The sequence below is a fragment of the Perognathus longimembris genome, chromosome 11, assembly GCF_023159225.1.
Source record: "Perognathus longimembris pacificus isolate PPM17 chromosome 11, ASM2315922v1, whole genome shotgun sequence".
Taxonomy (NCBI): domain Eukaryota; kingdom Metazoa; phylum Chordata; class Mammalia; order Rodentia; family Heteromyidae; genus Perognathus; species Perognathus longimembris.
Window position 1 is genome coordinate 38,440,512 of NC_063171.1, and position 60,948 is coordinate 38,501,459.

At 42.1% G+C, this 60,948-nt stretch overlaps 2 protein-coding genes and 1 pseudogene across 2 annotated transcripts; 2 read left to right on the forward strand and 1 right to left on the reverse strand.

The window, feature by feature from the left end:
- Positions 1-532, reverse strand: part of LOC125359351 — a 9,749-nt pseudogene extending 9,217 nt beyond the window's left edge.
- Positions 533-32,041: 31,509 nt separating this feature from the next.
- On the forward strand, positions 32,042-43,868 carry Cd5l (CD5 molecule like). Its single transcript, XM_048357184.1, has 6 exons — positions 32,042-32,136; positions 34,273-34,299; positions 39,124-39,444; positions 40,445-40,762; positions 41,503-41,823; positions 43,684-43,868. Exons 1-6 carry the CDS (start codon positions 32,109-32,111, stop codon positions 43,686-43,688), a joined length of 1,020 nt encoding a protein of 339 aa, XP_048213141.1. The 5' UTR covers positions 32,042-32,108; the 3' UTR covers positions 43,689-43,868.
- Positions 43,869-48,863: 4,995 nt separating this feature from the next.
- On the forward strand, positions 48,864-58,064 carry LOC125359872 (Fc receptor-like protein 1). Its single transcript, XM_048357740.1, has 9 exons — positions 48,864-48,960; positions 51,337-51,357; positions 52,905-53,192; positions 53,351-53,629; positions 53,942-54,058; positions 55,007-55,031; positions 56,418-56,500; positions 56,712-56,783; positions 57,400-58,064. The coding sequence occupies exons 1-9, from the start codon at positions 48,930-48,932 to the stop codon at positions 57,483-57,485; spliced, it is 1,002 nt and encodes a 333-aa protein (XP_048213697.1). The 5' UTR covers positions 48,864-48,929; the 3' UTR covers positions 57,486-58,064.
- The last annotated feature ends 2,884 nt before the right edge of the window (positions 58,065-60,948 follow it).

Here is a 60,948-nt window from a genome sequence, read left to right on the forward strand (position 1 = left end):
ACTGCTGTGTTTGGGTCCACATACAAGACTTTCCTTTATGGGAAAAAACCATGATCTCATGTAGCAAGATTGGAAGCCTATCCAAAATCTAAGTTGGGAGATAAAAAAATTCAGCCAAAGAAATGGTAGCTTGGTGTGGAAAGAAAGATTGGACAAAGAAGAATTTATGTAGGCTGGAAATAGAATTCACTCTCCCAGAAAATTCCTTAGATGACCTTTTTAAGTTTTCCAATGACCCTAGATCAAAGCTGAAATGATATCAAACACTGAAAACTCATCTGTCTTTGGCAAAGAGATAGGCAGTCTTTTGTTTTTCCCTAGGAACCATCCTCTGCTAACTACCCACCTCCATGCTACCTGCTAATATGGGATTAGGAGCAGAACCCTATCCCACCTCATCCTACCCCAGCAGACAAACTGTGCTCAAGATGAGCTTCTTGGGTGCCTAGACATAGGCTCTGGATTGGCTCTGCCTCAGCCCTTCTCCAGCATCCTACTCACCGAAGACTGGAAAAAGCAACCACAGCATCATGAAGATGGACAGAAGAAGGGTTCCCAGCAACAGTCAGATGCAGCTGAGATGGAGCTCAGGTCCTTAGAGCAGCTGTGTCTGTGTCAGTCAGGAAGCTGGAATGGGGCACTGTGGTTCAGCAGGGATTTTACTGAAATAGAAAAAGGAAGTAGGGAAGGTCTGTGTTAGTCAGGATTGTCCCACATCCCAATTCTGTGAGTGCTGAGAAAGTAAATGTGCTTCTCCTTTGCAGAGTTGTTTGGATGTATGTATATGATTGATCTGAAGCATTCTTTTTTTTTGGCCAGTCCTGGGGCTTGGACTCAGGGCCTGAGCACTGTCCCTGACTTCTTTTTGCTCAAGGCTAGCACTCTGCCACTTGAGCCACAGCGCCACTTCTGGCCGCTTTCTGTATATGTGGTGCTGGGGAATCGAACCCAGGGCCTCATGTATACGAGGCAAGCACTCTTGCCACTAGGCCATATCCTCAGCCCGACCTGAAGCATTTCTTAAAAGATGCTTTTGTCCTGTAGGTAAGCTTTCCCCTCCATTTGACTCTGCAGAGAATGCTGAGGTCTAGGCCTGCTGTGATTTAAATCACTTGCTTGGTCTCTGTCAAAGAGAAATCTCTTTTGCTCCTCAAGAGGCACAGTTCATTGTGCAGTTGCTGAAACTGTGACACTGTGCCATCACTGCCCTGATCCTGCTCTTTGGAGATGCATGGTGACCACCTGACAGACAAATGAGAATTGGTTAGAAAAGAGGGTGGGGTTAGGATGGTAGGAAAACATATTACATTTGGCCTAAGAATCTAGGACAAGGCAACTCCTTCTCCATCTAAGTAATCTCTGCCCCTGACATGTTCTAGTTAGATACGTGCAAGGAAGAAGAAGCGATATGAACACCCTATGGCTTACTTGAGGCTTTAGCCCCAAACTACAGCAGAGTGGTATGAAGGCCCTTAACATACGCTAAAGTGAAAGAATACATTTGGGAGGAGAACCCCAGAATCAGGATGGAACTACAATCTAACTTAGAGATTGTTAAAAAAAAAAAAAAAAGGAACATTAAGGCTGGGGGTAGATTTCAATATGCAAAAGGCTCTGAGTCCAATCCCCAGCACCAAGAAAGATAGAAAGCAAAGAGAGAAAAACAACAGCAGAAAGAAAAGGAATAAGAAAGAGAGGAGAATGGAAAAATAAAGGAAAGAAAGAATAAAAAGGAAAGGAAGGAAGAACTTTAATGGAAGGACCACCTAGCGAGACCAGGTATGGTGGAGCACACCTGTTATCCTAGCTACGTGGGAGGTGGAGATTGGGCGGATCAAGGTTTGAGACCAGCCTGGGCAAAAAGTTAGCAAGACCTCCTTCTCAACCAACAAGGCTGGTATGGTGGCATAGACTTCTGATCCTAGGTAGTTACATAGGAGGCCATAGATGAGGAGATTATGATCTGATGCTGGCATTTATGGGGCCCAAACCAGACACCTTAAATAAAAAAAATAATGAAACAAACACACAAAAAAGCAAAGACCAGAGCTAAAGTTTAAGTAGTAGAGTATTTGCATAACAAGGGTAAGGTCCCAAGTTCAAACTCCAGTATCTGTCTGTCTGTCTATCTAGAATACATAGGAGGAAGACAATGAATCTTCCAGAGATTAACCACTGTTAGAACCCTGTGTCCTAAAGAAAGAAGAGTAGGAATTGTAAAAAAAAAAAAAAAATCCAATTATATGTATATGGCTCCATGTATGCACATATATTAGTTTTCCTTTCTGTGTGTGTATATATACACATATATGTATATATGTGTACATATATAACGTGTGCGTGTGTGTATATGTGCATGTGTACTAGGTGAGTAGGAAAAATGAGATTAGCCTAAAACAGATTTCTCAAATGTTAAGTCTTAAAATTTTCTGAGAAATTTTTACCACACCCACTTGTATTGATTCTATGTCTTCAGTCTGGAGATTTCCAAAATTGGAAGGGCCATGAAGGTAAAGTGTAATTTCCCTTGATGCCACGTGGTATTTAACCCGTCTATCATGCCTACAAGCAGAGGAACAGTAGAGCTTCAGGGAGCCGATTCAATTTCAATTAAATGTGAAACAACCCCCTTTCAGGCCCTCAGGCCCTTTGACTAGAAAAGAAGTATTTCCTAGGACTCCAACAATATTGCTAGAGGCCCACTTTTTTTTTTTTTTTTTTTTTTTTTTTTTTTTTTGCCAGTCCTGGGCCTTGGACTCAGGGCCTGAGCACTGTCCCTGGCTTCTTTTTGCTCAAGGCTAGCACTCTGCCACTTGAGCCATAGTGCCACTTCTGGCCATTTTCTATATATGTGGTGCTGGGGAATCGAACCCAGCGATTCATGTATATGAGGCAAGCACTCTTGCCACTAGGCCATATTCCCAGCCCTAGAGGCCCACTTTTTACCTACACAGGGACTGGTGCACCCTGCCAAACCCAGCTCATTGACACTGACATAGAAAGATTTTCAAAGAGTGACTTGCAGTTGTGTCCCTAAGTCAAGTATAAGCTTAGAAACATTATCTTGAGCAAAAAAAGTACCTAAAGTAAAAATGACCACTTTAAGTATATGGGTCTATGGCATTAAATACACTCACATTGTGGTACATTAGCACCATCATCCACCTCCAGAATGTTTTCATTTTCTCCAACTGCGACTCTGTACCCACTAAACAATAATTCTTTTTTCCCCTCCCTTCATCCTAGCCCCTGTAAGCCAATACAAATGTACTGTCCTTATTTACTTGACTTGTACTTCATACAACTTGTGGGACATAGCATAGTTTTCAAGATTAATTTGTATCAGAGCACTTGTTAGAAATCTCCTTCCCTATTAAGGCTGAATAGTATTCCACTGTATATTGCATGCCATACTTTGTTTATACCTGCTCCTGTGTCAATGAACCCTTCAGTGTTTGTTTGTTTTTTCTATTGTTAGTTTTTTCTATTGTGACTAATGCTGCTTTTGGACATGGATAAGCAGGTATCTGTTTGAGTCTCTTTTAATTCTTTGGGTATATATCCAGAAATGGACTTTCTGGATCATATGATTTGTTGTTTTAAGTAAGCTGGCATTTTTATCTCGTAACTTCTGCTTTAAAAAAAATGCTGGTCCTAGGGCTAGAACTCAGGACCTGGACATGGTCTCTGAGCTTGATTTGCTCAAGGCTAGCATTCTACCACTCAAGCCACAGTTCCATTTCCAGCTTTTTGGTGGTTAAATGGAGATAAGAGTCTCACAGACTTTCTTCCCCTGCTGGCTTCGAACCATGATCCTCAGATCTCAGCTTCCTGAGTAGCTAGGATGATAGGTGTATGCCATCAGTGCTTGGCTGTTTTGTCTTTTTTTTTTTTTCATTTTAACTATAATGTGATATGGAGAGGTTCTTTTCTGGTTATATCTATTTGGAGTTCTGAATGCCTCCTACTTGGATGTCTATATCATTTCACTGATTTTGCCATGTCTATATCATTCCAGTGCTATAATTTCAATGAATAGGTTTTCTATACCTTGAGTTTATATCATAGCTCCTTGTCTACCCTATGAATTCTTGGATTTGGTCTCTTAATCTTGTCCTAGATTCATTTTTCTTTTCCTTCCTTCCTTCCTTCCTTCCTTCCTTCCTTCCTTCCTTCCTTCCTTCCTTCCTTTCTTTCTTTCTTTCTTTCTTTCTTTCTTTCTTTCTTTCTTTCTTTCTTTCTTTCTTTCTTCCTTTCTTTCTTTCTTTCTTTCTTTCTTTCTTTCTTTTTTTTTGCCAATCCTGGGTCTTTGACTCAGGGCCTGAGCACTGTCCCTGGATTCTATTTGCTCAAGGTTAGTACTCTGCCACTTGAGCCACAGTTCCACTTCTGGCTTTTTTTTTTTTTTTTTCATGCAGTGCTAAGGAATGGAACCCAGGGCTTCATGCATGCTCAGCAAGCACTCTACCACTAAGCCACATTTCCAGCCCCTTGTCCATGATTCTTGAAAGTTGTGGTCATGTCTGTACAATTTCTTTCTTTATTGCTGTCTGAATGCAATATTTCTATTACTTTGTCTTCAGTTCCTGATATTGTTTGGTGTAGCTTGTTAGTTAATCTTTTTTTTTTTTTTTTTTTTTTTGGCCAGTCCTGGGCCTTGGACTCAGGGCCTGAGCACTGTCCCTGGCTTCTTCCCGCTCAAGGCTAGCACTCTGCCACTTGAGCCACAGCGCCGCTTCTGGCCGTTTTCTGTATATGTGGTGCTGGGGAATTGAACCTAGGGCCTCGTGTATCCGAGGCAGGCACTCTTGCCACTAGGCTATATCCCCAGCCCAGTTAATCTTTCTAGTGTGATTTTTATCCAGTTTATTGAGTTTGCCATTTCCAACAATGCAACTTTTCCCCCAAATCTCAATTTCCTCACTGAATTTCTCATCTAGGGTTGAATTCTCTTTAAGGTTATAAACCATTTTTTTAATACAAGGGTTTTCATCATTCCACTGCCATTAGATTTGGTTATCAAGGAGTTCTGAGCTTTTTAGGGTGGCTATATTGTTTTCCTTGGTATTTCTTATGTTTCTACATGGCAACATGTAAATTTATTGTGACAAATTTCTCTTTGTTTTTCTCTGTCTCTTTGGTGTGTGTGTGTGTGTGCGTGTGCGTGTGTGGTTTTTCTGGTTGGAAGTCTTCTCTTGGGGCTGTGATCTTCACTATTGTTCAGAGGAGAGAAAGTAGACAATAATAAATACAATTCATAAATAAGCCAGATGATTCCCACAATGCATTGCTGCACGAGTAGAATTGAGATCAATGCTCAGCATGGGTAGATCCCACCAACATGCCTGTGTGCATATGAAGCCAGACACAATGTCCAAACCATTGCATTGTTTTAAATAAGCTCTCACATACCATATTCTTGCATATTTTTCTGTTTTTACCTTTCCCTGATGCTTCTTATAGGTTTGTTTCTTCATATGAACTTTACACTGAGCTTTTTTAGTACAAAAGGCCAAAATTATTTTTCCATTTTCATTTCAATTACATTAAATTTGTAGGCATAAATAATTAACCATGATAAATAATAAATAACTATGTAAATAATATATATGAAAAATATATACATAAATAATTTACAATATTGAGACTGAGAATAAAGCTTGCACTTTTATTTATGTCTTCTGTTATGTTACTCATTATAATTTAAAAATATTTTGTATAAATATTGCAAAATTGTGGTATATCCAATCCACGGCATATTGTCATTGTTTCTTTAATTTGTAAATGATATCTTTATTCCACTAAATTTTCTTATTACTGGTTGGTATTGGCAATTTTAAGCCTCTTAGCCCACATTTTCAAGTTGTTTGATGTAATGGTTGCATAAATGCATGTTCACAGCCGGGCACTGGTGGCTCATGCCTGTAATCCTAGCTATTCAGGAGGCTGAGATCTGAGGATGTTGGTTCAAAGCCAGTCTGGGGAAGTCAACTCTGCAAGATTTATCTCCAAAAGCCAGAAGTGGAGGTATGGCTCAAGTGATAGAGTGCCAGCCTTGAGTGAAAAAATGCTAATGGACAGCACCCAATCCCTGAGTTCAAAGCCCCAGTTCTGACACACAAAAAATATGCTCATCATAACTGTATTCAGCAGTTGAACATGACTTGAGAAAAATGATGTGAATCCTTTCTTCCAGCTCCCTCATTAATTGTCCATTTCTTATTAAAGTAAAAGTCCAAAAGTTTTCACAGTGGTCATCCTGACCTACATTACCTACCCTTGTCTGTTGCCTTGATCATCCAGATCTACCACTTCTTCTTCCAGCTCCTTCACTTTCTCCTTAACATAGTATTTAACAGCTTAAGCAATATTATTTAAATTACACATAGACAAAGGCTTTATTTTTTGGTACTGCTATGGTTTCCTCATAGTGCCTGGACATGAACATGTTCAGAGCCCATGGAGAGAATATATGCTCTCATGTCTGTATCCTAACTTCACAGATTTGCCAACAGGATGACAGCTTAGTACTGGCCAGGTCCCGTGCATTGCTTCAGACTTACCTAGGAGGCGTTCTGCACCTAGAAAGGAGAAGTGACTGGGATAGAAATCCATTATTAGCTAAGAACGTCAGAGCCTATGCAGAGTGATCCGTCCAGATTCACAGATGTCAAGGGACTCGGTGGAAGTCATATCCTTTCCTCTAAACTGCAGAATGCAAATGTCTGGACACAGAACCAGTGCATAACTTCTGTGTTTCTGAATAAAATAATTGTGGCTTCTCAGAAAGGAGAAACATTTCTGTCTGTGAGAGGGTCCCCTCCTCCATGAAGGGGAATCCTAGAAGACCCCACAGCCCTCTGCTTCCTCCTTTTTCACCAGAAAACAGTCATGACAGCAGGATTGATAAAATCCCTTTTAAACTGTTATCTGGAGACATAAACCATCCGTTAGGACAGGCATTAGTCACTGGATGGATGGGATTTCCAGGAATGGGTTATATAGTTTCCTAGAGAAGTACTTCTAGAACCATTATCCACTGTTTTCTATTTAAGGAAAAATGCTGATTAGCTGCTGGATGCTACTTACAGAAGCTTTTGTGTTCATAATTTTCTAACTTAAAAGTCTAAGCTGTGTGTATGTCTTCTGTTCAACTCTAAAGTCAAAATGTCCAAAGTTTATCATGCAAAGATGGTTGTAAAAGAATGTTCATTGTTGGAAGTATTATATGGAAGGCAATAATAGTTAATACTAGAAATCTTGTTCAGTTAATTTTACACATTTACAAAATGGAGCAGTGCAAAGTTAAGTATGAAGTAAATATTTTTTCTTTTGGTCCTAGAATGGGACTTGAACTCTGTATCTGACACTTTCACTCACTGGCTGAAGCTCTATTACCTGAGCCATACTTCCAACCCCAGTATTTTTCCATGTAGAAAGATAAATATGACACAAAACTAGCTTATAAAGTGGCATTACAGTATGATCTTCTTATATGATCATGGTGAAATTACTATTTAAATATCAGTATCGACTCATATTAATTAACCCAGAGATTAGAAACAAAATTTATTGCAGGAAGAAAACTGGTGGGAATTTTGTTGTTGTTGTTGCTATTCTTTCATTGTTGTTGTTTTATTTTTGTGCCAGTACTGGGACTTCATCTCAAGACCTGAACTTTTGTGCTCAAAGTTGGCACTCTACTACTTGAGCCACAACTCCATTTCTGGCCTTTGGTGGTTAATTAGAGATGAATCTCAGGGACTTTCCTACCCCACTGGCTTCAAACCTTAATCCTCAAATCCCAGCCTCCTGAGAGCAGCTAGGCCAAAGACCAATTTTTGTTGTTTTTTTTTTTTTTTTTTTTTTGGCCAGTCCTGGGCCTTGGACTCAGGGCCTGAGCACTGTCCCTGGCTTCTTCCCGCTCAAGGCTAGCACTCTGCCACTTGAGCCACAGCGCCACTTCTGGCCGTTTTCTGTATATGTGGTGCTGGGGAATCGAACCTAGGGCCTCGTGTATCCGAGGCAGGCACTCTTGCCACTAGGCTATATCCCCAGCCCCCAAAGACCAATTTTTAAAAAAACGTTTATTTACTTGATATATTTTTCTGAGCTCAGAATACTTGATGAAACTATATATAGTATGCTCTTTTTACCACCAAGATAACCTGAAGAGTACAATTAGTTCATTCACTTAGTCATTCAAATGAATGACTCTTCCAGTTTGCTAGTGATTAATTGGAGGTAAGAGTCTCGTGGATTGTCATGCCTGGGCTGGCTCTGAACTGCATTCCTCAGATCTCAGCCTTCTGAGTAGCTAGAATTACAGGCGTGAGCCACCAGTGCCTGGCTAAATGCTGAGTTACACGCAACAATATATATGTCCCTATTCCCACGAAGTTTATGGTTTAATGCAGGGGGACATTTTAAAAATTGTGATTAGGAACAAAGGAGAATTGAAGATGGAGGAGTAGAGATAAGGCAATACCTGAGCTCTGTCTGTGCCATCAAAAATACAAAGCCTGGAAATCCAGCTTGAGAATGGATGTCAGGAAAAGGCAAGGAGTCAGAGGCCTAGTGCAAACAAAGAAACATCAAACTTATAACCCAGAAGAAAAATGGACAAAAATATCAATAAGTCCACGTAACCAGGTCTCACCACAGCCTACCGGGCCACAACCTGCAGGCCACAGCCTCCAGCTCTGCGGGGATGGTGACTTGGCAAGGCCATCTACACTGTGAAGCACATTTGGTGCAGACCTCTGCTTTGGGGGAAGCCTGACACATGGAGCAGCCCTCAGCTCGGCACAGATCAATGACCAGAACAGCCCACTAGTCAGCAACCATCTCTTCTCAACACAGATCTCCACTAGGAGCATCCCACTTGACAAGACTGCAGCTTCACTACAGAGAAAACTACTTCACAGGTGAAGCCTAGGAAGGAGACCACGCAAACACCAAATAGCCAACCGGGACGTGTGTGTATGTGGGTGTGTGTGTATGCCTAGCCAGCCCCAGAAGTTTACCTAAACATGCAAGATGCCAAAAACAGCTCACAGCACTGTGGTTTATGCCTAACCAGACACAAAAGATGTATGACACCCTCAGACAGAGTGGTTGAAGGTAGCGCCCAGCTGGACCTAAAAGCCTGCTTGTACCTCTCCTGGGGATACCAACTGCACAGTGACCACAAGAAAACCAGAAAACCACAACCCATTATCACTGAACCTAATATCTAATCTTTGCAACCTTTACAAACCCTGAACCCAAACGCATAAGTTATAGTGAACGATCATGAAATTCATGCGTAATCAAGCTAATAAACCAATCACTAAATGGGCAGAGAAGCCAAGGAGAGTCTTCAAGAATGGCAAAGAAGCACATGAGGAAATGCTCATTATCTTCTGAGAGTCCATCTCACCTCAGATAGACTGAATGAACAACAACAAATGTTGGCAGGAATGTGGGGGGAAAGGAACCCTATTGTACTGTTGGTGGGGATGTAAACTAGTACAACCACTCTAGACAGCTGTCTGGAGGTTCCTCAAAAAAAAAAAAAACCAACAACACATAAGTTTTCCTTATGACCCAGCCATATCATTTCTGGGCAACCACCCAGAATGTCACAAGCCAGATACCATAAAGACACTTGCACATCCATGTTCATTGATGCACTATTCACAATAGCCAAGTTGTGGAAACATCCAAGATACCCTACAATAGATGAGCATATCCAAAAAATGTGGAATGTCACACAGCCTTTAGAAAGCTAATATTATGTCATTTTCAGGGAAAGGGATGGACCTACAACAAATCATGTTAAGTGAGATAAGCCAATCCCAGAGAGACAAAAGAGGCATGTTTTTTTTCCCCTCACATATGGAGCTAGATCTAATATATACTGGAACATGGTAAATATACAGGAGTCTTGACAGTCACACACAATGAGATCAAAGGAAGATACTCATAGGAGAGGAACACAAAGACACAATGCCTGTGTATATCTAATCATATAAAATAATAGTTATCAAAATGAACTCCAGGAAATGGAAACAAGAGTTTTTTCTGTTAAAAACTGTGATAGTGCCTCAAATAAAATTATAGAGTGCTATGCAAATAAAATAATGTAAACATAAATATTGGGATTGAAATAGTTAAGATGCTGGATTTGCAAGAGGTGGAAACTCAAACTTGGTTTTTAAAAAAAAGAAACACAAGAGCTGTTTCAGGCTGAATTTTCTAGAAATCAAAGCCCAAGGCAAGGATTAAAGTGTTGACATTTTATTCAAGTCAACAAGGGTGAGGTAGAAGGGAAGGAGAGAAGCTGAGACAGGAGGAGGTGTGAAGTTGGGGATAGCCATGCTAGTGTTGATTGCAGGAGTAAGCCATAGAGAAATATGGTAAAGTCACAAACACAGTAAGGTCACAAAACAGATACATCCTTAGGGCTGACAAAGCTTCTTTGGAGAATGACACCATTGCAATGAAATCGTACCTCAGAACAGTCCACAAGCTCTAGAAGGAATGGCGTCTCTACTTTCCTCTCCCACATCCTGTGCTGTGTTGAATCCAAGCACTAGAATACTCAATACACATGGAACCAGAATAAGGGGACTTGTGATAAGCCACTCAGACCAGGGAAGTGCTTGATTCTCTCCTAAACAGATCTTGATTCTTGTTACATATCATGGCACCTACTGCTTTGCTTACCATTAGCCCATCTATCGGAGGCCAACGTCTCTGGGTTTAGTTAGCTTCTGTACCATGTAATATCCAAGAGTCAAAGGAAAACTCAGTGCTGGTGGTTCAGGCATGGAATCCTAGCTACTCAGAAATTTAAGATCTGGAGGATCACAGTTTAAGACCTGCCCATAAAGAGAAATCCATTAGCATCCATCTCCAAAATAACCAGTAAAAAGCAGGGCTGCAGGCATGGGAGTTCAAACCTTAGTACTACCTACAAACAAATAAAACTTCCTAAGGATTTTTGTTGTTGTTTACAGTTTCCAAGATGGCCTTGGTTACTTCTATGCCTCCCTGGTTACATTTTGAGCTCCTTGCTAGGGATTGGAAGCTGCCAACACTTACCAAGACAAAGGTGTAAGAGATCCTTTTTGGGTAGGTCCTTCCTGCTTGGAAGAACTGGGCCTTTTCACACTCCTTCTCTTATGTGTTAGGTCATGCTTGTCTTTATTTCCCTAGGAGAAAGTACTTTGCTCCATCTTCGATGCTGGGGCTGCATGGTATATGTTCAGCTTTTATGATGATTTTGGCTGTGAATCAGAAATGGTGTTTATGACACCCTCTGTTACCTCATGTCACTGCGTACTGCTTCAAACGTCTCTGTACACGATGACATTTATTTTCCTCTTGAGGGCATCTTTTCTAAAATTGGATTACTGAGTCAGAAAGAATTTGAGCAGATCTTTTCATATATTGTGAGCATTTTTACCCCAAGAAAACTACCATCTTTCAATGCCAGTAGCAAAACTCTTATTTCCAAATGACCTACTATCATTGCAATTTCATGCTTTACATTTATTCTTGCTAATTTAACTGCATTGTGCCTAGGAACATATTGAATCGTAAGTATACATGCTTCCTTCCCATTCTTCTTTTTAAAAGAGCATTCTTCATTTGTTCTGCTTAGCATCTGGATCTGGTCACGACAACAGGAGAAGCTGAGAGTGGAGTGACTGATTCTTTGAGAAAGGGCACAGAGGTAACTGCAGAAGAAGAAAAAAGTCTAAACAAAAGAGAGAAGTTGGTTAGAGACCAAAAGTGATAGAATTAGAGCTGGGGAAACCAGAGTATCCAAAGAGATTTGAGAACATTGTTGGAAGTAATATGGAGTTGGAAGCACGGCTCAGTGTAGTGGAGCGCCAGCCAGTGAGCAAAAACATCAGATACCAAATTGGAGTCTTGTTATTTTGGGGAAAAAAAGAGGTAATAGCTGTGGCATGGAGTGCAATGGTGAGTGAGTGAGAGAGAGAGAGAGAGAGAGAGAGGAGAGAGAGAGAGAGAGAGAGAGAGACAGACAGACAGACAGACAGACAGAGACAGAGACAGAGACCAAGGCAATGTGTTTGGGTTATGCAAATAAATTTCTTCTCTCTTTTTAATTTTGTGCCAGTCCTGGGACTTGGATTCAAGGTGAGGACAGCATTCCTAGTGTTTTTGCTCAAGGCCAGCTTTCTACTACTTGAGCCACAGTGACACATTTTGCTTTTTTTGGTGATTAATTGAAGAGTCTCACAGATTTTCTGCCTGGGTTGGCTTTGAACCATAGACCTCAGGTCTTAGTCTCTTGAATTGCCAAGAGTGAACCACTTGCTTGCTCCCTCCCCTCCCCTCCCCTCCCCTCCCCTCCCTCTCCTCCCCTCCCCTTCCCTTCCTTCCCCTCCCCTCCCCTCCCCTTCATCTCCTTTCTTTTTTTTTTTTTTTTTTTTTTTTTTTTTGTTTTTGGCCAGTCCTGGGCCTTGGACTCAGGGCCTGAGCACTGTCCCTGGCTTCTTCCCGCTCAAGGCTAGCACTCTGCCACTTGAGCCACAGCGCCGCTTCTGGCCGTTTTCTGTATATGTAGTGCTGGGGAATCGAACCTAGGGCCTCGTGTATCCGAGGCAGGCACTCTTGCCACTAGGCTATATCCCCAGCCCCTCTCCTTTCTTTCTTAATGCAATTAGGAAAGAGATAACCTTCACCATGACTACCAGAGTCTCTGGTTTACTTATAAACAAGTAGACATATAACCTCAGGCTGTTGTGATGCTATTCCAAATACCTTTTCAAAGCTGAAAAGAGAGTGTAGCGACAACTCTGGGATCTTAGAAATCCCCATTGAAGAAATAAGGCAGTTTAGATCTGGGTCTCTCTATGGAGAGCTAGAGGTAGTGTCTGGTGAGTTTATTGATACAAAGAGAAAATAGCTCCTTCTATAGGCCAGACAGGGTTCTTTTTCTTTCTTTGTAGCTATACTGACTGAACCCAGGGCCTCTTGCTGTGGCTTGACTTTTTTTACTCAAGACTGACACTCACTACTTACACCACACCTCCATTTTTGGTCTCTGCTGGTTCATTGGAAATAAATCTCACAAACTTTATTGCCTGTGCTGGCTTTGAGCACGGACCCTCAAATCTTAGTCTCTAGAGTAGAAAGTACTATACATGTGAGCTACCAGCTTCTGGCTTGGACTGTTAAACAAAACAAAACAAAAAACCTCCTCTTCTCAGGAGGCTGAGATTGGAGGGTTGAGGTCCAAAGCTGGCCCAGGCAAAGAAGTTCATGAGACTCTTCTGTCTAACCAAAAAGCTAGAAGTAAAACAGAGAAAACTATCGCTCAAGCGATAGAATGCCAGCTTTGAGCATAAAACCTAAAGGACAGAACCCAGAACCTGAGTTCAAGCCCCAATACCAGAACACACACACACACACACACACACACACACACACACACACACACACACACACACACACACCCCACATCTGTTGAAAGTATTTTAAGAATAGAGGGAAAAAAATAGATAGTTTGGGTTTTCGACACAGTAGCTCTTTGCCCTACCCTAGAAAACTCTGTGGTTGCTGTGAGGGTGTGACTTCAAAGTCGAGACCAGTAATTACTATGGGCAAGAGGAGCTCATGGGAGGTCCAGGAGAGAAGGCTGAAGAAGACCTCAAATTGTGGGCATGGTCATCAAGTTTACAGACTGGCTAAGGTGGGAGGTAAAGGAATGTTGGAGATCAAGTAGATTCTGCAATGCCACTAAGGGTGGCACAGATTTATTTTTTTTTAACCAAGCCTAATTTTCACCAGATTTGGAAAGTAAAGGATGCCCTAGCATTAATCTTAGCTATGGAGAAGAGCGACATCTGGTGGTACTCACTGAAGAAAAAAAACCTGCAAACATGCCACACTGTCACAGTCCCATCTTGGTGAGTGCAAAACCAAAATGAGCATGGTTAAAAAGCAAGAGAAGCCTGGAGACTGGTGCTTACACCTGAAATCCTAGCTACTCAGAACTCTTATCTCCAATGAAACCAGCAAAAAGCAGGAAGTGGGGATGTAGCTCAAGTGGTAGCGTGCCCGCCTTTTGGGAAAAAAGAAAAGAGCTAAATTGAAGCCCCAGTATCAGCACACACAAAAAATGTAAAACCTAGTAAATAAAAAGAAAGGGGGATTGAAGAAAGGTATATTACCTGCAGCAGGTAAGAAGATTCTGGAAGTTATTTCAAAACAATGCCCTCTCATAGGTAGCATGGAGATTTTATTATGAACATATTTTTGTCTTTTCTTTTTTTTTTTTTTTTTTGGTACCTGGGATCATGCCTAGGACATTGCACTTGCTAGGCAAGCGCTTTGCCACTGAGCTACATCCCAGCCCCAACATGGAGATTTTATTTGGGAAACTTCTATTCACCTGGTGGGTGGGTTTGGCGGGTTTCCTGATGCTGCCTTTATGTAATAGCCTTAAAATGCCCTTTGATCCTCATTACCTCTCAGCATCTCCCGTCTTTCCTCTTATCTTTCCCAAGGATCCCCTTTCTGATAATCCAGAAAGATGTTGCTGTTGTTGTTGTTGGTATTTGTTTTCTGTTGGTGATGGGGTTTGAACTCAGGGCCCAGGCACTGTCTCTGAGCTTTTTTTTTTTTTTTTGGCCAGTCCTGGGCCTTGGACTCAGGGCCTGAGCACTGTCCCTGGCTTCTTCCCGCTCAAGGCTAGCACTCTGCCACTTGAGCCACAGCGCCGCTTCTGGCCGTTTTCTGTATATGTGGTGCTGGGGAATCGAACCTAGGGCCTCGGGTATACCGAGGCAGGCACTCTTGCCACTAGGCTATATCCCCAGCCCTGTCTCTGAGCTTTTGAGCTCAAGGCTAGTGCTCTTCTACTTGGAGCCAGAGCACCACTTCCGGTTTTCTGGTGGTTAACTGGAGATAAGCATCTCATGAACTTTTCCTGCCCAGGCTGGCTTTGAACTATGATCCTCAGATCTCAACCTCCTGAATGGCTAAGATTACAGGTGTAAGCCACCCGTGCATGGCTAGAAAGTATTTTTGATGATAGTTCTCCTCCCTCCCATAGCTTTGTTAATTCCTAGCCATTTTCAAGTACATTTATAAATTTAATGCACCATATTTGGTTTCTTTACCAGAAAATGGCCTAACAGAACTTCTCATGAACTTAAATAATCTAAAGGCAAATAAAGTTACATTTGTAAATACCATGACTATTAATGTTTTCCTCATGACAGTGACACAGAAAAATTATCTTTGTAACTTTTCATCTGGAGACTGAAATTATTTGGACAACACCCCGCCCCCAACCTGTGATCCAATGTTTTGGCTTATTTAATTAGCTAAGAAAATAGATGAATGTGCTGCACTTTCCTGTAAGCCAGCAGTGAGGGAGTTAGACAAAGCATCATGGGAAACGGGCGAGGAGGATACTGTGCTGCCACTTAGAATGCTTGTCCCGTGTTTACCCAGACAAGTTTCTTATCAGAGCTTTGCAGTTCTCAGGCTGTGATGACAGGCATCTCCCCAGGCAGGCTTTTTTTTTTTTTTTTTTCTCTCTGATGTCCAAAGCATCTGGGTAGTTTGATTGTTGTCTATACCACTGGGCATTTTTATAAATTCAGAAGCAAGGTTTATGCCCTTATCAAAGTTGGTTTTTATGGAGTCTATGCTTTGTTATAGTAAACAGGAAAAAATGAGAACATATATAAATTATTAATTGAAGAGAAAATAAGAAACGCAACTGAAGGGAGAAATGACTAATATAAGTCATTACTTCAAGATTATCCAATCTTAGATAATCCTTGACTATAATGGAGGGGGAACCTTCTTTCTTCCTTTTCCTCCTCCTCTTTTCCTTCCTCCATATCCTTCTCTTTTTCTTTATTATTTCTTCTTCTTTGGCAGTACTAGTGTTTGAACTCAGGACTCAGGGCCTTGTGTTTGCTAGGCAAGTATTCTACTTCTTGAGCCACAGTCCTGGTCCTGGGTTGGTTATTTTTGAGATAAGGTCTTGCTTTTTCCTCCATCCAGCCTGGATTGTGATTCACCTGTTGTGTTTCCCTGAGTTGTTGGGATGAGAGGTTCACACCGCTGGGCTCAGTCATTGTGTTTCCCCCATAGTTGAGGTACAGGTATGGGCCCCTGTGCCTAGCCATTGGCTAAGATGGAGTCTCATATCTCACAAACTTCTCTCTCTCTCTCTCTCTCTCTCTCTCTCTCTCTCTCTCTATATATATATATATATATATATATATATATATATATATATATTTTTTTTTTTGTGCCCAGGCTGTCTTTAAACCATGATTTCCCAATCTCCATCTCCCAAATAGCCAAGGTCGCAGATTTAAGTCAGAGAGCCTTGCTGGAAATTTGTTTATTAAAACACTTTTTAGAGAATCATGTGTAAAAGATATATCTGAGCTCAAATAATATTGATTTGTTTTCCTCAAAACTGTTATACACATCTAAATCACTTGTTCATTGTAGATTCTAGAATTGAATTTTTTGGCTAGTTTATTAAGTGCTCTAGTACTCCACATATTTCTTAAATATTAAAAAAGCCAAATATTAAAATATACAAAAATTATTTCTGAGCTGGTAGAGAAATATTAGCAACATATATTTTCTTACTTCCTTATCCTAACTCTTCTACTTTCTCTGAATCAAAGTACTTTTATCATTAAAGAAACTATTTTAACATTTTGATCAAATTTTGAGCTCTAAATATCAGGAATTTGCTTAATGCTAGCTATAGAGGGAAATAATGATGATTTAGGAAATCAGAAGGTTTTTGGTTTTTTTTTTTTTTGGCCAGTCCTGGGGCTTGGACTCAGGGCCTGAGCACTGTCCCTGGCTTCTTTTTGCTCAAGGCTAGCACTCTACAACTTGAGTCACAGCGCCACTTCTGGCCATTTTCTGTATATGTGGTGCTTGGGAATCAAACCCAGGGCCTCATGTATTTGAGGCAGGCACTCTTGCCACTAGGCCATATCCCCAGCCCTTGTTTTGTTTTGTTTTACCTAAAAGGTAACTATTTCTGCTACGTACCAGTGGCTCACATTTGTAATCCTAGTTACTCAGGAGGCCGAGATCTGAGGACTGAAGTTCAAAGCCAGCCTGGGCAGAAAAGTCCATGAAACTCTTATCTCCAAATAAACACTAAAAATCCAGAAGTGGAGCTGTGGCTCAAGTGGTAGAGCTCTAGCCTGAGCAAAAATGCTCAGGGACAGCACTTAGGCCCTGAGTTTGAGTCTCAGGACCAACACACACACACACACACACACACACACACACACACACACACACACACACACACACACACCATCCCTCCAAACAAAAGGCATCCACTGTGTTCCTCCTGCTCTACTTGACACCTTTTCCAACACTCTAGCCTCCTTTCAGTTTTCTTTTGCGTGTCACCTTCAACCCATAGTTTCCAGCCTAAAAGTTACCTCAAGGTTGCAGCAACAACATTTTCATTATATGCTGAAAGAAGGAAGAAGAACAAGAAAGTTGCCAAGTTGAATCGACCTAACTTTTTTTTTCTTTTGAGGGGTTTACCCAGAAGTATTGCTCAGGAACTTCTCTCTGCACACCATTGCTAAAAATGCAGTGGTACAGATACCCCATCTGCAAAGGGGTAGAAGGAAACTTGCTCATATTGCTGCTCCTGGTGTAACTAAGTAATCAGAAGACACTGGCTGCGTGGAGGGCAGCCAGCAGTTGGTGCTCCACCCTGTGAAGCAGCTTGACCTTGAAAGTGGAGAGCAATGTTGCATATAGACCAGGGATTTTTTTCCCTAAATTAGCATGCACCACTTACACACTCCTGCCCTTGTATACAATGAATTCCATTCAGTCTAGATTAGAGATTTTTGCTGATATATAAAGGCTAGAGCTACAGGTCTCTAGGATTCCTCCCCTCCCCCCACACTGTGAAAAAGAAATCAAACTCTGTTTTACAGTTTCCATGCCAATAGATGCATCAAATCCATGTCCTATAAATGGGATAGTCTTTTAACTCACTGTCTTTGGTTCCAAGTTACATCTTAATAAAATGTCAAGTTTGGTTAGAGGATATGACTACTACCATTAAGCTCTCCACCAGCCATCCTTGTCGGTAGATTGGATTTAATTAACTGCACTCCAAATTCACTTCATATTTGTAGCTACAGGAGCACAGTTCTCAAACATGTTCACAGAGCATATGATTACAGTTTCTGGATCTCAAGTCACAGATTCTGAGGAATTCTTAATGAGCAGAGGAAAATCAATGGTATACAAGGACAAGATGTAGAAGAAAGCTTTAGAGGTGAGGACAAAGATAGGAAATCTAGAGGTAGATAAACAGATGACTTGGAAAAAAGAGAAAAGATTCAGAGAGAACAGGAGCTATGGCGAGTGATTTTTTTTATTTATTTTTTTCTGGCCAGTCCTGGGCCTTGGACTCAGGGCCTGAGCACTGTCCCTGGCTTCTTTTTGCTCAAGGCTAGCACTCTGACACCTGAGCCACAGCGCCACTTCTGGCCATTTTCTATATATGTGGTTCTGGGGAATTTAATCCAAGGCTTCATGTATACAAGGCAAGCACTCTTGCCACTAGGCCATATTCCCAGCCCCTGACAAGTGATTTTGACAAGGGATATCTCCTAGGAGAATTTTTTAAAAAGGCATCACTGTGTGCTGTGCACATATATATACATAAATATAGTCATATATATGTATATATGAAATAATTCTTACTCATCCATTGAGAAGAATGATATATGTCATTTGCAGGGAAATGGACAAACCTGAAAAAATTATGTGGTGATACAAGGCTTAGAGAAACAAAGGACTCCTCCCATATGTGGAAATTATATCTCATCAGGAAGTTAGAGCTCATCAGAAAGCAAACATTTATTGAGTATGTGGTATATTACTACTATTATTCTATATCTTGGGAGGAAATGGTGGACAAAATAGATAATACCCACTCCTACTCTCTAGGAACTTATACTTAGTGATCCTGCCGCATCTCCACCTACTTTCCTCCTGCAGGGATCACATTTGGAGCAAGGAAGCAAATTGTACAGATTGACCTCACACGAATGGAGATATGGACAAGCACCAAGATGGTGGAATGATACTGCCTGAAGGCCATTTGTTATGACCCAGAACCCTCTATGAAAACTCTGATACAGCTGAAATTAATCTGAACTGGAAAGACTAAAGGCTATTTAGTTATTTGGTAACCAGGAAGAAGGGTAATCAGAGAGAGAAATTACCTTATAAAAATGCTAACAAAGTTATCACCGATGTACCTTTTCATTTGTAGCTCCCATTTATTTTTATCTAGGAAATCTGGTTGCAACTTTAATTGAGCAGGAATCATCTAGAAATGACTTTCAGGTTAATACGTTGCATAGTAATTAAGATTCGTGTGTGGGTTGGTATTAAAATATATTCTTAAGACATGTTATTTGGGGGACTGAGGCAAGTACTGGGAAACAAACCCAGTGCCTTGACACACTAGTCACGAGCTCTACCACTTTGTCTCCAGCCCTAAGAAATAATTACCAAAAAAAGATTAAAAGGTATTCCCAGGTGGTTTCAAATTAAATAGGTCTACTATTCAAATGAACTCACTCGTACATTTTCTGAGACTGGAAGGATCATTGTACATGTAAGACAGGTGTTTTAATTTTTCAAGAGGGCCCAGATAAACCCTGAAAATAGAGTGAAGGTTACATTTATAAATTTCAAAAAGTAGAGCATGTAGCAAGGTATCCACACAGGAGATATCAAAGATACTCTTGCTTTAAGATTATTACTTTGACATGTGGGGGGGTTGGGGGAGAGAGAGAGAAAGAGAGACTTCAATTTGAGGCTAAGGATGATGTACAAGTGCCAGGTCTTAGTTTCTTTAACTTTGTCTCAACAGTTAAGAAGTCAAGATGCAAATGTTCATTATTGCCTTCCTAATATTTTTCTTGAGGCAAGGTGGTTCAAAGATAACCCAGTGATATTTTCCATATAACCAAATGTCCAATATGCTGGCATGGACTTGAGAGAAATTCAGATTGCTTGGCTTCAAGGAAAATTACTCTTGAGGAAATAGTGGGTCTGATTTGTAATTTTATAAAGGAAAAAAAAGCACCTTCTAGTTCATTAAGCCTAATGTTGCATCCATTCAGCCAGAGCCTGTTCCGAATTTTAACAGGTCACCTTTTCACTTGCAGAGTAGCCTAAGCCCTTTTCCTTTCACCTGAATTTCTAAAATATTAATGATTTGAGGCTGTGGGCTTCATGAGAGTAGGAAATAATTGGAGTTACTTTCCCTTTGTATTCCTAGTACTCAGCATGCTAGAAATAGTCTCTGAATCAATGAATGTATGAATTAATAGTTGTATTGGCAGCCAAAGAACATCAATGGAATTTTAGATCCACCAGGAACGCCGTATCGTTCCCTGTGCTTTATATGAGCTGGTGAACAAAAGCAGCAGGGGCTCCAGGAGGAAGAATTGGCCGAAAAACCAATGTTCTGCCATGCTGGAGTTTGCATCAGGAGAAGATCTGAAAAAAAAAATAGTAAGATACCAAGGCAACCAGAAGGACCACAACCATATTAAGAGACTCGATGATTCAGCCAGGAAAATTCACTCTAATCACTCTTGCTTGATTGAGGATGAGGTTCTTACTATGCACCCATATTACACAGAATTTGCTTTGGGACTGAGTAGCTAGGTAACAATCACAGGGATGAGCTTCTAGGCAGGAGGAGGCAAGGTCTGGTGATCAGAGATAGTTGTGAGAATGACCAGGCCTCTCCTGAGCTGACTTTCCATGAGAAATTGATCAAGAATTTTGATCAGAATTTTGCTGGGGTTCCTCTGTGTATGTAAACATTTATAAACAATAGCATCAGTTCCTAGCTGACACTTCCATTAATGTTTGCATGCCTCTCTCCCCATTAGTGACCAGAATAAAGAAGGATGGGTAATCTTGTCATGTTGTGAGAATAGATTTAGGACTTGGTGTCCAGGGAGAATGAATACAATCTTCAGGCATTTGAAGTGGAATTCTCTGTGGGATGCCTGAGGGGTAAAACACCACATATATATGCAAACTGCAGGAAAGCATTTAAAAGAAAAACCAGAGAAAGAGAGGAATTCGACAGTGCTGGCCCACACTGAAAGCTGACCATAGCCCACTTTGTCCAAAATCTCTCCCACCTGTTTCCTCTGAAAATGCCTCCCTGCACATCCAGAGAGAAGTCATGCTACCCCTGCTAGCCATCTCATTTTGTCAAGATGAAACCCAAAGGAGCCACTAACTAGTTATCCTTCTGTTCCTTAACTAGTGTGCCCTACCTGTGATTTTCTGAACTTCCCTGGAACCATTCCTCAAAGGAGAAAGCACCCAGCAGAGACTGAGATCCCAGGCTTTCAGGGCAGGCTGACTTCACTCCAATTGCCACTCAGTTCTTTACTAGTGATGTGAACTGGAACAAAACACTGTACTCTTTCTTGGCAGTTTGGTTGACTAGGAGTTCGACTTCTTTTTGCTAGGGCGATCGTTTTAACTCAGATTTCACTAGTGTGAGTTACTATTGCCAACTCAATTGCTTTTGACACTGATAAGCAATGCATTTGCTGCTTATCTGTAAACCAATCACTACTCAGCTCTGTGGAAAGTCTAGCAGGCCAGGCATGAATGAACCTCTATTCTGTCATTAATCCTTAGGGGAAGCAGAATCATGGGTATGATGGGAGGAAATGATTTGTTTATTGTCCTCTTTTAATTTTTTTGTGCTGGTTCAGTACCAGCACACAAACACACATACAGAAACAAAAACAAACACCCAAAATTTGTACATGATTCAGGGACAGAAAGATTTGTGGCCATTTTTTTGTAATCTACAAGTGATGATTAAAGCTGATGAAAAATATGTCTAACACCTGTGCAATTTATGTCTCTAATTATGTCTCTATGTTTCGATTATCTAATCATCTATCTAATTGTCTCTCACCCATCTCCCTACTTATCCATGATGTGTCTCTCTGCCTGAGTCAGGATGAGGATCAATGTTTATTTTCTGTCACATTCTAAAGGAGAACATTATGGTAACCAATACACCCAAGGAGGATTCATTTTATAGTTTACATTTGTTATAAGCAAAAGTGATAGTATTTTCTTCTACGTTTTCCTTGCAATATGATTTGTAAAAAGCACACTAACATAAAATGTCAACTGTGATTTAACGTAGTTTTAAGGTTTGGGCAGACATGGGGAAGTAAGTCCTAGATAAAATGTGCAGGAAAAAAATGCCAAAGACATTTGTATAGGAAACGCTGGGAGGTTGGGAAATTACTCAGGAACTCTAGACTTTTAAGAAGATGCCAGGAATTTGTTTGGAATTGATTGATAGGGAAGAAAATCCCTTACAAAGATAAATGCATTTTTTGTGTGTTTCTGGAGTTGTAAAGGCCTTAGTACTGGCATCTGACTTACATCTGAAAATGTCTAACTATGAGCAACTGGCTGGAGCTCTGTGTAATCACAGCATGAGGAGACAGAGTTACATCAGGACTAACCATCGTATACAGCTGGGCAAGTGAGGGCACATGTTTCTTCTGGCTCACTATGAACAAGGCTGGAATATGTGGAAGGTGACCTTGTTTACAAGGATGAGTAGAGATAAGGTAGTCTCAGCCTGGGACTACTCCTCAGTTGTTATCTTTATTATTTCCTTCCTTCCCTCTACTATTTTGAGTTTACTGGATCATTTTCTAGGTTAAGATGTACGTTTCCATAATGAATTAGAGATACTGCTTCTTCTGTTAATAAGCATTCCAAGATGTAAAATTCCTCTTAGCTCTCTAGCTACTTTCCACAAATTTGGACATGTTGTAGTATTAATTTCTGACTGCCCTTTGGACATGTTGTAGTATTAATTTCTGACTGCCCTGGAGGACTTTTTCCTTTAAGTCAACATTTTTATGTGCCTATGTTAGAGTTTGAATTCAGCGTATAGGCACTGTCCCTTAGCTTTTTTTTCCCCTCAAGGGTGATGCTCTAGCATTTGAATCACAGCTCCACTTCTGGCTTTCTGCTGGTTAATTGGAGATAAGAGTGTCTTAGACTTTCCTGCTTCGACTGGCTTCAAATAGAAATTCTCAGATTTCAGCCACCTAAGTTGTCAGGCTCGGTCGCCTCTCCTGGCGTGGGGATCAAGGCTCAGCTAAGTTTCTTGCCACCCCCTTTTCTCCTCCTCTCTCCTGGACACCCGGCCGGCAGATAGCCAGGATGGGACGGAGGGGTCAGGGCCGACCTCACGCGTGTGCGGCCTAACGAGAAAGCGTGCCCACCTCCTTACCGGTAAATAAAGTCAGGCGTACGCGAGTCTCGGAGAAGGCTTCCAGAGCCAACTGATTTATTAAGGCGGGGGTAAAGGGAGATGATAGCGAGAGAGGGCGATTGGCCAGGACGCCGATAGGCTGAAAGCTGTCACATGATCCCATTGAGCTAACGTCACTGGAAAGCACCGAGCCAGGGCAAGACTGGGAGGCGCCTGGGCTGGCTAGAGAGTTGGGGGCTGGGTGCAAAGCCAGTTCTTCCGGTTCCAGACCCAGAGAACCATAGCCTGCTTCCGCATTCCCCTAGGGCTTGGGGGAAGGGCGTCAAGCCCCCCCCCCTCAAGTCTAAAGGCTGGATCCCAACACTAAGTAGCTAGGATTATAGGCATGAGCCACTAGCACCCAACTAAAGTTCGTGTGTTTTTTATTGGTTACTTGGTTCAGCTTTGTGCATGAAGAAATTAATTCTGTAAAGGGGAGAGGAAGATGATTGAGTAGAGAGAACAATTATTTAGGTCCCAAAGAGGAAAGCAGTATGTAAATAGATTTCTGTCCAATCAGTCTACTTGAAGCATAAGTTAACTGAATTCTATTATTAGTAATGTGCTGCCTTCTTAGCCTAAAGATTCTCCAAACTCCAGATGCAGCCCAACTTCCGTAGAGATACCCACCAGCTTTGCTGTCTCAGCCTACAAAAGAAGCGTTTGAGAAAGGTTTCTCCCCTTCACCTGATCTAGTTATTCAATTTATGTGCCTGTCTCATTATGGTGGGCACTTTCCTAATCTCCACAGAATCATCACATCTTTGCATAATTGAAGATACCTACTAAATGCTGGAGAAAACCTGAACAAACTTAACCTGCCAAACCTGCCAACTTAACCTAAGTCATTGGCCATGACCCACACAACCTATTTCCCAGAGGAAATCTTCCCAAAGTCCAGCTCTCTAAAGATAACCTGATGGACACAAACTGATCAAAATGATATGTCCTGTTAGAAGTCATCAGAACCTTCCATGCTTGTCGAGGACATGGACTCAGGTGAAGACTCAGGTAGGGACTGACTGAATAACTGCTGTTTCTTTCTTCTCATTCACATGGGTTGCCTCTGGGGCATTGTGTACCATTATATTCTGCCACTGTCATGTGGCTGGTGACTTAAGATTCTGTGTCATTCACTGAATGCTCAACGGGACTGTTGCTTGGTGCTGCATAGCTCACAACCAGATGAACCTATAAATGTGACCCGGAAAAGGGACAAAGTAATACCCAGCCGGAGCCTTGGACCTACATAGCTTGGCTGCTGAGTTTTCTCTTTCAAGTCCCACCTAAATTAGCAGAGGACAATCTACTCTCACGAACCATCAATTTATGAGGAAAGGCAAACTTTTTGGATGTAAATGTGCATCATCCTATGGGCTATGGAAGATATAAAATTGTTTAAGAAATATGTGCCTGGGGCCCCATGCCTGGAGCTCATGCCTGTAATCCTAGGTACTCAGGAGGCTGAGATCTGGGGGCTGTGGTTCGAAGCCAGGCAGGAAAGTCCACGAGACTCTTTTCCAACTAATCACCAGGTAACCAGAAGTAAGACTGTGGCTCAAAGTGGTAGAGCACTAGCCTTGAGTGAAAAAACTCAGGAACAATGCCCAGGCCCTGAGTTCCATCTCCATAATAGACAAAAAAAAATAATAAAAAAAAAGAAATGTCTGTGTATTTTTCCAATTGTGAGACATTGTAAAGAATTTTATGTTTGTTCATGGATAATATATTTACATGGCTCAAAATCCAAAATATGGTATATATTTTCACCTTCTGCTATTTAGTTCCCTTTCTTGGAAGCAACCTATCAATTGCTTAGATACTATTTTTTTTTTTTTTTTTTTTTTTGGCCAGTCCTGGGCCTTGGACTCAGGGCCTGAGCACTGTCCCTGGCTTCTTCCCGCTCAAGGCTAGCACTCTGCCACTTGAGCCACAGCGCCGCTTCTGGCCGTTTTCTGTATATGTGGTGCTGGGCAATCGAACCTAGGGCCTCGTGTATCCGAGGCAGGCACTCTTGCCACTAGGCTATATCCCCAGCCCCTAGATACTATTTTAGAGAATTTTATACATAAACTATGAGCTAAGTACACAGCACATATACATTTACTGCTGCTCTTCTTTCTTATTCCTCCTCCTCTTTTCCACCTTTGCCTTCTTCTTTTACCTCATCCTTTTTTGTGCTCATACTGAACTCAAGGCCTGGATGATGTACCTTAACTTGTTTTGCTGAAGGCTAGTGCTCTACCACTTGAGTTATATCTCCACTTCTGGCCTTGTGCTGGTTAACTGGAGATAAATCTCATGCACTTATCTGCCTGGGTTGGCATTGAACCATGATCCTCAGGTCTCAACCTCCTGACTAGCAAGGATTACAGGTCTGAGCTACCCGATTTCTTCTTTTTGTACAAGTGGTAGCATAATTTACTCCTTGTCTTCTTCAAATGATAGCTCTTAAAGGTTGTCAGCAAATAAGCTCTCCATTCATTTTTCAGGTGAATACCATTCTATTATGTGTGGCTATCATAGTTTATGTTCCACTATTGATGAATATACAGTTGATTGTTTCTAATTGCTACTTATTTTAAACAATAATGCAATGAATGGATTTGACTACATGCTGTCTAACATGTGTGCTATAATAGAGAATAGATTTGGTCTGTGCTATCAGTTACTGTATCCCCAGTAGTACTCATAGCAGCACCTAGTATACAGCAGCTGATCAATAAATAACCATAGAATTAGCCTTTATTGTCATAGCCTCTAAGGCAGGGAAGAATTTGATCATCTCCAAAGTTCATGCTGTCTGACGAGACTGAGCATTTTCTCCATATAAATGAAGAAGACTACCCTGTTGTTCCCAACTACCTCAAGCCCATAAAAACAATTTCCCTCACATCTACAATTCAGATTGTCATGCCCTAATAGAATAAAAAGAAAATGTTTCATTTTGTCGGATAGAAATTTCCCCTGAGAGATTTCCCTAGCACTTAGTTGCTTTGTTTAATTTTGGGAACATGTAAATTGTGTTGCTATTCTCAGTTTCCCAATTGAGAAGACAGTGTTTGCCCTTGGCTCATGTTCTGACTTCGGGTCAGGCATCTGCAAGCTCAGCAAAGAGAGCGAATTTGCTGAGAGTGAATCAGGCTCATAACCTTTTCTTCTATGAGTAAGTGATGGGCAGAGTCCCCACCCCTAGATCCAACCTGGAAAAAAAATGTTCAATCAGATACATGTGTCCAGACTCCACTCCTCTGTCCCCCTTCCAAAATAAACCCAAGTCCTGACCCACAGTCCTCGTAAATGTAACTCAATTTAGAAACAGTCATTGCAAAGGTAAGCAAGTTAAGATGAGATCTTCAATATAATTTGTGCCCTTAGATAAAAGGGGATGTGTGTGTGTGTGTGTGTGTGTGTGTGTGTGTGTGTGTGTGGAGTGTATACCCAGCATCCATGTACTGGAGCATGAACTTGGGGCCTTGTGCCCTCACTTAGCTTTTTCACTCAAGGCTGATGCGCTATTTAAGCCACACTTCCATTTCCAGCCTTTTCCTCGTTAGTTGGGCTTGGGTGCTGTCCTGAGCTCCTTTTGCTCAAGGGTCTCTCTCTACCACTTTGAGCCACAGCTCCAGTTTTCTGGTGGTTTATTGGAGATAAGTGGCTCGTGGACTTTCCTTCCTGGTCTGGCTTTGAACCACTATCTGAGCGGCCTGGCTCTAGATTTATTACACTGGCATAAAGATTTTATCTTGTACCTCCATAGGAGTTTGGTCTGTGCTACTATTCACAGCATACTAATTTTTTTCCAGTAATAAAAGTTTGCATTAAAATGCTAGTAGTGGACTAGAGGTGTGGCTCAAGTAGTAGAGTGTCAGTCATGAGCAAGAAAGCAGAGGTCCTGAGTTCAACTCTCAGTAACAGCACAAAAACAAAACAAACAACAAAAAGAGCTCTTGCTAGTAGTAATTAAAATATTAAACCAATGAGTAAAAAAGTTACATTATCATGTTTACTAATATTATGACTAATTAATAACATTTTAATGGTTAAATGTTAATATTAAGCAAATATCAAGGAGAGATACTATATTAGTAGTCATAAGAATATAATAGGGACTGTGAATAAAACTTATCATTAAATTTTTATGTTTATAGAGAAGTATTCAAAATATACTGCATTTTAATATGGTATTTGGATCTTGAAAGAAAAGATTGTCTTTAAATTATTCCCAATTATTATCTCCTTCCTAGAGCCGGAGATGGTGTCTGATACATAAGGGATAATTAGTAGATAGTTGTTAAATGAATAATATGGTTCACACCTGTAATCCTAGCTCAGGAGGCTGAGATCTAAAGATCACAGTTTGAATCCAGCTTGGGTAGAAAAGTCCATGTGACTCATCTCCAATTGACTACCAGAAAGCCAAAAATGGAGCTGTGGTTTAAGTGGTAGAGCACTAGTCTTGAGTGAAAAAGCTAAAGGATTGTGCCCAAACCCTGAGTTCAAGGCCCAGAACTGGCACCCCCACCCCACACACGAGTAATACTTGATCAAAATTTTATTTTGAAATAAAATAAATATTCACTGGCAGAGAATATCCCAATCTCAGTCTATTCTCCTCCTCCCCTACCCTCTCTGTCTCTTTACTCCTCCTCCTCTTCTTGCTCAGCTGTCTTCTTCTACTCCCCTTACCACTTCCAGTTCCTCTATCCTTTTAGCCATACCTCACATCCCTCATACCAACAGCTCTATTCCATTTCCAAGCTCTTTACAAGAAAGACAAGCTCCAATGGATAGAAGAGGAGGGAGGAGCTGAGAAGAGGCCACCACACTTGTGTGCAGGCCACATGTAGCAGGAATAGTGTGGGCACAGAGAAGAGGACCAACACACTTTCAAGAAAAAATTGGGGCTAGTGAAGGAGAGATGGTTTGCATGGCCACATAGATTAAGAAATCCATCATCTCCTTGGTGAGGAAGGATTGGAGGAACTCCACCATACATGATTCCCAAAGCTAGGTAAGAAGCTCCCAGGAGTGAGTCTCCTGACAAAGCTTTCTCCTTTCACTATTATTATTGTGCCCCTCTGTGGGAATCTGTAAGTGAGGATCCATAAGGAGAAATGGAATGCCATTCTCTGACTCTCAGAAGGATGACAGCTGCCTGAGAAAGATCTCTTGCCCCTAGCATTCCAAAGGCCACAGAGCCTCCCTAGGTGTAAACTACTCAGCTCCCTACTTCCCCAGACAGTGGAGCCGGTCAGGAGCCTAGCCAAATTGTGTTTGTTTACTGCTCACTTTCTTCTCCTGTTTTCAGGAAGTCACCAACAATCCTAGATGTCAGTAACTCCAAAGAGACTGACTGCTACCTTGTTCTCTGCACGTATTCCCCAATTTGATGTTGAATAAAAGCCCTGTTCGTGGGAACCTCTGGATCTGTTGCCGATAGCAGGCAGCAGGTCCCCTGGTGCCCCGAAACCAGTTCCACGGTCTGGTCTCCATCATTGCTTTGCTGAAGGCGTTTGCCGCAGGGACAGCAGGTGCAGTGAATCCCAGTAACCCTCGAGGAAACTTCCCTTTCCAGCACCACCTCTCAGACAGACTAGCCTTCCTCTCTTCTCATGGCTTACACCTGACCATTTATTCTGACACTGTCAGAATTAGGCTCTCCCACACCCCAGCCTGGGGTTTGAACTCAGGGCCTGAGTGCTGTCCCTGAGCTTTTGTGCTCAAGGCTAGTGCTCTACCACTTGAGCCACAGCATCACTTCCAGCTTTTTCTGAGTGATTTATTGGAGATAAGAGTCTCATGGACTTTTCTGCCTGGGCTTGGCTTTGGATTGTGATCCTCATATCCCAGTCTCCTGAGTAGGTAGGGTGACAGGCACCAGCCACTGGCATCTGGCTAGAACCCAGACTTTTTAATCTCAGAAAAGTATGTCTTCCACAGGTCTAGGTTAAGGACCAAGACTATCCAGGGAAATAATTTTGGCCCATGAGGGGGCTAATTAAAAGCAATCAGCACTGGCAAAGGAGCTAGCTGCCCCTACTTAGTGCTTCTCTGAGGCGTTCTCTGGTGAGTCTTTTGCTTTGCTGTCATTTTGGATTCCTGTTGGAAAGAGGAACATGACCATGGATTAAGCAAGATTAAATTAGTTAAATCTGTGCTTAAGAAAAGGCAGAAATGAAAACTGATCAACCTAGCAAAAGAGAAGTAAAGAAAGTGCCAAATATTTTGCTGATGGTCAGTAAGCAAATGAGATAGAACATGAGTGAGGTTAGCCTATCTTCAAAGCCCTCCCTTATCATCTGCTCTGCTATCTCTTTTTAGGGATGGATCCAAGGAAGTTCAGAAAATCACAGGCAGAGCAGAGCAACAACAACTAGTTAATGGCTAAGTTAGGTTTTATCTTGACATTATCCTTCTGCTTGTGGATGTCAAAACTCCAGACTTGCCTTTGGATTCCAGGATTTATACCTGCAACCTTTCAGGTTCCCAGTCTCTTTGCCTCAAGTTTCAAATACATTACTCTCTTATAGCAGTTGTGTGTGTGTGTGTGTGTGTGCGTGTGCGTGCACGCATGCGTGCATGCATAGGTTGGTACTGGAGCTTGAACTCAGGGCCTGGGTGCTGTCTCTCAGCTATTTTACTCAAGGCTGGCATTTTACCACTTGGGTCACAGCTCCATCTCCAGCTTTTCAGTGCTTAATTGGAGTTAAGAATCTCAAGCAAAAAATTACACTTGGACATGAAAAATTAAACAGGGCTCTGAACATGCACACGGTTAGGCCAAAGGAGAATATTCTTAGGAGAGGATCACAAAGGCTCAATAGCTCTGTGCACATGATCATATAAAATGTTTGTCAAAAGGAACTCCCAAGGGCTGGGAATATGGCCTAGCAGCAAGAGTGCTTGCCTCCTACACGTGAAGCTCTCGGTTCAATTCCCCAGCACCACATATATGGAAAACGGCCAGAAGGGGCACTGTGGCTCAGGTGGCAGAGTGCTAGCCTTGAGCGGGAAGAAGCCAGGGACAGTGCTCAGGCCCTGAGTCCAAGGCCCAGGACTGGCCAAAAAAAAAAGGAACTCCAAGAAATGGAGGGTGTTTTTCTTGTTATTTTACTTTTTGTTCTTTTTCCTCCCTTTTCATTGCTTTTGATTTCTGTGCTTTTTTGTCTTGTATGCAAGTTTTCTGTTTGGGAAAGTGTAAGGGAGCACACAGAAATGGTGGGACAAAGGGCGAACAAACACAGCAATGATACTCATGAGACATTATGTTGGAAATGAGCTATATAACTTGTGGGGTGGGGGAGGGACAGGAAAACTGGGAGGAAGCGAGGGAAGAGGTGACTCTGTTCAAAAAGAAATGTACTCATTGTAAGGTTCATCCTGGGAGGGCTCCATGCAGATGGTCCTGCCTGTCTAAAGTCTCTAGGGCAGGGACAGAGAGGTGTGGCCAGGTGAGGGGAGGTCGATGCCTCTAGGTATGCCAGTTACCTAGGTAACACGGGGACTGGGTGGAGACTTTAGACAGGTGAGAGCATCTGCATGGAGCCCTCCCCAGGTAGACCTTACACTCATTATGGGTGGACCTTACACTCATTACACTCATTACCTGACTTAAGTAACTATAACTCTTCTGTACATCACCTTTATAATAACAATAAAAAGAATATATTATGAGCAAAATAAAAATGAATGCTTACAGCAGACAAAGGTTTGTACTAGCTTCCTTGCATATCACAAAGAAGCTTAGATGTTCCATTGCAGAAGAAAAAATAGCCTGCTTGAGCGAGCAGGCTTTGTGTTAGCATATGCAGTCAGATGTTTGACTAATTTAAAGTTGAGTAGCTCTTGAAGCACAGCTGTACCTATGAATACAGCAATGCAGAGGGGTCTGAGAACAGTAAGGGTTTGATACTTAACTTCTGTCCATCATATCTTAGACCTAAGGTTCACCTGAGTTCCCTGATAAAGATGTGCATCACCATGAGGACAGGTTGTCAACCAGCTTTCCAAAAATGGCCACACCCAGCACAAGTATAGAAGAAGAGCAGAGCTATATATCAGTCCCTCTGCTCAACACTTGGAAAGCTGATTGGAAAGTAGATAAGGCAGTCCTATGGGCAGGGCTTGACACCATGGCTCTGGTGTCAATATTAGCCTGTGGAGCCTAACTGGCTCCAAGGAGAATCTCTGCATTGACTCTGTGACCTCTAACCCCCGTAGTCTCTATGTGCTTCTTATGAAAGCAAAGCAGTCCTAATCGGCCTACTTCCCCCAAGAAATCACCCATGGAGGCTGAGCATTGTCATATCTTCTAATGACAGAGGGCCACATTTGGCATCTGTCTTCCCTCCTGGGAACTGGTTCTCTGTTTCTGTACTGAAGGAGCCGAAGCAGAGATGGAAGAAGCTAGGCTTTCAGCAGACGAAGTCCTGACAGCGTTTTCTTTTTTTCTGATTTTGTTTTCAGCATCTTTCTGTCAATCCTAGCCACCTCTTTTCCTTCCTCTGGAACATGCTGGATTCAGCAGGTTCAGCTCTATGAGTTCCGCCTCCCAGGGCTGCTGGTTTCTGGTCATTTGATAATGCTTCTGTCATACACAGGACCCCGCCTTTCTTCTTCCCTTTAGTACAGTGGTAGCTCCAAACAGAACATTGCTGCTTGGGGCTGGCTTCTAGCTTTATATTCTAGCTTATCTTCATTGGCTGCCTGAGTCATGGCTCTGCTGCTCTTCTTGGTTCTTGGTGAGTATCTTCTTCGGTTGGTTTAGGCCTCAGGGTTGTCTGGAATTTTGATTGGGAGAATTTCTTACCTAAACAGATTCAGATATTTTTCAAGAATGACTCCTTCCCCCCACCATTTATTTATTTATTTATTTATTTATTTATTTATTTATTTATTTATACATCTGGCAATCATTCTAAACCCTACAAAGCTCACAAATCCACATTCAAATTTATAATATACTTGATTGTCAGATATTTTTCCTGTTTTTTTTCCTATTACACTGGAAGATTTGTGACAATTTATCTAATTCCCCCTTTCATAATTTCACCTAGATGGACTATTAATAAGAAGACAAATGAATGGGTTCTGGGTAGCAGCCAATAGAGCAAGGCAAGAAAGTAGAATTGATTGTGTTACATTGGCCATTTTGTTTCATTTCCTCTAAGAAATGTTTCACATAATGTTTCTCTAATTTTCTCCCCCCCTTTAAAAAAATTACCCAGGTTAGTCTAGAGATTAATTTAGAAAATGAAGTTTTTGGAGCCACAGAGACTTGGATTTTGTCTTGGTTTGCTGATGTCATGTTTACGTTTTTTTAGATGATGATACTTCTCTTAATCTTGTTCTGTAACCTCTGAAATGGAGACAATATTATGTTCCTTAAAAAATTTTGAAAACCTTTTCATAAGTTAATGAACATACCTTTTCATAAGACAATTAATATCTGCTAAACCTCTACCCTCATCAATCCCATCAATTTTTTATTGTCTTGATGCCCCAGGCCATTACAAAAGCCTACATAGAACTTTCGGTTTACTGTTTATGTACTAGTTTAGCTATATCTTAGATGCCTTTCTGTCCTGCCTCCCCACCCCAATCCCCATAGCTAGCCCTTCACCTCTTGGGTGTGCTGTTGAGTCTCCCAGGCAGTCCCATGGCCTTCTTGCAATCCTATTGCCTTCATTAAGTCTTTCCTGTCTAAGCCACCTGCAGTTATCCTCCAGCCCAAATGCCACTGCCTCTATCACTTCTGTTCCTGCAGGCAAGGCTGATGCATCTCTTTCCTTCTCAGGTACCCAGGTTTTGTGTAGGAGGTTATCCAGTCTTAGCTAGAGGGAGCCTGAGACTGAGGGTCATGGTTCAAAGCCAAACCTGACAGACAAATCTGAAGTTCTTATCTCCAATGAAGCAGCAAAAGGAAAAGCTGAAAAAGTGCAGTTGTGGCTCACGTGATAGAGCACCATCCTTGAGCCTAAAAGATAAGGGACAAAGCCCAGGTTTTGAGATCAAGCCCCAGTTCAAGCAATAAACAAATACAAAACAACAACAGTGAAAAAATATATACTTGCTCTTTCAGAGGAGTTGTATAAGTAGACCAGTTGTTGAAAATGCCTTGGCCCCAGGGGTTACTTAAGGTTGTAGGGTTCAGATCCCTTATGGCATAAGGAGGGAGATAATGGGCAGATGTGCTGGAGGCTCAGGCTCTTAGACCAGGAGCTATGGTTCAAAAAAGTCCCCCAAACCTCCATTCTGGTTTTCAACCTGATCTTCTAAGTCTTATGTAACCCATCTCCAGAACCTAGATGGGTGTAGGGTATTTGTTCTGTCAAGGGGCTTCCATAAGCCAAGAGGTTCAGCCAGTACATAGCCCTAATTCATGCCCTGTTGTGGCCTTGTCAAGGGAATGAAGATCCATACATAGATCCTATTGGGAAAACCTCAATGTTCCAAAGCGGGGCTGGGAGCTGTGGAGGCCGGCAGTCCTGCACTTGCTTTCCACTGTCTGCTCTCCCCTCCCCACATGGTACCATTGCCTTCCCTTCCACCAGTGCTTCTTCCCAGAACTCTTTCCTGTGGAGACAAGAAGCCACCTTCCCCCCCTTACCTAACCACCCAAGCAACTCAATCGAACTCACGAAATGGAAAAATCAATCTATCCGTGCCTGGGGTTGAGCCACCATTGTATGTAGAAGGATCGGCCGTGTTGAGTGTCTTTTGAGCTTGACCATCCCAGGAGAAGTCACCATAAAATTGAACTTGGAGGTTCTGCACTTATCTCCTCAAAATTGGTGAGGACTTCCAGAGAGTTGTATTCTTTAAACAAAGCCTTACTTGGTGATCTCATTTCTTTTCTTTTCTTTTTTTCTCCCCAGCTATTGGCATCAGACCTGGATTCTTAGGTGAGATTTATTTATTTATGCATTTATTTATGGTTGTCATCCCCAAAAGGACATTTAGAAGGCAGAAAAAATATGTTGTTTCCTGGGTGACAAAGAGAAACTGTGGTTCAAAACAAGCCCCCCAAACCTTCCCTTCTGGTTTTCTACCCGTCTCATAAGTCTTGTGTAACTAGATTTCCATCTCCAGAATAAAGATGGGTTTAGAGTGTTTATTCTGCCAAGAGACTTCTGTGGTCCAAAAAGTTCAACCAACATGCAAAATATGATATAGCTTTAATTGAGGACCCTTGTGGCCTTCCTTTTTTTTTTTTTTTTTTTTTTTTGCCAGTCCTGGGGCTCGGACTCAGGGCCTGAGCACTGTCCCTGGCTTCTTTTTGCTCAAGGCTAGCACTCTGCCACTTGAGCCATAGTGCCACTTCTGGCCGTTTCCTATATATGTGGTGCTGGGGAATCGAGCCCAGGGCTTCATGTATATGAGGCAAGCACTCTTGCCATATTCCCAGCCCCCCTTGTGGCCTTCTTAAGTAAATAAACTTCCTTTGGCCCTACCGGATTCCATCAACTCAAGGGCTACCTGACAACTTTGAATTCAAAATTTCATCTGCTTCTGTGTGGCACACTGCTTGTCCCACAGTGTCAGGCTGGGCTCAGCTTCTACAGACTGCTCCCCAGCAGTCTGTGAGGACATTGGTTGTGTACCTGAGGAGGAAATGGGGTTGCACCCAGGGAATGAGTTTATAAAAGATGAAGGCTCTAACAATCAAAATGTAAGTAGGCTCGTTGTAGATGATCAGCTCCCTTTACATTATGTATCCTTTATTTTATACACTGCTCTTTCTTTTTAGTGGAGATTTTACCAGACAAGAGTAGGTATAAATGCTACCAGCACTATGGAGGATCCTATGCCCTGTGGATGCAATTTTAGTGCTGCCTCTGAGCTCTCATTCTGATACTCTGACTTCCTGGTGTGTGTGTGTGTGTGTGTGTGTGTGTGTGTGTGTGTGTGTTTTTCTTAGCCTCTATGGATGTCACTTCCTGTGGGACAGGGAGATGACTGTCTCCCATCTCATTATAGTATCTCTACTGCCCCCAAGATATTGCTCTTGTTCCTCAGAGTCAGAATACAACTGCTCTGATGAACCCCTCTACCCAACCTTCTGCCTTTTATAGCTTTTCTTCTTCTTTTTTTTTTTTTTTTTTTTGGCCAGTCCTGGGCCTTGGACTCAGGGCCTGAGCACCGTCCCTGGCTTCTTCCTGCTCAAGGCTAGCACTCCGCCACTTGAGCCACAGCGCCGCTTCTGGCCGTTTTCCGTATATGTGGTGCTGGGGAATCGAACCTAGGGCCTCGTGTATACGAGGCAGGCACTCTTGCCACTAGGCTATATCCCCAGCCCTATAACTTTTCTTAACTCCTTAAGAAAATTCCCTTAAGGAATACCAAATTTGAGAGACACAGGGTAAAAAAAGAGAAATAACTACAAAAGCAATACTTGCAAAACTGTTTGGTGTAAGTGAACTGAACACCTGGGGGGGGGAGGGAAAGGGGGGGAGGGAGGAGGGCATGAGGGACAAGGCAACAAACAGTACAAGAAATGTATCCAATGCCCAACGTATGATACTGTAACCTCTCTGTACATCAGTTTGATAATAAAAATTTGAGAAAAAAAAATAAAGGTGTAGAGGCACTAAAGAAGTGTCTTTAGAAATCACCTAAATTCTTCATTAATGCAGGACAGCAACAGCAGTGTGAACTCTCTGTAAGATCTGTGATTACTGGCCTAGTACCATGAAATTGACCCAAGCTGCTTTGAGAAAAATTTTTGAATTTTGGCATTATTTGGACCATAATAAATAGAAGATGTATTTTTCAAAAGTAATCTGAATTATATTCTAGATTTTATTTGAGTAAGGCTGTTATAGGTCTAGTTTTTCCTTTATGACAGAATTGTGGCTTATTTATCAAATCTTGGACTTGTCAAGACACTATAATAAAAAAACAAACCTCAAAAAAAAAAAAAGAAAATTCCCTTAAGCCAGTGAGTGTTCATTCCTGCTGATTCCTTGCTTTATATTTTGTTTCATTATCTTAAGTAGTTGTACAAAGAGGTTTCAATTCAACAAGTCAGATTATGAGTACAATGTACCTTGATCAATGTCACTCCTTGCATCATCCTCCCCCATCTTTCTCCAAACCATTCATACCCACAGGTTATGTAGCTCCATTTTTACACATGTACATTGAATGTAATGATTGTATTGGCCCATCCTTCCTCTCTATCTCCTTCCTTCTTTTTGCTTTCTTCTTTTTTCCCTTGGAAACTGCTTGAGTTTTTCTTCCCCATTAAAAATGAAAATTCATGTGGCTAGGAATGTAGCTTAGTGGTAGAGTGCTTGCCTAGCATGCATAAAGCCCTGGGGTCAATTCCTCAGTACCACATACACAGAAAAAGCCAGAAGTGGCATTGTGAATAAAGTGATAGAACACTAGTCTTGAGCACAGAGAGGATGAGGGACAGTGCCCAAGGAGTGACAAAAAAAAAGAAAGAAAGGAAAGGAAAGGAAGGAAGGAAGGAAGGAAGGAAGGAAGGAAGGAAGGAAGGAAGGAAGGAAGGAAGGAAAATGCATTAAAAAGTAAGAAATTTTCAATGAAAAATGAAATAAAATAAAGCAGGTATGATCCTGATAGCAGTTATTTCTGGGAGTAGACAATAAGGTTGATCCAGACTCTAATCTTAGGTCCAATGACCCAGAATTATTTCTACATGACTCTCTTGATTTATATTTATACCGCAGATTTATAACCTTTAAACTCAAATGTGCAACAATGGAAACTTTTCTTAGCTATTTTTATGATTAAATTTTCATTTCTATCTCTAGTTTCCATTCCTCATAGTATCCCCCCTGCAAATGTTAAGGAAGAAAAGGAAACAGAAACCAATAATTCAAACTAAACTTCACAGTGCAGTCTAAAATCAGCTGGATCATGATTTCCTCACTCAACCACTACTCTAGGGTTGATTCCAAGCTGATTCTGGGGAATTTGTGCAAAGTTGAGACAGGGAAGGCAGTAGAAAATCTGGCCCTCATGAGTTATGCCATGCAGCAGACAATCATGTAGCTTCTATAAGGCTGTTCATATTCTACTAGGTCACAGACCAATAGTCAAAATATGGTGCTTTCTGGTATACCAGGAAAAGCCTGACCTCTCCCAGCTAACTCTGCCACTGCATGGAGATATGAAAGATTCATCCCCTTTGCTCTGTTGCTTTGAGGTTGTAGTCAACTTGGTAGGATTGTCTCAAGCCACCAAATATAAACTTTTCAAGGATACAAATCCTATATAACTTATCTATCTCATTCATCATGGGTTTCTGAGCTCACAAATAATATGTAAAATGCAATATATGATCAACAGACACTTGTCATCTGATGGGTTCTTCTTGGGTTTCTCTACACAGCCTTTCCTGCTCTAACTCTATATGTTGGTGGAAGGGAGAGAATTTCTGTTGGTCTTTTCCAAACCTAGAGTTCTAGTCATGAAAGAGAGTGAAGTCACTGGTTCTTCAGAACTTATCTGGGTTTTTTTGTTTTGTTTTGTTTTGGATGGTCCTGGAGCTCAAACTCTGGACTGGGGAACTGTCCCTGAGTTCCTTTACACTCAAGGCTAGCCCTCTATGACTTGAGTCACAGAACCACTTCTGCATTTTTTCTGTGATTAATTTGAGATAAGAGTCTTACAGACTTTTCTGCTCAGCTGGCTTGGAACCTCAATCCTCAAATCTCAGCCTCCTTAATAACTAAGATTACAGGTGTGAGCCACCAGTGCCTGGCTTATCTGGAGACTTCTAGGGCTTATCCTCTGAGCAAACCACTGGGGCTCTGAAACTATAAAGCTCTTCCCTTGCTGAGTGTTCTTTGTTATTTTTCAGAGTTAGACAGATGGGTAGGAAAGGGGGCAAGAAGAAGAAGAAGAAAGAAGGAGGAGGAAGAGCATGAATTAGAGGAGAAAAAGGAGGAGCAAGAGAAAGAGGGGGAGGGAGATAGAGAAAGAAAATGAGAGAGATTGCTCAGCTCAATCTATATATAGCCTCAATGTGGCTAACATGGACAGAGAATGTCATGAAAAGGAAGAATACCACATCTCATCCCTATTTCTTTTTTTTTTTGTTGCCAGTCCTGGGCCTTGGACTCAGGGCCTGAGCACTGTCCCTGGCTTCTTTTTGCTCAAGGCTAGCACTCTGCCACTTGAGCCACAGCGCCACTTCTTGCCGTTTTCTATATATGTGGTGCTGAAGAACCGAACCCAGGGCTTCATGTATGTGAGGCAAGCACGCTACCACTAGGCCATATTCCCAGCCCTCATCCCTACACTTTTGTCCTGGCCTATTGGACCCAATCTGAACAGTGTGACCACAGGGCCATCCATCTCACTGAGGCCCATTTTTCTCATCTTTGAAATAGTGGCATGGATGTGATCCTCTGAGTAGCTCCTGATTCTGACAACTAGAAAGTCTAAACACTGTTTTAAAATTTCAGCTAGCCTCTTTGCTTCCATATTTAACCTGAAAAGATAGGCAGTCATGAATTAGTATCTTGAAGTAGCGTTTCTTGGTAGGATACAATTGGGAGCATAATAGAATCAGGAATCAGATATGAAGTCCTGAAGCTCCTCTTCTTTCTTATTCTTCTGAACTCCCCTTTTTTTAGTTCCTCAAATCCCCACACCTTCTGTTAAGGGTAGAAAGGCTTCCAGCCTGACTATTTGTCCCTAAGCATCCTCTGCACTCCTGTCAGACCCCCAGCTAATATCTCATTTCTTTGCAGAATTTCCATCTGGAGTGCGGCTGGTGGGAGGTCCCCACCGCTGTGAAGGGCGGGTGGAGGTGGAATGGAAGGGCCAGTGGGGCACCGTGTGTGACGATGGCTGGAGGATGGAGGAAGTGGCTGTGGTGTGTCGGGAACTGGGCTGTGGACAAGCTAAGAGCAGTCCCAGTGGTCTTCTATATAGCTCATCGACAGAAAATATGCCAAATATCCTTATCCAGACTGTGGATTGTAGGGGAATGGAAGACACACTGGCTCAGTGTAAGCTGGAAGATGTTTTTGATTGCTCACGTGAAGAAGCAGCTGGAGCATCTTGTGAGAGTAAGTATGGCAGATACAAGGACCATCACCTTGCTGTCCATACCCCATGTGGCCACTCTTGTTCATTTTTATCTCTGCCATGGACGTCCACATCTCCCACATTCTCAGCCATGATCTCTGGAGACAATATCCACTACTTAGCTGAGTTAATGCTTTTCTCTTAGATTCAGGCTATAGGCCAATCTCTTTTTCCCCCTTATTTACAAAGACACAAACACACAGATCCAACAGCCATGGAACTTGTTGGGTGATATCCTGTATACCATGTGTGGAGTTATGGGGAAGATGGGAGCTTACAAGGCATGATGTGTACTTCTATAATGGTTCTGATTCTCAAGAAGTCTGTCATCTAGTTGGGAAGGCAGCTGCTGATGGGAACTCAACACAACATAGATGATTGACAGAGAGATTGATGGATACATACATAGACATGTACCCCTTTACTTTCTTATATGTATTTATTCTTTACATATTAAGAATCTCTCCTTTGCATCCTTTTTCCTCCTTTAGACCATAATTTGACTGAAAGGCTAATCTATATCTCCTACTTCTTTGTCTCCCCACCAGAGAAACTGTCATCTTTTCCTCTTTGCTGAAGTGTCATTCCTGATTCCTAGAAAGGTGGAGGTTAAAAGCATTCATCTGGACTACTAGGTTCATGCCAATGTTGAATCAAGATTTTTTTTTAATCTTTTGTATTAATCTATATTTAAACCAATGTTGCCTCTAACTGCCTCTTGAGAAGTAGAATGGGAAAACCGTTTGGAAAATTAAAGTGTTACAGAAATAACCATGATTTAGCTTGGGACTGAGAAATCACATTCACTTCATTTGAGTCACTCAGTCATTGTCACAGAAACCATCCATCAGGCAGTGCTTAGCTCTCTTAGTTAGCATGGTACTAAACACCAAAAATGGAGCTACAGGTACATGGAGGCCTCTTTTCTGAAAAGACCACATGTAGACAAGAAACAGATATTTCTCCTTTTCTTCTCTCCAGATCCAGAGAGCGTGCGGCTGGTCGGTGGCCCTACACACTGTGAGGGGCGTGTGGAGGTACAGCACCAGGGACAGTGGAGCACGGTGTGCAATACAGGCTGGAACCTCCGGGCTGCGAAGGTGGTGTGCCGGCAGCTGGGATGTGGGAGGGCCCTGCTGACTCACAAACAGTGCAACAAGGCTTCTCAGGGCCAAGGACCCATCTGGATGAGCCAGATATCATGCTCAGGACAAGAAGCAGCCCTTCAGGATTGCCATTTGGGGCTTTGGGAAAAGAACAACTGCACTCATGATGAGGATACATGGGTGGAATGCGAAGGTAATGGAAGGCAATGCCTTCACACCCAGAAACTAGATTCATCCACAGAGGTGGCTAAATGGACTCCCATCCTAACAACACAACAAAACCCATGCATGCCTCATATTGTAGTGAATTGTGTGGATTGTCAATGGTGATAATAGTAATAATTGTCTTGGTATAGGAAAATGCTCTTAAAACACTATATTAATATAAACTGTTATTCTATTGAATGCTATATTATAGAGGCTGGGCATGCTACTCCATATATCTGTTGAGTTCTTTACTTAAAAGACAACTAGAAAGTCATTTACAAATGTTAGATTTATAAAGTTAGAGGGGGGAAGTAAGAAGATTCTGGCTTAAAGAGGAAGTCTGAGCAGGCCCATAGAACAATCTACAGTCACAGAAATGCATGCGGAAGTCCCGGCGCTGGTGGCTCATGTCTATAATCCTAGCTACTCAGGAGGCTGAGATCTGGGGATTGTGATTCAAAGCCAGCTGGGGTAGGAAAGTCTGTGGGACTTTTATCTCCAACTATCCCACAGAAATCCAGAGTGGAGGTGTGGCTCAAGTGGTAAGATGACTGCCTTGAGTGAAAAAGCCAAACAAGATTTTGAGGCCCTGAGTTCAAGCCCCAGTACAGGGAAATACATGGAATGCTTCAAATGTGCTTATGAGGTTTGGGTGAGATGTAGATAACCTTATTTCCTCCACTTCTTTCTTCTCTCCAACCTCCAACTTCCTTTTCTACCCTGTAGGTGCCTTTGAACTGAGACTAGTAGGAGGAGACAGCCACTGCTCTGGAAGATTGGAGGTGCTACACAGGCATGTGTGGGGCTCAGTCTGTGATGACGGCTGGGGAGAGAAAGAGGACCAAATGGTTTGCAAGCAAATTGGGTGTGGAAGGTCCCTCTCTTCATCCAACAAAGCCCGGAAAAGCTATGGCCCTGGGGTGGGCCGCATCTGGCTAGATGATGTGCGTTGCTCAGGGGAGGAGCAGTCTCTGGAGCAGTGCCGACACAGATTCTGGGGGTACCACGACTGCACCCACAAGGAAGACGTGGCTGTGATCTGCTCAGGTGAGTTCTAGAGGTGGCGTTGACAAAGATGGCATGAGGATGGGGGAGGGAGAAAAGTGGCAGGGCTGGGCTCAGGGAATAGAGCAACTCTACCAGGACCACAGTGCTGCTTGTAGACACAACTTGTCCATGTGTTCTTCCAAGGAGAGGACTGGAACATCCTTGGGACCCCAAGAATGGGGTCGTTTTCATGGGAGGTGGGTATGTGGGAGGGGTACAGTGATATTACAACAAGAACACAGTCATTGAATAGAACAAGAGAGAATCTTTATATTAAACATGAAGAGAGAAAACAGGTTTCCAAAATAATCAAAATTGCCTTCTACATAGTCTCTAGTGAGTACCACTGCTGTATTTGTTCACTCCTTGTCCCTCTCTTTCTGTGGCTCCCCTTACCACAGACAGATAAATGAACAAACAGAACCAAAAATGCCTTTAAATCATAATGAAGAACTAAAACAATCCGTCTTTACTCACACCCCAGGGCTAGTTCTCTTAGACCACCCAACCTCCATGCCCTATGTTTGAACCGTGGAAGATAGTTCCACCTTGTTCTACTTGTCACAACCAAGACTTTATTTTCAGTGTGTGTGTAATTATGGCAAGGGATCCCACAAGACTGTGTAAGAGAACCTTATCTGAGAGAACAGGATATCAGCCCAGAACCACAGCCTTCTTCAGAAGAGTGAAGGAAAAGTCCCTGTCCCACTTTGGGCCAGGAAGTCTAAGTTCTTGAAAGAAAGATGGATTCATGAGCCACAGAGTTGAAGCCCAGTTACAGAGCTAGGGTTGAGAGCTGGCTGTGCAAATCTCCCTCGTTAAATAACTTATTCCAGAACTAGCTAAGAACCCTAGTTGTGGTGATTCATACTTGTAATCTCAGGAGGCAGAAGTTCAGGAGGATCACAAGATCAAGGCCAATCTGAGAAAACAAAAATAAGTTAGTGATTCCTCATTTTAATCAACAAGCAAAGTATGGTAGCATGTGCCAGTGATATCAGTTATGTAGAAGTCTGTAGGTAGAAGAATCACAGTGTGAGGATGGCTATGGACACAAACAGAAGTCTACCTGAAAAATAAATAAAGCAAACAAAGGACCGGAGGTGTTGCCCAAGTGATAGAGCACCTGTCTATCGAGCATGAAGCCTTGAGTTCCAACCTCAGCACTGCCAAAAAGAAAGAAAAAGAACTGCTCTTTAACCAAGAAATGTGGGGAAATAGTTAATGCCCAGAAATGGTTAGACTGAGTGAAAAAGATGCCAGGGTTCCAATCTCACTGCTGCTTTGTTTGATGGTGTGAAATCTTAGACACCTGCCATGTTTGCTCTGAAGACTTGTCCACGGGTTCTGTATTCAAGGCTTCTAACCAGCCACAGGCCGAAAATGTGTAGTAGAAGAAAACTTACATCTGAACTGAGCATACACAGACCTCTCTTCCTCTGATTATTCCTTTAACTGTACAGTATAAGCCAGTATTTACACAGCATTTGCATTTCAGTAGCTATTATAAGTAATCTGGAGATGATTTAAAAATACACAGGAGGATGTACTTGGCCAAATGCAAATTTTTATGACACAGATTTACATAAGGGATGGGGTACCTGTAGATTTTGATTTCCCTGGGAATCCTGGCACCAATTTTCCATGGCTACCGGGAAATAACTGTACTGGTTGTAACTCACGTGAAAGCTAGTTGCATATGTCCCTGGGGTATTGCCCCAGATTCTGACCTGACTTAAATCAGTTTCTTTTTCTCCTATTCTGGGCCCCAACCTACTTCCTTAACCAGTTTAGTTTGAATGAAATAATTCATTCCAAGTTGGTCCTCATTCTTACTTCATTTTCCTCTTCTCTTTACAGAGTAGTACCCTGAATTTTTTTATGCTGCTTGACTTGGCCCCCAATGGCCCTGTATGTCCCCTGCTGTTCTCCTGGTCTCTGATTATCCTACTGGCCATGTTGGACCTCAGACATTAGCCACCACTTCAGAGTCTTAATGATGTGCTGTGCCTTGATCCCAGGACCATGCAAGCTTATCATCATCATCACAAGAGTTGAACGGCAGATTCTGGCCTGTCCCTGTCTCTTTCCAACCTACTACCGTCCATAGATACCCACTGTGACTAGAGCAAGATTGGTGTGCAGAACAACATTAAAGAAATAAAACCACAAAATAATATCTGAAAGAGAAGGCAGAGAGACTGCTTTTTTAAAAAATTTAATTTGAGGGGGAAGCACTCCTCTTGAACTCTTTTCAGGCTTCAAGTGATCATAATACTACAGTGCTAGTTCTTGGAGAAAGAGGAACACTTTCAGTAGCAGAGCAGTGTCCTGTAGTCATAGACTGTCATAGTTTTAATCTTAAATGTCTCCCCCAAATTCACATGTTTGAGGGTTTGGCCTCCAGTGCAGTACTGTTCATCAGGGGAGCTTTTGAGGGGTGACTGGATCATGAGGCATCTGACCCCACAAATGGATTAATTTGTTGGTTCATACCTCAATGGACACTTGGGAAATAGTGGAAACTTTAGGAGTGGGGCCTCACTGGAGAAAGTAGGTAATTAGGAGCATGTCCTTGAAGGGTATATTTTGTCCTCTTCCTCTCTCTTCTCTTGCTTCTTGGTTGCCATGAAGTAAGCAGCTTTACTCTTCCACATGCTCCTCACCATGATACTCAGAAACAGAACTAAGTGACCATGCACTGAAACCCTGAAACAGTAAACCATGGGGATCTTTGCTCCTTTAAATTGATTTTCTCAGGTGTTTTGTGACAGCAATGGAAAGCTATCACATAGCTAGCACATAGACCTTGTATTAACATTTGGGGGAAAAAAGATATTTTATCTTCTGGCTTTTCCAATAAAATATATTTGTTTACCATCCCTGGCAACAAAGTTGGGATTCAAAACAGGAATCTCATAAGTGCATTTTAAAGTATCCAGTTAAAAAATATTTTTTCTGGGGAAAGGTCAAGAGAGAGGCAGAGTGGTTGAGGAGAGATATCGTTGTGCTTCATGCCAATCAAAGTATCATTTTTCCCTTTACCAATACAGACTGTGAAGACTGTAAACCTCAGGTAAGTCAAATTGGTACTGAGAGAATTGGAATTTAATTGTAACAATTGGTAATTTTAGATTCTGGGCTAAATTGATACTAAATGGATAGTTATACTCTAGCTAGATTTATGTTGTTTAGTATATCTCACAAAATTGCCTCCAACCAAAAGAACTTCAACCAGTTTACTTGTTTTAAGTGAACAAAGTAATAATCTGTCCATCTTTGGCAAAACTGACTGGATAAGTTGTTAATGATGCATAAATTAACATTGAATTTATAAAACCGTGTGTGTGTTTGTGTGTTTATGTGTGCGTGTGTGTGTGTGTGTGTGTGTGTGTGTGTGTGTGTGTGTGTATCTAAAAGCACAAGGACCAGGGCCAGGAACAGAGGCTTCACTCCAAGATATTGCTCTTGAATAGCCTTCATTCAAGCTATTCTACAAAAAGTGCCATTTAAAGTTCATCATCTCTACATTAAAACACAGCTCTGTCAAAGACCTCATGAAGGTGGGCTGTAAAAGACAAGTAATTCAGCAACGACAGTTAGTCAGTGTTTTCCGTTGGAAAGGCAGTCTTCAACTTCACTACCTGGTCAACTTCCAGTCCCTCTCAGTGGCTTTACTATGTCATTTTAATCAGGTTACATGCAAACTTGCTTAAATCCTTTAGAGAGTTTTCTGTTGTACATAAGTTAAGCACAAAATTGTTACTTTGAGTTACAAGGATGCACATAACCTGGCCCCTACTTACTCTCTAATCTTATTTTTTGTTTGTTTGTTATTATTGCTGTCTTGAGGTATTTGAATTTGAACATAGGGCCTTGCCACTCTACCACTTGAACTATGTCCCAGCTATTTTCTGCTTTAGTTATTTTTAGGGGTAGGGTCATGTTTTGGGGGGGGATTTTGCTCAGGCTTGCCTGGACCTAAATCTTTCTACCTATACCTTCTAGGTGGTTGGAATTACAGACACTTGCCACCCTGACCAACTTGTTAATTTTTTGCTTGGGTTGGCCTTAAACTTCAGTCCTCTCAGTCTCTGCCTCTCAAGGGCCTGAGATTACAGGCATCCACTGCCATGTCTAGCCTTTTTTTTTTTTTTTTTGGCCAGTCCTGGGGCTTGGACTCAGGGCCTGAGCACTGTCCCTGGCTTCTTTTTACTCAAGGCTAGCACTCTGCCACTTGAGCCACAGTGCCACTTCTGGCCATTTTCTGTATATGTGGTGCTGGGGAATTGAACCCATGGCCTCATGTATACGAGGCAAGCACTCTGGCCACTAGGCCATATCCCCAGCCCTCCATGTCTAGACTTACTCTCCAAACATCTCATACAAACAGACCTTTCTCTATTACATTTTGTTTTACTGTGCCTCATAGATGCTGTGTATTTTGCACATTCAATGCTTGTAACAACACAGCATTGAGTTTGGGCTTCATTTTCCCAGTAGTCAAGTGCTTTCTTTTTAATCAAATTTTTTTCTTTTTAGCAATATAATATTCTTTTTATTAAGATGTGTGAATTTTTAAAAACATAGTGTTAGGATACTTAATACATTAGAATATAATATATTTATAATTTTTGCATACACCAGGAAACCAAAACCTTAATATGACTCACTTTGTTGTGATATTTTCTCTATGGCTGTGGTCTTCAACCCACATATGTACTATTTCCAAAGCATGGTCTTAGTGCTCATTTCAGCACACACATCAATTTCCATCCTTTCCTCAGCATAGCAAATTTACTAACCTGTGCTAAGTCTTCCACAGGAATGGGTTTGAGCGAGTAAAACAGTTTGGACATGTCAAGTTTGATATGTATGAAACCTCCATGCAGAGATGCTCATGAAATGTTTAGAGAGAAGTCTGGTCTTAGAGATATAATCTAGTAAACCGTTGCACATGTGTGGAAATCAAAGCGCTTCAGTGATAAGAAAAAAATTGATACTGAAACATAGAGGTGGTCCAAGGACTAAGGCCCCCAGGGTATCACAACATTTGGCTTGGAGCTCCTGAATGAAGGCAGATTCTCTATTGGGTGGTTATTCAGGAAACTCTTGTAAGGAGGCTGAGATATGAGGATCAAGATTTGAAGTCAGCCTGGGCAGAAAAATCTGTGAGATTCTTATTTCCAATTAACCAGGAAAAAAAAAAAAAGAAAACAAAACTGGAAGTGAAGGTGTGACTCAAGTGGTAAATCACTAACCTTGAGTGAAAAAGCCAAGCAAGAATACAAAGCTCTGAGTATAATCCCTAGTACCAATGCGCATGGGTGCGCGCACAAACACACACACACACACACAAAGAGAGAAAGAAAGGAAGGATGAAGGAAAGAAGGAAGGAAGGAATAGAGGGAAGGAGGGAGGGAGGAAAGGAGGAAGGAAGAAGGAAGGAAAGAAGGAAGGAAAGAAAGAAGGAAGGAAGGGAGGGAGGAAGGAAGGAAGGAAAGAAGGAAGGAAGGAAGGAAGGAAGGAAGGAAGGAAGGAAGGAAGGAAGGAAGGAAGGAAGGAAAAAAATGTCTTATCTTTCCATTTATGGGAAACTGTAGAAAAGGCAAATCAAATCAATAATAACAGAAAGCAGATCAATGGTTGCACAGTTCTGGGAAGTTTGGGGGGCTAGGAAAGGGTAAACACACACACACGCACACGCACACACACACACACACACCATGTTGCAATAATAGAAATGTTTTTGATCGTGACTGTGATTGCATTTACATTATTAGTGTGTCCCTTTGTCAACCATCATTATACTTCTATACTTACAATGGATTCACTACAGCGAATGGTAATTATACCCAAGAAGCTGATTTTTTTTAAGTAGTTTTGAATCTGAAGAAGTAGAGAGGGCACTGGAGCAGGGAGCACGTGAATACAAGAAATGAGATGTGAAACACACCATGTATGTGAAAGTTCTTTATAGCCTAGGCTTAGAAGGCTTCACTTTCCCAAGAAGGAAAATTTTCTTTCTTTGTCTTAAAACATTAAACTTGACAAACACCTCTGTGTACATCTTCCAGCCTGATAAGCAAAGTTAAGGGCACATCTATCTCCTTTCCAGCAATTTCTCCTGGGGCTGTTAACCTAGATCCCAGCATTCCTTTCTTTTTTTTCTCTCTCTCTCTCCAGTTTTGCACATCCTTGATGACACCTTTCTTTTCTGTCTTACTCTTTGGACTTGATACCTGGACTCTGATGTCAGTACTGGAAATCACCTTTCTGTGTACCCTAACAGCCTAGCTTCCAAACATTTGTCTTGCTATCCATACTCCTAGATACTGAAAGATTATAGAATTTTAAAAATCAAGATAGCTTGTTCTCTTCTAACTCATAATCTGAATTATATGCCAGCTTTGGGTGGCAAGAACTAGTAGCCCTAGTGTACTAAAGAGAGCAATGGGAGCGATAAGGATTCTGATTTCCTTCTCCTTTCCACTCAGTCATCTCTTACATTAATGGTGTGTGTGTGTGTGTGTGTGTGTGTGTGTGTGTGTGTGCACGCGCATGCCCATGTGAGAGAAAATACAGTATCTGTCTTTTGTAGTTTGGCTTATTTTACTTAATATGATCATATCCAGTTCCATCCATTTTTCTGCAAGCAACATAATTTAATTTCTTTTTAAGGCTGAATATTACTCCACTGTGTATACATACCACATGTTCTTTATTCATCTGTTGAGAGCTACATGAGCATATTTCATAGCTTGGCTATTGTGTGTAGCTGTCTCCACTGAACACTGGCTTAATATTCCAGAGAGATCTTGAGTTCTTAAAGAAAATCCACACAAACAGATATGTATGTATTTAATCTATAAACTGTGACTTGAACTAAACTATAAAAAGGACTATGGGTCAACACTGGAGAAATAATCAAGACTGACACTGGGGGAAGCTTATTTCTCTTCTCTTTTGGTAAACTTGTACTGAAGGGTAATTTCCGGTCCTGACTTCCTCAAACCTGTTTGAGGTCAATCTGAGGTGGAGTATTATTAGCGTCATTTTCTTCTTTTTGTTGATGAGAGACATCTTCATTAACGATTCCTGACCTCATGCTGCTGAGGCTCTTGCTGTTGATCTGTGGTAAGTTAGACAACTCGGCGTGGGGTCTCGGAGGCTGTCACACTGGGCTTCTACTTCCTGGATAGTTGCAGGGTTGGGGGTGGGGGGGGGGACTTCTCATGGCTCAAATTCTACCCGGTGCTTCTCAGCAATGCTCAGATCTCTACTTGCAACTGAGGGCTCAGAGTTAGGCAGAAAGTGTTAGATACAGAAATAGATATCCAGATTTTTGGGGAAAAAAAATCTATCTTTTCAGTTTTTCTCTCAGAGGAATTACTCATGGCCTACCTTCCTTGCCAGCATGGATTCTATCTTTGTTCTTGATGTTTTCAGCAGCCACACCAAAAACTTATACAACAAATTGGCCTTTCAGTTCCTTGCTTTTCTTACTGTCAGCATTCTTTCTTTCTTTCTCTCTCTTTTTCTTTGAATTCCCATCCCTACTGTCACAACTTAGAACCTATTGCCTCTTTGTTTTTAGCCTCCCTCCCCACTCTATTGTATTTTTAGCGTAGTTTCTCTATCACCCTGTTTTCAAAGTGTCTTCGGCTCCCTAGGATTACATTTCTGTTATCCATCATTATACACCATGTGCTCACTTCTCACCATGTACAGCTCAGGTGCTGCAATCTATCACCAGCACAAGGCCCCGTAGCATACTTTCATTTCTCTTCCTCTACTGCACTGTCCTGCGAAACACATTTTTCTACATGCTTTATATCTGTGCCTATGCAGCTGAATGGGACCTTAAGCACAAGGGGCAGCCCTGCTGTCTTATCTCCACTTAATGTGAGCCTCCGAATGTTAGGCGGCCATGAACACTACCAGGCAGTCTTCCAGCGCCTTCACTTTCCTGTTCTTATACTCCTGATGGCCACTATTTCATGCTTTCCTCTTTCATCTCAGACTTACCCTTTGTACTCAAAATTTATAACCCTGCTTTACATTTCGTTCTAGAGAAAAAAATCAACCACGAGAAAATTGCCTCATATTTCTACTGCTGTAGCTACCAACCCACTCACCTCTGCATTCACACACTCCGCCTTCTCCCCCCACTGCCCATGAATGGGTCATCCCTTATCTTATCAAGAACAGGGCTCTCTACTTGGACATTGAGTCCAAGACTCTTTTTATTCCCCATGCACCCTTGTGGAGTGTGTGTGTGTGTGTGTGTGTGTGTGTGTGTGTGTGTGTGTGTACCAGAGCTTTAATTTAGGGCCTTGTGCTCTTGCATGGATTTTTCACTCAAGGATGATACTCCACTTTTGGCTTTTTGGTGGTTAATTGGAGGTAAGAATCTCACAGACTTTTCTTCCTGGGCTAGGTTCAGACCTTGATCCTCAGATCTCAGCCTCCTGAGTAACTACAATTACAGAAGCAAGTCACTGGCTCCTGGTCCCCTTTTAAATCATTTACAATGTGTTTGTTTATTTTTTCAAAATTAAAATGTTCCTCCATCTTAGATTATTTCCACAAACACACTATATCTTTTATCTTAAAAGAAACATGACTTGATGGTCTCCTCTTCTCACACCATCTTTATTATTAAGATAATGAGACAATCTTTATTGGATGCCAAGTACATTTTAGGCCAAGTGCTTATAGGTTATCAATTCATTTAATCCTCACAAAACTTTGAAAAGTGTTCCTTGATGAGGTAGGTACTACTCTCTCCACCTCACAGAAAAGGAAACTAAGCACAGAGAAAAGGAATTTTTTTTCCTCTTGTTAGAGGAAGAGTGAAGATCAGAATCTCCTCCATATAGGTATAAAGTCTGCATTTCCCTGGAATTTTCCCTTTTTGACAATAGTACCAATATTGACAATATTACCATAGATTCTTGGAATAGGACAGAATATTTAGTGATACCTGTATTCATTCTCTAGATCCAAGCTTTCTCTGATCTAAAGTTGATCATGAGATGTACCTACCTTACCTGGCTCTATTGTTATCACAAGGCACTGAGTTCAGAGTTGGATCATCAAGGCTTTTTGAGAGATGAGATGGAAATGGCACTAGGGTCTGGAAGAGACAGCTGCTAAGAGCAGAAACTCCATCTCCTAATCGTAGATGGCAAAAGCGATTGGAAATTACTTTGTGATCATAGAAAAAAACCACGTGCTCTGTGAACAGGTGTTGTGTGGAAGGTGTGGAATATAAGGAAAGGAACAGAGAGGATGAACGAAGGAAGGCAGGAGGGCAGGGAAGGAAGCAATGATGGAAAAGGTGAGAGGGAGGTGGGAGGGAAAGAAAATGAGAGATGAGGAAGGTAGAGACCTGGAGAGGGCATGAGAGTAGGAAGGCATCGTGTTTGAAGACCTCTCTAAGGAGTCAAACTTTGAGGGCCCATGGTACTTTAGGTGCTCTGTACTGATCTGTACCATATTCTCTTCCAGCTCCACTCTCTGAACCTGCAGGTGAGTTGCTCTTTCCTGTCTTTGCCACAGTCTGTATTTTGTCACTTGGGTCAGCACAGGAGGCCTATTGATGACTGAATAGACACAGCTGGTGGTAGGTATTAAATTGTGCACACAGGGGCTGGGAATATGGCCTAGTGGCAAGAGGGCTTGCCTCATATACATGAAGCCCTGGGTTCAATTCCTCTGCACCACATATATAGAAAACGGCCAGAAGTGGGGCTGTGGCTCAAGTGGCAGAGTTCTAGCCTTGAGCAAAAAGAAGCCAGGGACAGTGCTCAGGCCCTGAGTCCGAGCACCAGGACTGGCAATCAATCAATCAAGCAAGCAAGCAAGCACACAGCAGTGACTCCCACTGGCTCTGGGCTGCTCTCCCTGTGTCTTCTCTGCTGGGTGATCATGGATTTTCTACCTTCTCCAGAATAGTCTTATTTCTGGGAAGCCTCAGCATAGGTAGGGGATTATTTGCACCCAGAGGATGAAGTTGCCAAAGTCCCCCATGTTCTCCTGAGTTGGACGACAGGGGAAACACTCCAGCCGTGGAGTTCAGCACTACCACAGGTCCTCATGCTACATGTGAAGTGAAGCAGTATTGTTGACTCTATTGTTGGCCTATTTTAGCTCCACATTGAAGCCACAGCTGTGACCTTAGCACATCTTCCTCCTCAGATTCATGTGTATGCAAATCGACTTCATTATCTGGGTTCTGGTTCAGTCTTTATCCAGAGAAGAACAGCAGGAAACTCTCACAACACACCATGAAGAATCAATCTCTAGCTAAAACACATTCAACCCTATTCAAATGGCTTTCTTGTAGGCAAAATATTAACCACTGAAAGAGGTTGATCTGCCTTCCTCTCCCCTCAAGAACACAGGAACATAATTTCTCATGACTAGGCCAAAATCAACACAGCCTTCAGTGTTTCTCATGATGCTTGTGTGAGTATAACTCAGCCCTGTGATGACACTATATATGCCTTGAGCTTGGTCTCTCCTTTACCTCTAAGCCCAGGTTCCCAATCCTAGCTCAAACAGAAACACAAAGCCACATCAAAGATGAGGAAACCATTCTGAAGAAAGGTTTACATGCCATTTGTATGCTTTCCTCTGCTAAACTTCACATATGTGGTTTAATTGAAACTTCTGACAACAGGAGATAACCAAAACATTATCTAATTACAGGATCTGAGAGAAGTTAAGTAATTTGATCTAGGATACAGAGTTAGGACAGCTTTTCCCTTCAAGCGGTTTAATTTATGATTTGGACTTGTAATCATGATACTGATGTGCTTTGAAAAGAAAAGAAAAAAGCTTGAGGATCAGAGTCATGGGAGAGACATTGTCCTAAGACAGGAGATGACTTCACATTCTTGTGGTATTATTGTGGTGTCTTTAAAAAAATAACCATCAACTCATCAGGCTGATTCCAAAGTTATGTAAGTCATTGACTTTGCCAGCAGCTTTTGCTCTCAGGATTTTCATAATGAATTTTTACTATCTTAAACTCCTTCCTCAGGAAGCCTTACATTTACCTTGTGTTCCTGCAGGAGTGCCTGTCTCTGATGTGAGCTTGGAGACTCAGCCCCCAGGGGGCTGGGTGACAGAGGGAGACAAGCTGGTCCTCATCTGCTTGGTTGCTAATGGCACCGGAAATATCACCTTCTTCTGGTACAGAGGGGCTCTGGGTGTAAACCTGGAAACAAAGACCCAACATTCACGGACAGCGCGGTATGAGATCCTCACTGTGAGGGAAAGTGATGCTGAGCTGTATTTCTGTACAGCAGACAATGGCCATGGCCCCAGTTTTAGTGGGCTGGTGCCCATCACAGTCAGAAGTAAGTGATGCTTTTGGCTAGCATGCCTCACACTTGTCTCCACATTCCCCTGGGCTACCATGAGGAAATCCCGTGGGGTTGAACAACGGAGAACAGCAGGAATTATGGTCTATTGCAACATCAGAGACCCATTCCTGACACTCCACTGTTTCTTTCAGTCCCAGTATCCCGCCCTGTCCTTATCCTCAGCATCCCTGATGGCCAGGCCATGGTGGGGCATATGGTGGAGCTTCATTGTGAGACCCTGAGAGGCTCTCCTCCAATCTGGTACCGTTATTATCATGAAGACGTTGTTGTGTGGAGCAGCTTGGTCCAGTCTGGGGGAGGAGCATCCTTCAACTTCTCTCTGAGTGCAGGACATTCTGGAAACTACTCCTGTGAAGCTGACAATGGCCCTGGTGCCCAGCGCAGTGAGGTGGTGACTCTCTACGTCACAGGTACAGCTGAGCCTATGGTACTTTCTGGGTCAGTGTCTGATTGCATACTTGGAGAGGCTAGGTACTTCCGGTGGTGTGCTATCAAAGACAGGGCTTTCTGTGGGTGGTGCAGTCACAAGATGATGTGTCTGAGGGGCAAGGAGGACACAGAGGTTGGGTGTTGCCCTTCTTTGATGAGCTGATGATCCCTAAATAAATAAGGAAATACCTCCGGAGGAAGGACGTCTTTAAGTCTGGCCCACATCCAAGATGTCTGTTCTCCAAGTCCCAATCTCTATGCATGGCAGGTCACGCATAGGTCTCTTTCCTCAGTGCCTGTGGAGGGCAGAATGGATCACTTCCCTTCAGGAGTCATTGAGGGGACACTCGGCAGCCTCGGGCCCATCACTGGGGCCCTATTACTTTGCTACTGGCTCAAGAGAAAAATAGGTAAGTAATTACAGAGTTTGGCATGTTGCTGCTGTGATCTGGGTGTTCACTGCAGTAGACCGTGGCATGTGGACAGTGAAGAGTCAATGTGTGTCTTTAGCCATCTCACCTGCTGATTTGCACTCACACCCCTGCAGCCTACTAATGAACTTAATGAAGAACTTTTGGCAAAGTTCCTTCTCAGCAGAGGCTCCTGATATCTTGCTCTCCTGTGATTTAGTTTTATATAAAAATGTAACACTTCAAAATAATCATCCGCTGGAAGTTTAATGCACAAGGCCTCATCCACCTTAGGGACCAGAAGCAACCTCCTACATCCGTGGGTTCTCATCATTGCCGATCATTCTCACTTTGCAGCTAAAAATGTCATTTTCTCCAGGAAGTTTCACCTGGGGACACGGCCTACAGTGGGTTTCTTCTCTTATGAATCCCAGCTTTTTTAGCTTCCCATTTTATCCCAGTCCCCTAAGTGCGTATTCATTCATAGATTTAACATTGATCTGTTCACTGAGCAAGTTAAAGACGGGGCAAGAGAGGACACCAAAAAGCTATCATTGAAATGGCAAGCTTTTCTGGCATCTTTGGGCACCCCACCCCACCTATGATGTGACTGGTCTGTGGCAGCCCAGGCCTCTGAGAATTTTGGTAGCTTTTCAGTATTGGGTGGTCTGGTTACAAAACTTACAATATATAGTAGACATGGAGGTTCAGAGACTTGGGTTCAAACTCTACCTCTGCTCTTATACTGGCTGTAGGAGTCCAATTTAACTATTTTGGACCTGAATCGCCTTGTTTTTGAAATGCAGGCCCTGTCCATAACATCAGGATGTTCTGTGGGCACCATAGTGGGCAACAGGGGAGGCAAATCACTGCCCAGGGGGCGGGCATGGAAACACAGAGAAGGAGAGCTCCTCTGCTGACATGTACACCCATTTGTTTGCCTTCCAGGAAGACGCTCAGAGGATCCAGTCAGGTAAAGGCCCTGCTTTCTCCTTAGGTATTGATAACAAAAAAAAACTAACAACAACAAATCTTTTTAAAAATTCAAATTGTCCTTTCTCATGTGTTTTCCCTGTCATCTCATTCCTAAAACTCATTCATGAGTTTTCCCACTGGCAACCTTGAAACTCAGCTGATAAAGAACTGAAGTTCTTTAGTAGGTTCTTCTTTCAGAATTCATATAGTAACTACTTAATTTAAATCATTCCATTGTTTTTCCTGTCGATCCCCTTCAATACATTTGTAGACAAAGAAGTTACATGGCTTTGATCAAGACCCTATATTCACTCACCCACTCATTTATTCATCCATTAATTAACTCAAGCAGTTAGCCACTATCTGTAAGTCATTCTGTCAACTTCTGGGAAGTGTGAATGTATGGAAAGATCTCGAGAGTCTCAAAGTGTTTTAGGGAAGGTAAGGCAAATACACATCTCTGACATATAAGTCAAAGAATAATAAACATATTGAAATAATGCTGCTGAAATTCTCTAGATGTTTAGAGGAGGAAAACATTTCTAAAATATTTCCATCAAGGACACCAATGTTGAGCTGATCCATTTTAATAGCAAGTTATTGTTTATGTCAACAATAAACAATTTTTTCCCCCAAATCAGAGAAGCACTGTGGTGGCCAGTTTCATTTTCTTCTGACCTTTCCTGAAGTTGCTTGTTCTGATTAGCCCACCTATTTCTCCATGTTTCTTTGGCATTTATTGAGCCTGTAGGATATGAATGGCCCTGTTCTGGGTTTGGACAATAAGGTTCATTGTGAAACAGTAGGCCAAGGCCTTACACTTATGGGTTATATACATTAGGATAACATTCAGTGTCCCATTCAGGCTGTGTGCAGCTATGTTTCCAGCTGCTAATTCTTCCATGGATTAGCATTCTGCTCAGAACCCTTTTGAACATGTCTTTCACTATCTCATGTAGTCATATCTGGGGGAACCAACCTGGAATGCTAGCCCAGACAGAATTCCCTTCCTTCCTTCCTTCCTTCCTTGCTTCCTTCCTTCCTTGCTTCCTTCCTTCCTTCCTCCCTCCCTTCCTTCCTTCCTCCTTCCCTCTCTCCCTCCCTCTTTTCCTTTCTTCCCTTCTCTCCCCCTCTATTTCTCTCTCTCCTTTGTGCCAGCATGAGGGGTTGGCCTCCCATTGGCTCAGCCTGAGTACTCACAGCTGACACTTGAGCCATACCTCCAGTTTGACATTTAGTTGGTTAATTGGAAGTAGAGTCTCAAGGTCTTTCCTGCTCATGCTAGTTTTGCAAATCCATCCTCCAATCTCAGCCTCTTGAGTAGGTAAAATTTTCAATGTGGGTGTTGGCCCCCAGCTAATAGCACACATTTCTGTGTTTTCAGGAGTCCTTCCAGCCCAGTATCCCAAGAACCCAGCCACCTCAACTCACATGCTACAGGACAGCTAGAGCCTCTATATGAAAATGGTGAGGCTCCCCAAATGACCTGGGCCAAGTGGGGACCGCAAGCTGGAGAAGAGGGCCACTCTGCTCACCAAACCTCATCCTATCATGCCTCAATCTTCTCTGCATACGAATGACTTATCTGCCTTCATGGCTGTGTTAGGTGGTGGCATGGGGTAAGCTAAGTGACAGGAAGAAGGGATTCTATCATGACGTGACCTTTCTTCTCTTTTAGTGAATATTGTGAGTGGGGATGAGGTCTATTCATTGGTGTACCAAATCCAGCAGGAACAGGAACCAGCAACAGGTGAGGTGTGTGTGTGTGTGTGTGTGTGTGTGTGTGTGTGTGTGTGTGTGAGAGAGAGAGAGAGAGAGAGAGAGAGAGAGAGAGAGAGAGAGAGATTTGCCTTTTGTCTTTCCTGAAACCAAGAGGACAGTCAATGGCTGTGCATCACCATAGGGCAACCATACGCAGTGTTGCAGTGTTGGCCTCTGTCCTTGGTGCTGACTGGGACACCATCACTGGGTCTGCTTGGAGCCAAGCCTTTGTTCTGGAATCTGCCTCATGAAGATCCCAGTGCTCATGCTTCCCTGGCCTCCTCCATGCCTCATATAGTCTGCTATACATGGCAGCCTCAGAGAGGGAAGTGTCAGCCTGCCTTCTTCGAAGAGTCCAATCCACTCCTTGTACCTCATCATGACTGTCTGGTTATTGTTATTGTTGGCAGGCCCTGGAAAGCTGAGATGCAGGAAAGCATCTCCTGTATAGGATAGGGCCCAATTACCACTCCAATTTTTCTTGAATATCAAGGCCATCATACTTGTGATAGAAAAGCAGGACATGAGAAACAGATGGGGAGAGGTAGAAGTCTTTATTCACTGGCAGTGAGTGTGATCTCCCAGCCCTGCTTTGTCCTCCCCAGGTGAGCATCCCAGGACATATGTGGACATCTATTCTAGGCCGAGGAAGGCCAATGTAGTGGATGTGGACTATGATGACACTATGTGATGTTCTGGAAGATTCTCCTCTTTGAAAACCATCCCTGATTTTGAACATCAGACCCAAGATCACCTTCCAAGATCCCAGGGAGTCAGCTTTCTGGAACACCTCTCCTATGAGGTGCTTTTCTCCATGAGATGATTCCTTCATTTATTGTGAAGTTGGCGCAAGCCCTGAAGAAATAACTGCCCATGAGAACCAACTTAGATGCAGGAGTGACTCACACCCACTCCCTGTTAATTTCTGCCCCTCAACTACTGAATAATGCATGTTTTGGCCATTTCTCCATAGTACTGGATGCAAAAGTTCTGGTCCAACTTTTTCTTTGTTTGGCTTTTGTTTTGTGCTAGTATTGGGACTTAACCTTAGGGCCTTGTATTCTCTCACTTGGCTTTTTTAATCAAGGCTGGCGTTCTACCCCTTGAGCCACACTTTCATTTCCTTAATTCACTTTGTATTTATAGTGACTTTTAAAATATAGACTAATTTTTATGCAGATAAAGTCATGTTTTTCCCATCTCGACTTCTGATTTGTCTTTCAGTTATCTTCCATCTGACCATAGTTCCATTATATAAAACTATTCTTTATGATTTCATAAGATTTGTTCTATAGTCACTGAAACAGTATGAAATATGTTTGGTGTGAGGAAAAGATCTACTCTTACTGTTTTTGTTTCTATATTTATATGTTTATTTTTGAAGTAAAAATATGAGATAAAAGCACACTTTACTTTTTCAAACCTATATAAATCATGTATTATTTATTAAATATTCCATTCTTTCCTCCTTCATTTTCATGCTGCCATATCTCATATAAGTTAGACATGACTGTTTTTGGACTTTTAATTGTATAGATTGTTCTGCTGTGCATCCTCTAACATAAACCACTTCAACCACGTTTGCCTCAGTGTTACAAGAAAGGGGATGGGTGCCAAATCAAGAATCCTGTGCCTTAAATACTCTTCCTCTTGGCAGGCACGCTCAACCCCTCCTTCCCCCCCCCCCCACCCACTTTGGTTGCATTTTTCTGAACTCAGTGCTCTCCCTTGGCTTTTTCACTCATGGCTAGTGCTCTGCCACTTGAGTCATGCTTCTAATTCTGATTTTTTTGCTGGTTGATTGGAGATAAGAGTCTCAGGATCTGTCTTCCAGGGCTGGCTTCAACCTTGATTCTCAGATTCCAGTCTCCTGAGTAGCTAGAAGAAAAGGCATGTGCCACTGGCACCTGGCTTTCTTTAGTTGGATTCTTATGCACTGAGTTTCTTTTTCTGGGCCAATCTGATTTTCTTTTCTGTTTTTGTTTTCTATATTTTATATTTTGCCTGCTATCTCTTATAGTTGGAGCTGGGGAAGGGGTACTGAAGGGTGACCACTGGGGCACTGTGTGACAGAAGGGTAAACACCCACTTACCTCAGTGCTTAAACCCATTTACCTTAGTACTTACATTAAACCTAGCCCTAACTTCTCACATGCCACTCCTTATTTGTTAATAATTTTTCAAAATGAACTTACACTTGAGAGTGCTATCTGACAGAGTCTGCGAGTTCATTTGTCTAAAAAAAAATTCAGAAGTAACATTGGAGACTGATAGCTTAGATCTGAACTTAATAGTTTGAACACTGTTAGTCTATGGCCTTTCTGGCTTCTATTGTTACCTTTAGATAGTCTAGTATGGTGTACTTATAATTTAACAATTGTTACATCCTCCCTCTTTGTCATTATGTAATTACTTTCTTCTCTCTCTCTTTCTCTCTCTCTCTTTCTCTCTTCCTCCCTGTTCCCCCCACTCTCTCTTTCTTTCAGAGGGTTTGCAGCAAGTCTGTTGGTTTACCTCAGTGGTGAAAGGTGCTACTGTTCTCTGCAGAGTGGCTGCTAGAGACCATGATTGCCCCTGAGGTTCGGCTGATTTTGCTAGCTCTGTGTCCTTCTTCTTTGTTCCTAGTTGCCTCTAGATGGCTCAGATATGATAGCTTCTCCAAAAATTGTTTCTGTAGCTATTCTCCATTTTTTTTACCCTACTGTGTGTTTCAGGTTTTAAAAATAGACTTTACAATCTTCCCAAAGCTATTAGTATTCATGGATAATGGTTTTAAGCATACTTTCTGTTGCCATAACAACACCTGAGCGTGAGAAATACAAAGGTTTATTTTGGATTGTGTTTCTGAAGTCCAAGAGCATGGGGCTTGCATTTACTTGGCTTCTGGTTAGGGCCTTGTGTGTCTCCACATGAAGCAGAACAATGGAAGGACAGTGGGGTGCATGTGGAAGGGAGATCACAGAAAGCGGGATAAAGAAAAGAAGCAGCACACTTGCTTTATAGCCACCCACTTTCCTGGTAACTGATACAGCCTCGAGTGGATGAGAAGTTACTGTCTAGAGAAAGGCATTATTCCTTCTTAATTACATAACCATCTGCCAGCACTTATCATCAGCTTCCCTGACCTTCCAGCAGGGGTGCGTTGAATAGTGAACTTCAGCATGGATTTTGAGGGGACAAACAATATCCTTGCCATATAATTGCCTTAACATTTTTTGATGGGAGGATGATTGCTGATCTCTCTTCTTACTGTGAGTTTATTTGTCTAAATTCTGAAGTATAACTTAAGACTGATAGCTTAGCTCTGAACCTAATAGTTTGAATACTGTTATCCTATGGCATTTTGGGCTTCTATTGTAACCTTTAGATAGTCTGGTGTGCTTATAACTTAATACTATCAATGGTTGCATCCTCTTGATGAGTTGACTTCTTTGTCATTATGTAATTAACTTTCTTGGTTAGGAGATTTTGTTTTTGTTACTTGGGTTTCTGATTGTGCCCTTTTCAAAAGTCATTTTGTAGGTCTGGGAATATGACCTAGTGGTAAAATGCTTGCCTCGCACACATGAAGCCCTGGGTTTGATTCCTCAGCACCACATATATAGAAAAAGCCAGAAGTGGCGCTGTGGCTCAAGTGGTAGAGTGCGAGCCTTGAGCAAAAAGAAGCCAGGGACAGTGCTCAGGTTCAAGCCCCAGGACTGGCAAAAGAAACAAAGGAACAAAAAAAGTCATTTAGCACATGTGTCTTCTAAGCCCTGGAAATAGCCATTGGCCCAGGACCAATTTTTATAGTAATAGTTATTTCAGGGAACACCTTCTGTTCTCTTCAGAGCACATATGAAGACATCACCTTCTTTATGTCTTTGCTATCTATATTTCCCTGCCACCCAGCACCAACCACTGTTTGCAGTAGATCCCTCCCCATCCTCAAATAACCACTCACTGGATAAAAGGAAATCTTTGGAGTGTTCATATTACATACATGACTTTAGTTTCAAGCTTCTGCCTTTTGCAGACCCAGGGTTTTATCTTCTGGCTCCTCATGATGACTTTCAAGGGTAAGTAACAGCTGGCCTGGGCCATAGGAAGTGCAATAAATCATTTGGTACATGACAAGACAGGCACATATTTTTCTTATCGGCTTCCACAGCCAC

Bases quoted from the DNA above. Each gene is read 5' to 3' on its own strand.
- LOC125359872 (XM_048357740.1), top strand. From the start codon at position 48,930: ATGCTGCTGAGGCTCTTGCTGTTGATCTGTG. The intron at 53,630-53,941 runs GTACAGCTGAGC...CTCTTTCCTCAG, and splicing joins GGTGACTCTCTACGTCACAG to TGCCTGTGGAGGGCAGAATG. The intron at 54,059-55,006 runs GTAAGTAATTAC...TTTGCCTTCCAG, and splicing joins CTGGCTCAAGAGAAAAATAG to GAAGACGCTCAGAGGATCCA.
- Cd5l (XM_048357184.1), top strand. From the start codon at position 32,109: ATGGCTCTGCTGCTCTTCTTGGTTCTTG. The intron at 39,445-40,444 runs GTAAGTATGGCA...TCTTCTCTCCAG, and splicing joins AGCTGGAGCATCTTGTGAGA to ATCCAGAGAGCGTGCGGCTG. The intron at 40,763-41,502 runs GTAATGGAAGGC...TCTACCCTGTAG, and splicing joins TACATGGGTGGAATGCGAAG to GTGCCTTTGAACTGAGACTA.